The sequence below is a fragment of the Arachis hypogaea genome, chromosome 4 (genome assembly GCF_003086295.3).
Source record: "Arachis hypogaea cultivar Tifrunner chromosome 4, arahy.Tifrunner.gnm2.J5K5, whole genome shotgun sequence".
In the NCBI taxonomy this organism is placed as follows: domain Eukaryota; kingdom Viridiplantae; phylum Streptophyta; class Magnoliopsida; order Fabales; family Fabaceae; genus Arachis; species Arachis hypogaea.
The window spans coordinates 89,019,120-89,091,208 of NC_092039.1; the positions used below are offsets into that span (position 1 = coordinate 89,019,120).

At 38.0% G+C, this 72,089-nt stretch overlaps 1 protein-coding gene and 2 non-coding genes across 3 annotated transcripts in view; all 3 read right to left on the reverse strand.

Moving 5' to 3' along the window:
* Positions 1 to 26,019: 26,019 nt before the first annotated feature.
* Positions 26,020 to 26,123, reverse strand: LOC112798349 (small nucleolar RNA R71). Its single transcript, XR_003199964.1, has one exon. It is a non-coding gene; the product is annotated as a small nucleolar RNA R71 (small nucleolar RNA).
* Positions 26,124 to 62,663: 36,540 nt separating this feature from the next.
* LOC112798985 (small nucleolar RNA R71) lies at positions 62,664 to 62,771 on the reverse strand. Its single transcript, XR_003200577.1, has one exon. It is a non-coding gene; the product is annotated as a small nucleolar RNA R71 (small nucleolar RNA).
* Positions 62,772 to 71,248: 8,477 nt separating this feature from the next.
* Positions 71,249 to 72,089, reverse strand: part of LOC112795011 (uncharacterized) — a 1,033-nt gene continuing 192 nt past the window's right edge. The window contains exons 2-3 of the mRNA XM_025836966.1: positions 71,868 to 71,990; positions 71,249 to 71,370 (exon numbers count right to left, since the gene is read on the reverse strand). Coding sequence (XP_025692751.1) covers positions 71,249 to 71,370; positions 71,868 to 71,990 — 245 coding nt within the window. The remainder of the gene's footprint in view (positions 71,371 to 71,867; positions 71,991 to 72,089) is intronic.

Here is a 72,089-nt window from a genome sequence, read left to right on the forward strand (position 1 = left end):
TCGTGGAGAGCTCTACAAAACCCACCCAAGAAAGTAGTGAGGTAACCACGAAATCTTCTCAGTTCTTCTCTCCAAAAATTTTGAATCCTAGGGTTTTTGATTAAGTGAGATTTTGTGATTTTGGGTGTTTAGGTTCACTCTAATCCTTCCTTAGCATTGGATTTTGGCTTCCAATGCTGTTGGAAAAGGTAATAGGTCTTGAACCTTTGTGAAATTTTGATTATGATGAGCCCTAGGTTGAATTATTGTAAATTATGTGTGTTATAGCTTGAAGTTGTGATTATTGGAAATTATTGGAGCTTGTTGGTGATTGTTGGTGGCTTAGATTGTGGTGGAAAGCCCACATTGTGCTCCATTTGGGTTTTTGGCATATTGGGAATCGGCCAAGGTATGGCTTCGGTTTTCTCTATGTAGTATATAATATTTATGGACACTTAGGCTAGTGACCCACATGATAGGTTTGAATTAAAATGGTTTTTGGGTTGTTGAATGATGATGTATGATGATTTGTGATGAATTGATGATTTTTGAGTTTGATTATAATGATTGATTATGATATGATGATGATGAATGGTTGTGTGAAGTTGAGAAGTGGTATGATATATGTGATATTGATGTTGATGATATGGTAATGTGGTTTGAGAAGTTCAATGTGGATTGATTATAGTATTACACATTTGATGTTGATGCGTGAGAATAGTTAAATGCGATGGAAAAATTGTATAAATGATGAATTTTGACCCAAGAGGGTAGAATGTGCTATAAATAGGAGTTTGGTATTGTTTTGGTTGGATGTGGCTTGAGAGTTTGAAAAATTGAGTACTTGTGAACATTTGGTGAAAAGGGAATTTTGATGAACTTTGTCTAATCATAACTTATGCCTCAGTTTTCAAAAATTATTAAAATTTGGTTAGAATTGAAATTCATTCAAAACTCTTAAAATCGATATAAAGTTTGCAAAAATTGGATTTTTGTAGAGGGAGTTATGATCATTCAAAGATTGGCGTTGAAAATATGAAATTCTGCAAAGTTGTAGAATTTTATGATTTCTGGTATGTGCACACGCACAGCCTTGTGCGCACACACACCCCTACAAAATTTTAAACCTGTGCGCACGCACAGACCTGTGCGTACGCATACGCAGGGGAAGGCTTCTTGTTTGCAGTGCTAGCACAGCTTATGTGCGCACATACCCAATGAGGATTTACAATCTATGCGTACGCACAGCCCTATGCACACACACACGCGTAGGGAAGGGCTGTCTGTTGAGGGCGCTAACACAGCTTGTGCGAGCGAACAGACTTGTGAACTTTTATACCTGTGCGTACGCACACCTCTATGCGTATGCACACTTTTTAAAGCTTCACCTGGGTGTGCGCACGCACACCCCTGCGTATCCACACGCCTTGTTTCTCAAACTTAAACTTTGTTTTCAACTATTTCACCTTCCCAACAAGATTGTAAGCCTTTGTGACAATATTTTAAGACTCTTAGGCTTAATTTTGGTTATGAGAACATGGAAAAGAACCTAAGGGATTTAGTTGATATTATTATGAAAAATTAGAAAACGAAGGCTTAGGTTTCGGGTGTACTGAGGATGTGTTTGATGGCGTGTGAAGATAGATAGGTATATGAAATGAGAACTGATGAACTGTTGAGTTTGGAACTGAAATGTGAATTGACTGTAGTTGAGATGAGTCGAGGACTCGAAATGAAAATGTTGATTGACAGTGGTTGAGATGAGTCGAGGACTCGAATGTGCAATGATGATTCATTAATGTATTGAAAATGTTTTCTAAAAAACCACAGAACTATTGTTTTATATTGAGATTATGAGACGCTATGCGCCCGGCAGGGACGGTGGTTAATCCCACCTGCGAGGTAGCGGCGTCGGCATAAGGACGGTGGTTAATCCCGCTTACGTTGAGATGTGAGGTCTGAGGCAAGAGTGTCCCGCTCGCATCCCTTCGGATCAATAGAGTGTGCAGGCACAAAATTGTGGACCCGGATCCGAGCACCATATCTCGGGGGTTTCCAATGATGATTCCGAAGGGCGATCTCCATGGAGGTGTGGCAGGTTGGCAGTTGAATCGACAATGTGATATCACAGCCAATAGGACAGGCATTCATTGTGTGCATCTTCTATCTGTTTGTATGCTTTGCCGACTTGTAATTGTTTTCCTATTTGTATAACATGTCTAATTGCTACTTGAATTACTTGCCTTACATGCCAATACTTGTGTTTTACTTGCATTGAAATTAATTGTGTTTTCTACTGGAATTGAGGAGGTTCGGAAGGTGGTGGCGATGGGATCGCGTGGAGGATAGGTTGGTGAAGGCTGTGGGATAGCAGAGATTTGTTAGTTAGAAATCCTCTAAGATAGATTACCCTTTTATTGTATTATGACTTAAGTTACGCTTTACTATTTTAGTTATGCCTTAAGATTGAATCTTGTGATGGATATTATGTTTATGATTACCTTTGGCGTCCCGGGGTCTTATATCTTACATCACTGGGCACTGTGGTGCACGAAATTGTGATCTCAATGACGCCAACAACTTGGTACGCACAATTGTAATCTCAACTCTTTTTCACAACTTCACACAGCTAACCAGCAAGTGCACTGGGTCGTCCAAGTAATAAACCTTACGTGAGTAAGGGTCGACCCCACGGAGATTGTCGGCTTGAAGTAAGCTATGGTCATCTTGTAAATCTCAGTCAGGCAGATTCAAATGGTTACAGAGTTTTGATAATTAAAAGATAAATAAACATAAAATAAAGATAGAGATACTTATGTAATTCATTGGTGGGAATTTCATATAAGCGTATGGAGATGCATTATTCCTTCTGAATCTCTGCTTTCCTACTGTCTTCATTCAATCATTCATACTCCTTTCCATGGCAAGCTGTATGTTGGGGGATCACCGTTGTCAATGGCTACCGTCCATTCTCTCAGTAAAAATGGTCCAGCTACGGGTTACGTAGGGCTAATCATCTGTCAGTTCTCACTCATGTTGGAATAGGATCCATTGATCCTTTTGCATCTGTCACTACGCCCAACAGTCATGAGTTTGAAGCTCGTCACAGTCGTCCCATCCCAGATCCTACTCGGAATACCACAGACAAGGTTTAGACTTTTCAAATCTCAAGAATGCTGCCAATTGATTCTAGCTTATACCACAAAGACTCTGATCTCAAGGAATTGAAAGCTCTGTTGTCAAGAGAGGCAATCGAACGCATGGATCAGGAACCCAAGAGATGCATACTCTAGCTTTCGCAGGTAGAACAGAAGTGTTTGTCACGCACGCGTTCATAAGTGAAAATGGTGATAAGTGTCACGGTTCATCTCATTCATCAGGTTGAAGTGCGAGTGAACATCTTAGAATAAGAATAAGCTTGAATTGAATAGAAGAACAATAGTACTTTGTATTAATACTCGACGAACAGCAGAGCTCCACACCTTAATCTATGGTGTGTAGAAACTCCACCGTTGAAAATACATAAGTGATGATGGTCCAGGCATGGCCATGAGGCCAGCCCTTAGTGTCTAAGATAGCATAAAACTGATCAAAGATCCCCCAGTACAATAGTAAAAAGTTCTATTTATACTAAACTAGTTACTAGGGTTACAGAAATAAGTAATGATGCAGAAATCCACTTCCGGGCCCACTTGATGTGTGCTTGGGCTGAGCATTGAAGCTTTCATGTGTAGAGACTTTCTTGGAGATAAACGCCAGTTTGCAGCCTGTTTTTGGCGTTTAACTCTAGCTTGTAACTTGTTTCTGGCGTTTAATGCCAGAATAGGGCAGGAAGTTGGCGTTTAAACGCCAGTTTGCCTCATCAAAACTCGAGCAAAGTATGCACTATTATATATTGCTGGAAAGCCCTGGATGTGTACTTTCTAATGCAATTGAGAGCGTGCCATTTCGGTTTTTGGAGCTCAAAAAAATCCATTTCGAGTGCAGGGAGGTCAAAATCCAATAGCATCAGCAGTCCTTTTTCAGCATCTGAATCTGTTTTTTGCTGAGGTCCCTCAATTTCAGCCAAAAAATACCTGAAATCACAGAAAACCATACAAACTCATAGTAAAGTCCAGAAATGTGAATTTTTCTTAAAAACTAATAATAACATACTAAAAAGTAGCTAGATCCTACTAAAAACTACCTAAAAACAATGCCAAAAAGCGTATAAATTATCCTCTCATCACAACACCAAACTTAAATTGTTGCTTGTCCCCAAGCAACTAAAAATCAAATAGGATAAAAAGAAGAGAACATACAATGAATCTCACAATATCAATGAAACTTAGTCCCAATTAGATGAGCGGGGCTAGTAGCTTTTTGCTTCTAAACAGTTTTGGCATCTCACTTTATCCTTTGAAATTCAGAATGATTGGCATCTATAGGAACTCAGAATTTTAGATAGTGTTATTGATTCTCCTAGTTTAGTATGTTGATTCTTGAACACAGCTACTTTATGAGTCTTGGCCGTGACCCTAAGCACTTTATTTTCTAGTATTACCATCGGATACATAAATGCCACAGACACATAACTTGGTGAACCTTTTCAGATTGTGACTCAGCTTTCCTAAAGTCCCCAATTACAGGTGTCCAAAGTTCTTAAGCACACTCGTTTTGATTTTGGATCACGACTTTAACCACTCAGTCTCAAGCTTTTCACTTAGACCTTCAAGCCACAAGCACATGGTTAGGGACAGCTTGATTTAGCCGCTTAGGTTTGGATTTTGTTTCCTTGGGCCCTCCTATCCACTAATGCTCAAAGCCTTGGAACCTTTTTACCCTTGCCTTTTGGTTTAAAGGGCTATTGGCTTTTTCTGCTTGCTTTTTCTTTTTCTTTCTTCCTCTTTTTTTTGCCATTTTTTCTTTTTTTTTTCACTGCTTTTTCTTGCTTTAAGAATCAATTTCATGATTTTTTTCAGATTATCAATAACATTTCTCTTTGTTCATCATTCTTTCATGAGCCAACAATTTTAACATTCATAAACTTCACTATCAAAAATATGCACTGTTCAAGCATTCATTCAGAAAACAAAAAGTATTGCCACCACATCAAAATAATTAAACTAATTTCAAGATAAAATTTGAAATCCAAGTACTTCTTGTTCTTTTGTAATTAGGCACATTTTTCATTTAAGAGAGGTGAAGGATTCATGGAATTAGTCATAGCTTTAAGGCATAGACACTAGATACTAATGATCATGTAATGAAGACACAAAACATAGTAAAACATAAAGCTCAAAGCCGAAAACAAAAAAATAAGAACAAGGAGATTAAAGAACGGGTCCACCTTAGTGATGGCGGCTAGTTCTTCCTCTTGAAGATCTTATGGAGTGCTTGAGCTCTTCAATGTCTCTTCCTTGCCTTTGTTGCTCTTCACTTATGGCTATTTGATCCTCTCTAATTTTATGGAGGATAATGGAGTGCTTTTGGTGCTCCATCCTTAGTCGCTCCCAACAGTTGTGTGGAGGAAAATGTATCCCTTGAGGCATCTCAGAGATTTCTTGATGAAGGAATTCCTCATGCTCTTGTTAAGGTCCATGAGTGAGCTCTCTTGTTTGCTCCATCCTCTTTTTAGTGATGGGCTTTTGAGATGAATCTCTCCATCTCTCATGACTCAGAGTTGGAAGCAATTGTCTTTCTTTTCCTCTTTCTAGAGGTTTCTCCGGCCTTAGGTGCCATAAATGGTTCTGAAAAAACAAAAAGCAATGCTTTTACCACACTAAACTTAAAAAGTTTGCTCGTCCTTGAACAAAAGAAGAAAGAAAGAAAGGGAAGAAGACGAAAATAAAGGAGAAGGAGGGAGGTATGTGGTTCGGCCAAGGGGTAGAAGTAGTGTTGGTAATGTGTAAAAATGAAGGAGTGTGGAGGGTTTATATAGGAGTGGGGGGAAGAGGTAGGTTCGTGTATTTGGGGTTGGGTTTGGGAGGGAAAAGTGTTTAAATTTTGGAGGTATGTGGGGTTTTTGGGGAAGAGATATAGAGGTAATTGGTGAAGAGAGAATGAGTTGAGGTTGGTGGGGATCATGTGGCGTCCACAGATCCTGAGGGGTCAAGGACTTCTCATCCTTGCTCCATTTAGGCATGCAAAACGCCCTTAGAGTGCAATCCTGGCGTTAAACGCCAGATTGCTGCTTGTTTCTGGTGTTTAACGCCAGCTTTTATAACTTTCCTGGCATTTAACGCCAACCTGTTGCTTGTTTCTGGCGTTTAATGCCAGCTTGGTGCTCTGTTCTGGCGTTAAACGCCAGTCTGGTGCCCATTTCTGGCGTTAAACGCCAGAATGGTGCCAGACTTGGCGTTTAACGCCCATTCTGCTACTCTTACTGGCGTTTAAACGCCAGTAAGCTTATCCTCCAGGGTGTGCTATTTTTAATGCTGTTTTTGAATTTGCTTTGATTTTTGCAGTTGTTTTTGTGACTCCAGATGATCATCAACCTAAAGAAAACATAAAATAACATAGATAAATAAAAATTGGGTTGCCTTGCAATAAGAGCTTTTTTAATGTCAATAGCTTGAAAGTGGGCTCTCATGGAGCCTCACAGATATTTAGAGCATGGTTTGGGCCTCCCAACACCAAACTTAGAGTTTGGTTGTGGCCTCTCAACACCAAACTTAGAGTTTAAATGTGGGAGCTTTGTTTGACTCTGTATTGAGGGAAGCTTTTCATGCTTCATCTCCATGTGTAAAGAAGGAGAACCTTGAGTCTTGAATACAAGGTAGTCCTCATTCAATTGAAGGACCAACTCTCCTCTGTCAACATCAATCACATCTTTTGCTGTGGCTAGAAAAGGTCTGCCAAGGATGATGAATTCATCCTCATCTTTCCCAGTGTCTAGGATTATGAAATCAGCAGGGATATAAAGGCCTTCAACCTTCACTAGCACATCCTCTACTAGTCCATAAGCCTGTTTCAGTGATTTGTCTGCCATCTTTAGTGAGATTTGTGCAGCTTGTACCTCAAAGATCCATAGTTTCTCCATTACAAAGAGTGGCATGAGGTTAATACCTGACCTCAGATCACACAGAGCCTTCTTAAAGGTCATGGTGCCTATGGTAAAAGGTATTAAGAACCTTCCGGGATCCTCTTTCTTTTGAGGTAATGTCTACCTAATCAAGTTATTCAGTTTATTGGTGAGCAAGGGGGTTCATCCACCCAAGTCTTATTACCAAATAACTTGGCATTCAGCTTCATGATTGCTCCAAGGTACTTAGCAACTTGCTCTTTAGTAATATCTTCATCTTCTTCAGAGGAGGAATAGTCATCAGAGCTCATGAATGGTAAAAGTAGGTTCAATGGAATCTCTATGGTCTCTTGATGAGCCTCAGATTTCTTAGGTTCCTCAATTGGGAGCTCCTTTTTTTCCAGGGGACGTCCCATGAGGTCTTCCTCACTGGTATTCACGTCCTCCTCCTCCTCTCTAGGTTCGGCCACACCAAGTAAGGTTGTGGCCTTGCACTCTCTTTTTGGATTCTCTTCTGTATTGCTTAGGAGAGTACTAAGAGGAGTTTTAGTGACTATTTTACTCAGCTGGGCCACCTGTGCCTCCAAATTTCTAATGGAGGACCTTGTTTCATTCATGAAACTTAGAGTGGCCTAAACTAGATCAGGGACTATATTTGCTAAGCTAGAGGGGCTCTGCTCAGAATTCTCTGCATGTTGTTGAGAGGATGATGGAAAAGGCTTGCTATTGTTAAACCTGTTTCTTCCACCATTATTAAAGCCTTATTAAGGCATTTGTTGATCCTTCCATGAGAAACTAAGATGATTTCTCCATGAGGGATTATAGGTGTTTCCATAGGCTTCACCCATGTAATTCATCTCTGCCATTGCAGGGTTCTCAGGATCATAAGCTTCTTCTTCAGAAGATGCTTCTTTAGTACTGTTGGATGCATTTTGCAATCCATTCATACTCTGAGAAATCATATTGACTTGTTGAGTCAACATTTTGTTCTGAGCCAATATGGCATTCAGAGCATCAATTTCAAGAACTCCATTCTTCTGAGGCGTCTATTATTCACATGATTCCTTTCAGAGGTGTACATGAACTGGTTATTTGCAACCATTTCAATGAGTTCCTGAGCTTCTGTAGACATTTTCTTCAGGTGAATAGATCCACCTACAGAATGGTCTAATGACATCTTAGACAATTCAGACAGACCATCATAGAATATATCTAGGATGGTCCATTCTGAGAGCATGTCAGAAGGACACTTTTTGGTCAGTTGCTTGTATCTTTTCCAAGCTTCATAGAGGGATTCACCTTCTTTCTACCTGAAGGTTTGAACATCCACTCTAAGCTTGCTCAGCTTTTGAGGGGGAAAGAATTTGGCTAAGAAAGGCGTGACCATCTTATCCCAAGAGTTTAGGCTATCTCTAGGTTGAGATTCTAACCATATTCCAGCTCTGTCTCTTACAGCAAAAGGGAAAAGCATAAGCTTATAGACCTCAGGATCAAATCCATTGGTCTTAACAGTATCACAGATCTGTAAGAATTCAATTAAATACTAAAAAGGATCTTCTGATTGAAGTCCATGAAACTTGAAATTCTGTTGCATCAGAGAAACTAATTGAGGCTTTAGCTCAAAGTTGTTTGCTCCAATGGCAGGGATTGAGATGCTTCTTCCATGGAAGTTGAAATTTGGTGTAGTAAAGTCACCAAGCATCTTCCTTGCATTGTTGTTGGGTTCGGCCATTACTTCTTTTTTGAGATTCTCTGTAAGGTTTTCTCTGGATTGTTGTGCTTTAGCTTCTCTTAGCTTTTTCTTCAGAGTCCTTTCAGGTTCAGGATCTGTTTCAACAAGAATGTCCTTGTCCTTACTCCTGCTCATATGAAAAAGAAGAGGACAGAAAAGAAAAGGAATCCTCTATGTTACAGTATAGAGATTCTTTTATGTGAGTGGAAGAGAAGAAGAATAAGAATGAGGAAAGAAAGAGAAAAATTCGAACTCAGAGAGAGGGAGAGGGTTCGAAAATTTTATGAGTGGAGGAGAAGTGTTAGTAAATAAATAAATAAATAGAAAGAGATGAGAGAGAGAAGAAAATTTGAATTTTTAATTAAGAGAAAAGAAAGATATTTTTGTTTTTATTTTAATTATTAGTTAAAATTCAAAAATTAAGAGAAGAGGTAAAAAAAATTAAAATTTAAAACAACTAGTTAATTAAAAAGAATTTTGAAAAAGAGGAAGGTGATTTTCGAAAATTAGAGAGAGAAAAGTAGTTAGGTGGTTTTTGAAAAATATAAGAAATAGTAAAACAAACAAAAAGTCAATTAGTTAATTGAAAAAGATTTGAAAATTAATTTTGCAAAGATAAGAAGTTAGAAAAGATTTTTGAAATCAAAATTAAAAAAAAAGATATGATTGAAAAAGATTTGAAAAAAAAAAGAGATTTGATTTAAAAAATATATGGTTGAAAAGATACAATTGAAAAAATATGATTGAAATTTATTTTGAAAAAGATTTAATTTTTAAAATCAGAATTAATGACTTGACTCACAAGAAATCAAAAGATATGATTTTAAAATTTAAAGTTTGAATCTTTCTTAACAAGAAAGTAACAAACTTGAAATTTTTGAATCAAAACATTAATTGTTAGTATTAATTTCGAAAATGAGGTAAAAATAGGAAAAATATTTTGAAAAGTTTTGAAAAAGATTTTTGAAAATTTTCGAAAAAAAAGGAAAAAATGAAAAAGATTTGATTTTGAAAAAGATTTTGAAAAGATAAATTTTTGAAATTGAAATCTTGACTTGACTAACAAGAAACAACTTATTTAAAAAATTTTGACTAAGTCAACCCAAAGATTTCGAAAATTATGAGTAAAATAAGAAAAAGATATTTTTTATTTTAAAATTTTAATGAGGAAAGAGAAAAACAACTAAATGATTCAAGACATAAAAATTTTGGATTAAAACAAATGATGCATGTAAGAACACTATGAAAGTCAAGATGAACACCAAGAATACTTTGAAGATCATGATGAATATCAAGAACTTATTTTTGAAAAATTTTCAAGAAAAAAAATATCCAAGACACCAAACTTAGAAAATTTTAATGTTTAGACTCTAAGAATTCAAAAATGCATATGAAAAACAAGGTAAGACACAAAACAAGAAAATATGAAGATCAAACAAGAAGACTCATTAAGAACAACTTGAAGATCATGAAGAATGCAATGCATAAATTTTTCGAATTTTTTTTTGAAAATTAAAAAGATGCAATTGACACCAAACTTAAAACTTGACTCTGGACTCAAACAGGAAACACAAAATTTTTGGTTTTTATGATTTTATTATTTTTTTGTTGGATTTTTTTTCAAAAATTATTTTTAGAAAAACGAAAAAGAAGAAAAATTTTGAAAGATTTTTTGAAAACTTTTTGAAAATAAAATAAAGGTTGAAACAAGAAGAAAATTACCTAATCTAAACAACAAGATGAACCATCAGTTGTCCAAACTCGAACAATCTCCGGCAACGGCGCCAAAAACTTGGTGCACGAAATTGTGATCTCAATGGCGCCAACAACTTGGTACGCACAATTGTAATTTCAATTCTTTTTCACAACTTCGCACAACTAACCAGCAAGTGCACTGGGTCGTCCAAGTAATAAACCTTACGTGAGTAAGGGTCGATCCCACGGAGATTGTCGGCTTGAAGCAAGCTCTGGTCATCTTGTAAATCTCAGTCAGGCGAATTTAAATGGTTATAAAGTTTTGATAATTAAAAGATAAATAAACATAAAATAAAGATAGAGATACTTATATAATTCATTTGTGGGAATTTCAGATAAGCGTATGGAGATGCGTTATTCCTTCTGAATCTCTGCTTTTCTACTGTCTTCATTCAATCATTCATACTCCTTTCCATGGCAAGCTATATGTTGGGGGATCACCGTTGTCAATGGCTACCATCTATCCTCTCAGTGAAAATGGTCCGGCTACGGGTTACATAGGGCTAATCATTTATCGGTTCTCACTCGTGTTGGAATAGGATCCATTCATCCTTTTGCGTCTCTCATTACGTCCAACAGTCATGAGTTTGAAGCTCGTCACAGTCATCCCATCCCAGATCCTACTCGGAATACCACAGACAAGGTTTAGACTTTCCAGATCTCAAGAATGCTGCCAATTGATTCTAGCTTATACCACGAAGACTCTGATCTCAAGGAATTGAAAGCTCTATTGTCAGGAGAGGCAATCGAATGCATGGATCAGGAATCCAAGAGATGCATACTCTAACTTTCACAGGTAGAACGGAAGTGTTTGTCAAGCATGTGTTCATAAGTAAGAATGGTGGTGAGTGTCACGGATCATCACATTCATCAGGTTGAAGTGCGAGTGAACATCTTAGAATAAGAATAAGCTTGAATTGAATAGAAGAACAATAGTACTTTGCATTAATACTCGAGGAACAGCAGAGCTTCACACCTTAATCTATGGTGTGTAGAAACTCCACCGTTGAAAATACATAAGTGATGATGGTCCAGGCATGGCCGTGAGGCCAGCCTCCAGTGTCTAAGATAGCATAAAACTGATCAAAGATCCCCCAGTACAATAGTAAAAAGTTCTATTTATACTAAACTAGTTACTAGGGTTATAGAAATAAGTAAATGATGCAGAAATCCACTTCCGGGCCCACTTGGTGTATGCTTGGGCTGAGCATTGAAGCTTTCATGTATAGAGACTTTTCTTGGAGTTAAACAGCAATTTGCAGCCTGTTTTTCGCGTTTAACTCTAACTTGTAACCTATTTCTGGCGTTTAACGCCAGAATAGGGCAGGAAGTTGGCGTTTGAACACCAGTTTGCGTCGTCAAAACTCGAGCAAAGTATGGACTATTATATATTTCTGGAAAGCCCTGGATGTCTACTTTCCAACGCAATTGAGAGCGCGCCATTTGAATTTTTGTAGCTCCAAAAAATCCATTTTGAGTGCAGGAAGGTCAGAATCCAACAACATCAGCAATCCTTTTTCAGCCTCTGAATCATATTTTTGCTCAGGTCCCTCAATTTTAGCCAGAAAATATCTGAAATCATAGAAAAACATACAAACTCATAGTAAAGTCCAGAAATATAAATTTTGCTTAAAAACTAATAAAAACATACTAAAAAGTAGCTAGATCCTACTAAAAACTACCTAAAAACAATGCCAAAAAGCGTATAAATTATCTGCTCATCACACTGTTACCATACTGAGAACCTCCAGTTCTCATACCATATTCTGTTGTTGTTTTTCATATGCAGGTCGCAACCCACCTTGATGAGTTGCTTGGATGGTGACAGAAGCGGAGGATCATGATATTTTTGGAGTCTTTTGTTTGTTTTGTATACGTCTCTCATCTTTTGTGTTTTGCTTTTGCCTAGAGGCTTGTATTTGAGAGAGAAAATCTTGTATAAGCTGATTTTACTATCTGGTTCTATATGTCTGTATATAGCTAGCTGGCTTAAACTCCGCGAGCCGTGGCTAGATTTTTATGATATTATACTATTATCTTTTCTATATTATATCTGTTTCTAGAGCTGTAAGATAGAAGCTTCGTTAGTACGTTTTGCGCTTTTTAAATCCTATTTTTTTTTGCTATATCCTTCATCAGGCTTCTAAATTATATTAATTCTTCTCTATATTATACGTACGAGCTTAGAACTGTCGTAACCTTTGATTAACCTTTGCTTTACGGCGCGAGGTAGGGCTTAGGCTAATTAGGGTGTTACACACCTCACTGAAATTTCTTTGAGAGACGATCCAAGATCTAATACTCTTGGTTTTTATTGATTTGCATTTGTGACAAACAAAATTAAACTTTGATTGAGAGTTATTTGTTAGTTTAGACTATACTTACAACAGAATTATTTTGTGAAATTCTGAACCGACATTAATTCTTCAGTCAAAGACCTATGACATAACAGACACTCAGAGTATGTAATTGAAGCATAGTCAGTCCATTCCTTAGGCTCTACACAAAAGACAGCTCTGATACCCTAATGTAACACCCTTACTACCAGAATGTCATGCTTCCGGCAGCGCCACTCTGATAGCGAAGAGTATTACGACGACTTTAAATATACTTATTAATAAAATAGGAGCCTTTAACTTTTAAAAAATGGTATCGCTTCTTTCTTCGAAAAATCGAAAGTTCTTTTTTCACTTTTTACAAACATGCATACATAAACAAAATCAATCACAATCCTCACACGCACACACGCACACATGCACACACGCGCGCGCACACACACACACACACACACACACACATATATAAACATATGAGACTTCTCATTCAAGTAACTTACAAATATTATAAACATACATATCCTTACAATTCCTATCCCTCTTTATAGAAACATAACAATAACAAAGGCGAGGGAAAAAATATAACTAATATATCCAAACAAAAATAGTATAGCTAAGAACTCAGTAAAACTTATAAGATTCCTCGTCCATCCTGAAAAGAAAAGTCTGTAGGAGGTAAGAACATCGTCCTCGTAGGTTCTCAGTAGAGGGTTTAAGAATTATCATAAGAGGATACATACAAAATAAGAATGAATTTCAAAAGCAATGATCATCGTTCATCTTATGAATCTATTTGAAAACAAGTAGTTAATTACCCAAAAATCCAAATTCATATTTTAAAACTAAACTAAACTTACCAAATGGACCATATTAACTAAACTTACCACTGATTCATCCAATCATGACCTCCGACCCAACAAAAAATCAAATCATAGCCTCTGGTCTAAAGCATTATCATATGACGGCCTCCGGCCCAGCACAAAATCAAATCACCACTCAAACCACTATAGTCCGAACCAACTAGTCACAATCACAAGTAATGAAATTCAAATACAATCAAGAGAAATTACAGCAGGTATGGCAAATATCAGTTAAACAGAAATATTCACATAGGCAAATCATATACAATATGCACATCTAAACAATGTCACATAGATACAAATGATGCATGCCTTCCCTATGGCCAGTGAGCTCATCTGTCGGTTATATAGCCAAACGCGACATGTCTGGTAATGAACCTTGGACAGTCCCTCAGTATGCGCATCCCCAAGAGGTATTCACTTCCCTTAGAGGAATCATCTGGACCAGCCATATCTTGCGATGGAAGGTCAACAAAGTCTAAAATCTCAACCTAGAGCAAGTGGGGCGAACCATTGCATTTACCCAGGGAGTCTCAAATCATATCAACTCGGAGCAAGTGGGACTACACCCTTGCAACTACCCAAGGACCTCAAATCTCAAATTTTTTTCCTTTAAAACCAATACCACCTCTTTGTGACATTTTCCAAAATCTTCAAAACAATTTCACTTAAAATAAACCAATTCTTCTTGCAAAACTCAATTCTCACCTAATTGAAAATTTTCAAACTACTTCAAATCATTTCAAGATCAAACTTCTTTCAAAAGACAAAAGAAAAACATTTATTAGCTAAACCCCTCAGCAAGTCCTTTAGACTTTAAGGGAGTGACTACCAATCTCATTTTTGTAAACAAACTTACAAAACTTTTTAAAGAATCAAAATCTCAATTTAAAGTATCCTCAAAGTCTCCAACCACCATCTCAAAATTAAATAAGTTAAATCATAAACCAAATTTACGAATTAACAAAATCACAGAACTCACTTTTTATTTAAACCAAATCATTTAAACCAAAATATCCGAACCAATTTCAAAACCATTTCAAACTCTAAAACGTTTTCAACAAGGTTCAAAGCCAGGTAAAAATTGAACATCTTAATTGAACATCTTAATTGAACACCCCAAAAGTATTTATCCTCAAATCCATTACTTTAATTACTATAAAATCTTTAAGAGTACTTAAGACATACCTCTTTTGATAAAATTAATCAAACCAAACTCATTTTTCTTTAGCCAAAACTTCCAACCTGTTTTCAAAACCAAAACCAAAACTCCCGAAACTCTTCAAAACAGAATGCTTCAATTGAATAAATCAACTTCAACTTCTTTTCATAATTAATCAAAACCCAAAATAGTTAAATTCTCATTATTAAATTTCACTTAAATTCTTATAAAAATTTTGGCAGCACCTCTCCCAAAACTCAAACTTTTCCATCATTCTCGAGTCCCAACCGAACAAGTTCTCAAACTCTTCTCAACCATTTCTAAAATCAGACCAATTTGAATATCAAATCATTTCCAAATTCTCAAAATCATTTCTAGTAAATCAAACCAAACCAATTCCAATATCTCAAATTATATCTAATTCTCAAAATTATTTTTGATAAATCAAACAAAACCATTTCAACAAAGTCAACCAACAAACAAGAATACTCAAGCTTCTCAAATAATCAATAAATTAAGCAGGCAAATAATTTCAATCATTCAGAGGAACCCAGTTCAATCCATAAGACTCACGTAATCATAAAAATATACTTTTCATGGCAATATCGATTTGTAACAATTATTGATAATAAAATAGTTTTAAGAAAAATCCCCTATCTCGAATAGTCGATTCCTTGCAACAAGTCAATACGTATATTGTCCTTGTGAAGCCACAATTCCCAGCCTGTATAAAGGCTCTTAAGTCATGTGATAGGAAACTAACTAATATGCTTTCCAATTATGAAAAAGATTACACCAAAACCGTCCTTGAATAATCCAACTATGGACCATGTCACGGTTGATAGCAACTTGGTGATTGGTACACTACCATCAAATATTATCAATGCCCTTCAAGAATCTATAAGGTTTATGCTGGAAAATAGCCTTTCATTTGAGAGCTCTGGCTTCATAACATTTGGAGTTTTCTCTTGGTATTTTAAAATCTAGCTAAAAGCATTAAATTTTGCAAAAACTTTATATTGTAATATCACTTGATTGTGATAAGAGCATAACTATATATTGAATTTGATTCTTACATTAGTGATGACTTTGTTGTTGAATTCTTTACATATTAAAGTTATTAGTCTTACAAATTATCATATTATACTAAGTTTAATTATTATGTTAAATGAGTTTGATTATACTCAAATTTTCAAACATAATTATAGCATGTTTGATTATAATCTAATTATACCATAAATGAAGAGCTTGCTATTTCCATAAATGAACTAATAATAACTCAGAATCTCAGATAATAAAAACAATAATTTGATAAAGAAGGAATATTGAGTGTAAAAACACTAGTCACGTGTAAAATCAAACTTAAACAAGGATAAAATGCAAGAGCAGCATTGCAACTTGTAACAAATCTATTACACAAAAAATAAAAATCATGTTCTTCCAAAATAAATTTATTCCAGTTGTAACCAACTTTCATGAACACTTGTTGACTCTTTCAGCTAAATTTTTGTTATGTACAAACAATCCAATAATCTTTTCTATAAATAAAGTCTATAAAAAAATTTCTGTAAGAATATTATCATAGATATCATATATGGAGCTTGAAAAATATTCAACAGCAAATGTATATATAGCGAATAATTTTATCTTTATTTGAAATCTCTATCAACTTACATAAACTTCAGAAGCTCAAGCATTAAAAACTACACAATATGTAGAGTAAACGTGTATTATCTCTATACAATAAACATAAACATAAACCAAAACACTCAAAAGCTAACAAAAAAAATCTCACTATATACATACACAAGTAGAATTCACCCAATAAAAGGGGAATTTATTTGCAACTTTTGCATTACCCTACTTAATCATCCATAAGCTTATATACATTACTGATATAATCTTCTGTCTCCAAAAGGAAAGATCCAAAGGCAACAATTTCCAATACCAACCTCTTGAGGCTTGAGACTGAGATCAAAATAACACCATCAGTACTCTCAACCAAACCAGATTTCTCACTATTAAACAAGTTGAAAGATGTTTGATTACTGATAGCAGTTTCAAGATGAAAAATTAAAAACCTTATAATTAACAAATAAAAAAAAGTAACAAATAAAAAAACACTCAAAATTAAATCAGGAATCTAACCTCATCATTTGAGCTTATGGATTTCATTGAATTCCCAATTTGAATTCTAATTTTACTTCAACAAATGGCAACTTTCTTAATCTGGCCAATAAAACTAGAATCAAAACCCTAGCATAAGAAAAACCAAAATAAATCAAACTAATGCATTCAAAATAACTCACTAAAAAGAGAAAAGTAAATGACGCTAAGAAAAGTAGAATGAAGTGCTGCATGGAGAAGAGAAAAAAATGAGGACTAAGGAGTAATGGTGCGATTGAAGAGCAGAGTGAAGTGAAGTGCTGTGTGGAGAAGAGAAGAAAGTGAGGATTGAAAAGGAGAAAAAATCGTGTGATCGAAGAAGAGGAGAGCAGTGGCACGATAAAAAACTAGGTGGGTTATGTTTCCTATGAGCGTTGTATTATTTACCGTATCTGTATCCGTATGCACAAGGTAAGATTCGAACTTTCGACACTTGCTTAAACAGACTAATGAGCTAATCATTAGACCAACCCAACTTGGTTAATTATGTTTTACTTTTGAGTAGTAAGTGGGTAATCAATCTTATAATTTTTTGTAACGGGCTCATATTTTTGGACATATCACAATTTTTTTGTACTGGGCCGAGATTTTTGGTTTTCTTGAATATACTTTTAGTTTGCTTGCTTAAAATTTTGTGTTTGTTTCATTACTTGTGATCGGTAGTGGTGTTCATGGGTCAAGTAAAACCGGGTTTGATGTGACACAGACCCGACCCGACCCGAAATATATATCGGACCTATTTGTTAGACCCGAGCCCGATCCTAGACCTGATGAAACCTACACACTTTCGAGCCACGATTATACCGGGTAAAAATTGGGTGAAAACCAAACCGTTAACATTACCTTCTTGTAAGCTAGCATGTGAAAATATCCAAATTTCTAAGACTCCAACCATTATTTGACTTGGTAAAATTCACTTAGAAAAATATAACAAGAACCAACCTTTCTCTAAAATTAAAGCATAACCAAAGTCAATACTAATATTGTCTAATAACACTAAATATTTAAATCAATAAAAATAACACAATATTATGTATTAGTCTAAAGTCTTATGCATTTCAAACATAAAACATTAACTTATAGTCTTATAATGACTAATAACATAAATATTAAGGTCTACAATACTTAAATTCCACATAAGAATAGCTATCATCCATCACTAATAACACAAAATATTAATTGTGTATGATGACCGGGACCCGGGCCAAGTTCGGATGACTCGAGCTATGGCTTAGACCCGACCTGAAATGATGACCGAGTCTATTTTTGAGACCTTTACCCGACCCTAAATCCGGTGAAATGACACCAAATTAGCCTCTAAAATATTTGGGGCTGAACTGGGTCTTCGGACCAAGCACACCCCTAGTGACCGGTATAATTTAAATAAAATATTTTTAGTTCGTTGATACTAATATAAAATAAAACTTTTGAAATAAACTTATTATGTTACTTTTTAATATTTTTTAAATGCTTTTCAATAAATAAATTGATTAATAATTCAACATGAATTTTAGAAAATAAACTTAGCTTTTAAAAAAAAAAACAATGCTATGGATTTTATGAAGTCATTGATAATTTTTTATGAATATTTGTTTTCCTGTTTTGATATTATGGATTATTGATGTTAAGAAACTACATTTATTTATATATATATATATATATATATTTTTAATCATGTGTATTTTAATTTTTAATATTTATAATAATATATAATTAGCTTATTCTCTCTTTAGGCATAACATTATGACATATGGGTTTATGAAACTTCTCAAAATATTAAATTATAGCTATTTATTTGTTATATTAAGTTATATCTGTTATATATATATATATATATATATATATATATATATATATATATATATATATATATATATATATATATATTACTCGGAGTTAATGCATTTTATAATAGTTTATTATTATTTTAAAAAAATAGTTGAAATACGTATTTCAATGCAATATGAAAAAATTATTAAAAATAAAGAAATATATAATTATAAAAAATTATTGTCAAAAATAACTATAAAATAGTAATGGTATTAAAACCGTTATAAAAAAATAATATAAAAAATAACGGCTCATAAACCATTCTTAAAGTTATCAACCAAAGACAATGGTTTAAAAACCGTTGTTTTTATTAGTAACAAAGCTACAATAGCGAAAAATGGTTGCCTATTCAGTTATTATTCTAAACCATTCTTTAAAAATCATTGTCAAAACCATTTGTCTATGACAGTAACAAGGGTGATAGTTTTTTTTTTTGTCGTTGCTTTAAGTAAAAAATCATTATTTATTAGCATTGGTAACAGCCACATATATCGCAAGTTAAAAACCGTTGTCAAAGCGTTGTCTAAAATTTAAGAACGATTTTTCAATCTAGGGCAACGATTTTCAACCGTTGCGAAAACCCTTATTTGTTGTAGTAAATTGTGAATATTGTGACCATTTATCCTAAATGTCATTATCAATTAAGAGTTTCTTAAGCAAATAGTGTTGCAAACTCAATTGCCAATGATAAGATTGTGACAGGTAGTGGACTTAATCAAATTGGTACTTTGTTAAAAGTTGAAGATACCAAATGGGGGTCTCATTTAAATTCTATACGTACGTAGCTTGCTATGCATGTTTGATGATACTTGTGAAGTTCTTGAAAAATGCAACGAAGAAGATAATTTCTCCACTCGCGGTGATGCTAATGCTGCTTATGATGCTACTACATCTTTTGAATTTGTCTTTATTTTTCATTTGATGAGAAATATTTTAGAAGTTAGTTATGATCTTTTCCAAGCTTTGCAACAAAAAAATCAAGACATATTGAATGTTTTATCTCTGGTTTCTACTACCAAGATGTTAATCCAAAAAATGAGTGAATCAGGTTGGGAGGCTTTCATAAAAGAAGTTATATTATTTTGTGAGAATCATGAAATCGAAGTTCTTAAGATGAATGCATTACATATTCCTAAAAGAGGTTGAACTCATAAAATTTTTTATCAGATTTCAGTGGATCATCATTATCGTGTTAATTTATTTCTTGCTACAATAATTGACGCACAATTGTAAAAGTTTAATAGAAGATTCAATGATAATATGGTGGAGCTGCTTACTTTAATTTCAACTTTAGATCCTAGAGATAATAATAAGTTCTTCAATGTCGACAAAGTATGTGAATTAGTAGAACGAATTTATCCATATGACTTCAATGACTAGAAAAAATTTCACATAAGAATACAAGCTCAATATTATGAACTTGATGTTCCTACTCATGCTGAATTGAGAAATTTGTGCACATAAGAAAGTCTTTAACATATTGATTTGATTGATTGTTTCATTCCCTGGTATTAACTCTTCCAATTTCAACTACTGCAACCGAGACACTACAAAAAAGTTGCCAAATACCGTCGGATTTACCGGCAGATTTCTAGATAAATCCGATGTACCAAGTTTACCGATGGAATAAATGGGACGGTATAAATCTCGTCGGAAAATATTTACTGTCGAATTTTTTATAGTCTGATGCTAATTTTTGTCAGAATTAGCGACGAAATATAGAGGTAGGATGACAAAGTCTTTAGAAAGTTATAGTCGAATTAATCTGCGGTAACGTTGGTGCCATGTTGCACATATTTGCGCTATTTTACGGTCAGATTAAATTCGACGATAATTCCAACGAAACTTTTTTTGTATGACCGTAATGCTGATGGAAGTAAATTTTTATTTTTTAAAAAATAATTATTTTCTGTCCATTTAAAGCGTGACCTGATGATAAACATAATTGAAACAGTACTTTAAATCTGAAGTGAAATATCAAACAAACAACGTAAAAGTATGCAATGATATATGGTAATTGCTATATCTAAAACAATGTTAATTACAATACGTTTTTCTCAATGTTTGATAAAGAATTATACATATCATTGAACTATATTTACATTAACCCTATTCAAATTCATCATCTTCTTCCTCTGGTTCACCATGCTCCTCTTCCGAGATAGTTTCTTGATCATCGAACTCGTCTTCCTCTTCATCGTCTAGGTCGACCCTGTCTTTTTCTTCAAGATCGTTGTCCTGTTGTGGTAGCACCGTTCTAATGAAAAAGAAAACTTATTAAACTCACAACATAAAACTAATTAATTCAACAAACTACAAAAAGTCGAACATTGTTAATCTTACCCTACTTAACCTACATTAACTTAATTATAATTTCTATTTATGTTAAATTAACATAAGAAATCCTAATCACAAACTCCACTACAAGAAATAGTGTAAGAATTGGAGTTTTTCATGTAAAACCATTTTAAATAAAATAATTTTAGTGCCCGGAGTAGATTCAAAATTTAGAAGTTTTAATTTAAAATTATAAAGGTAAAATTTAAATTTAATAGATTTTTTTGAGTTGGAAAGTGTATCTTTTTCGAAAAGTTTTGTAAAAATATGTACTAGCGCTTAAGCTGGTAGTAACGGCTCTAGTCTGTCCAGTGTTGAGTTGAAAGGATAAAAAATAATTTAGAATCGAAAACCGGGTACTAATCTTAAAGGTTTTGGCCCAAAGTGGGCCAAACAGACCAAAAATAGTTAACGGGTTGGAACGGGCCCAAATGGGCCCAAGCCCAACATATATATGTGTTCTTTAATAAGCTTTCAGCTTATTATACCCTAAGGGAGAGAGGTGAGGCGCTGATGAGAAGAGAGAAGAGAAGGGCTGGGGTTTCACTATTTACCCCAACCTTGTTTTGATCATATCTTGAGCTACGGAATTCCATTGACGAGCTGTTTGCGGTCACGCGAAGCTCTCGTTGAGCTCTTCATTTCTATCTAAAAAAATCTACTAAGAACTCGAAGCTCAAACTCCAGTTTCCTGCCCTAGTTTCTGTGCATTTTTTGTTAATAGTTTTTTAGTAGATTTTGTGGTTTTGGTTGTTTAGGTGATCTCTAGTAGCAGGTAATTATTGGACTTTATCCTAATCACAGTTGGATAAGGAAAGGTTTCACTAAACCCTTGTGTTTAGTTGTTTTGTGTATCTTAGGTTTTGATTTTGATATATATATGATGTTAGTTTGAGCTTTGGTGGCTTGTTGGTGAGTTGAAAGCTTGTTGGACTCTAATCTAGGTGCGTGTGTATTTTGGGGAGCGGCCAAGGTATAATTTCGGTCTCCTCTATATAATATGTAATATCACTGGACATTTAGGCTAGTTGACTGATGAGCGGATAATTTATACACTTTTTGGCATTGTTTTTATAGAGTTTTTAGTAAGTTTGAGCTACTTTTAGGGATGTTTTCATTAGTTTTTATGTTAAATTCACATTTCCGGACTTTACTATGAGTTTGTGTGTTTTTCTGTGATTTCAGGTAAATTCTGGCTGAAATTGAGGGACTTGAGCAAAACTCTGAAGAAGGCTGACAAAAGGACTGCTGATGCTGTTGGAATCTGACCTCCCTGCACTCGAAATGGATTTTCTGGAGCTACAGAACTCTAATTGGCGCGCTCTCAACGGCGTTGGAAAGTAGACATCCAGGGCTTTCCAGAAATATATAATAGTCCATACTTTATTCGGAGATTGACGACGTAACTTGGCGTTGAACGCCAAGTACATGCTGCTGTCTGGAGTTAAACGCCATAAAAACGTCATGATCCGGAGTTGAACGCCCAAAACACGTCATAACTCGGAGTTCAACTCCAAGAGAAGCCTCAGCTCGTGGATTGATCAAGCTCAGCCCAAGCATACACCAAGTGGGCCCCGGAAGTGGATTTATGCATCAAACACTTACTCATGTAAACCCTAGTAGCTGGTCTAGTATAAATAGGATAAGTTGCTATTGTATTAGACATCTTTTGACAGTTTAATCTCTTGAATATTCGGTCACTTGATCATGGAGAGGGCTGGTCATTCGGCCATGCCTGAACCTCTTTCACTTATGTATCTTCAACGGTGGAGTTTCTGCACACCATAGATTAAGGGTGTGGAGCTCTGCTGTACCTCAAGTATTAATGCAATTCTATTTTCTTTTATTCAAATCTCTCTTATTCTTATTCCAAGATATTCATTCGTACCCAAGAATATGATGAGTGTAATGATGAAAGTGACGATCATTATCATTCTCACTTATGAACGCACGTGATTGACAACCACTTCCGTTCTACATTCAACAGAGCTTGAATGTGTATCTCTTAGATTCCCCAACAGAATCTTCGTGGTATAAGCTAGATAGATGGCGGCATTTATGAGGATCCGGAAAGTCTCACCTTGTCTGTGGTATTCCGAGTAGGATTCCGGTAATGAATGACTGTGACGTGCTTCAAACTTGCAAGTGCTGGGCGTTAGTGACAGACGCAAAAGAATCAAGGGATTCTATTCCAGTAGGCGCAGGAACCAACCAGTGATTAGCCGTGCTGTGACAGAGCGCGTGAGCGTAGTTTTCACTGCAAGGATGGGATGTAGCCATCAACCATGGGTGATGCCTCCAGACGATTAGCCATGCGAGTGACAGCCGCATAGGATCATTTTCCCGAGAGGATTGAAAGTAGCCACCGCTGATGGTGAACCCCTATACACAGCTTGCCATGGAAAGGAGTAAGAAAGATTGAGTTGAAGCAGTAGGAAAGCAGGCGTCCTTGAGCCATACAGTATCTCCATATGCTTTTTTGAAATTCCCACCAATGAATCTACATAAGTATTCTATCCCTTTTATTTATCCAATTTAATTCCATTTGACTCTATGATTCGACTCACTAACTGAGATCTACAAGATGACCATAGCTTGCTTCATACCAACAATCTCTGTGGGATCGACCCTTACTCGCGTAAGGTTTATTACTTGGACGTCCCAGTACACTTGCTGGTTAGTTGAACGGAGTTGTGAATTCAACTGATGCCACAATCATAATTTCATACAACTTAAAGAACAGTGATCACAATTTCGTCCACCAAGTTTTTGGCGCCGTTGCCGGGGATTGTTCGAGTATGGACAACTGACGGTTCATCTTGTTGCTCAGATTAGGTAATTTTCTTTTCAAAAACTTTTTCAAAATTTTTCTTTTCTTTTTCGTTTTTCCAAAAATATTTTTCGAAAAAAAAAAATTAAAATAAAAATACAAAAAAATCATAAAATCATAAAAATAAAAAAAAATTATTTTGTGTTTCTTGTTTGAGTCTTGTGTTAATCTTTAAGTTTGGTGTCAATTGCATGCTTTTAAAATTTTTCTTGCATTCTTTTCGAAAATCTCATGCATTCATAGTGTTCTTCATGATCTTCAAGTTGTTCTTGATAAGTCTTCTTGTTTGATCTTGATGATTTCTTGTTTTGTGTTGTTTGTTGTTTTTCATGTGCACTTTTGCATTCATATTTTCCATGCATTAAAGATTTCTAAGTTTGGTGTCTTGCATGTTTTCTTTGCATTAAAAATTTTTCAAAATTATGTTCTTGATGTTCATCATGATCTTCAAAGTGTTCTTGGTGTTCATCTTGACATTCATAGCATTCTTGCATGCATTCATTGTTTTGATCTAAAAATTTCATGCATTGAATATTTTTGTTGTTTTTCTCTTTCATAATTAAAAATTCAAAAAATCAAAAAAATATCTTTTCCTTATTTTCCTCCAAATTTTCAAAATTTTGGGTTGACTTGGTCAAAAATTTTTAAAATTAGTTGTTTCTTACAAGTCAAGTCAAAATTTCAATTTTAAAAATCTTATCTTTTCAAAATCTTTTTCAAAAATCATATCTTTTTCATATTTTTTTATGAATTTCGAAAATTTCAAAAATCTTTTTCAAAATATTTTCAAAATCTTTTTCTTATCTTTATATCAAATTTTCGAAAATTAGCTAACAATTAATGTGATTGGTTCAAAAATTTGAAGTTTGTTACTTTCTTGTTAAGAAATGTTCAATCTTTAAGTTCTAGAATCTTATCTTGTAGTTTCTTGTTAGTTAAATATTTTTAAAATTAAATCTTTTTCAAATATCTTTTTTTCAAATATATCTTTTTATCTTTTATCTTATCTTTTTCAAAAAATTTTATCTTTTTCAAAATTTGATTTCAAAATATCTTATCTAACTTCTTATCTTCTTATCTTTTTCAAAATTTGATTTCAAATCTTTTTCAATCAACTAACTAACTTTTTGTTTGTTTCTTATCTTTTTCAAAACCACCTAACTACTTTTCCCTCTCTAATTTTCGAAAATTCTCCCTCTCTTTTTCAAAAATTCTTTTTGTTTTAAATTTTAATTTTAATTATATTTTGTCTTTGATTTTCGAAAATTACTAACCTCTTTTTCAAAAATTATTTTTGAAATCTTCCTTCTCTTTTCTTCTTCTATTTAATTATTTAATTACTAACACTTCTCTTCACCTCTCTTCATCCAAAAATCCGAATTCATCCTTCTTCATTCTTCTACCCCCTTCTTCTTCTACTAACATAAAGGAATCTCTATACTGTGACATAGAGGATTCCTCTTTCTTTTCTTGTTTTCTTCTCTTTCATATGAGCAGGAACAGGGAAAAGGGCACTCTTGTTGAAGTTGATCCAGAACCTGAAAGGACTCTGAAGAGAAAATTAAGAGAAGCTAAATTACAACAATCCAGAAATAACCTTTCAGAAATTTTCGAACAAGAGAAGGAGATGGCAGCCAAAAATAATAATAATAATAATGCAAGGAGAATGCTTGGTGACTTCACAAAGCCAACGACCAAGTTTGATGGAAGAAGCATCTCCATTCCTGCCATTGGAGCCAATAACTTTGAGCTGAAACCTCAGCTAGTTGCTTTAATGCAACAAAACTGCAAGTTTTATGGACTTCCATCTGAAGATCCTTATCAGTTCTTAACTGAGTTCTTGCAGATCTGTGAGACTGTAAAGACGAATGGAGTTGATCCTGAAGTCTACAGACTCATGCTTTTCCCTTTTGCTGTAAGAGACAGAGCTAGAATATGGTTGGATTCACAACCTAAGGATAGCCTGGACTCCTGGGATAAGCTGGTCACTGCCTTCTTGGATAAATTCTTTCCTCCTCAAAAGCTGAGCAAGCTGAGAGTGGATGTTCAAACCTTCAAACAAAAAGATGGTGAATCCCTCTATGAAGCTTGGGAAAGATACAAGCAGTTGACCAAAAGATGTCCATCTGACATATTTTCAGAATGGACCCTATTAGATATATTCTATTATGGTCTCTCTGAATTTTCGAAAATGTCATTGGACCATTCTGCAGGTGGATCTATTCACCTGAAGAAAACGCCTGAAGAGGCTCAAGAACTCATTGACATGGTTGCAAACAACCAGTTCATGTATACCTCTGAGAGGAATTCCGTGAATAATGGGATACCTCAGAAGAAAGGAGTTCTTGAAATTGATGCTCTGAATGCCATATTGGCTCAGAACAAAATGTTGACTCAACAGGTCAACATAATCTCTCAAAATCTGAATGGATTGCAACATGCATCCAACAGTACTAGAGAGGTAGCTTCTAAAGAAGCTTATGATCCTGAGAACCCTGCCATGGCAGAAGTTAATTACATGGGTGAACCTTATGGAAACACCTATAACCCATCATGGAGAAATCACCCAAATTTCTCCTGGAAGGATCAACAGAAGCCTCAACAAGGCTTTAACAATGGTGGACGCAATAGGCTAAGCAATAGTAAGCCATATCCATCATCTTCTCAGCAACAGACAGAGAATTCAGAACAAAACACTTCTAATTTAACCAATATTGTCTCTGATCTGTCAAAGGCCACTTTCAGTTTCATGAATGAAACAAGATCCTCCATTAGAAATTTGGAGGCACAAGTAGGCCAGCTGAGTAAGAAAGTCATTGAAACTCCTCCCAATATTCTCCCAAGCAATACAGAAGAGAATCCAAAAGGAGAGTGCAAGGCCATTGATTTAATCAAAGTGGCCGAATGCACTAGGGAGGAGGAGGACGAAAATCCTAGTGAGGAAGACCTCCTGGGACGTCCTTCAAGCAAGAAGGAGTTTCCTATTAAGGATCCAGAGGAATCTGAGGCTCATCTAGAGACCATAGAGATTCCATTAAACCTCCTTCTGCCATTCATGAGCTCTGAAGACTATTCTTCCTTTGAAGAGGATGAAGATGTGACTGGAGAGCAAGTTGCTCAATACTTAGGAGCTATCATGAAGCTGAATGCCAAGTTGTTTGGTAATGAGACTTGGGAAAGTGAACCTCCCTTGCTCATTAGTGAACTAGATGCTTGGATTCAGAAAACTCTACCTCAAAAGAAACAAGATCCTGGCAAGTTCTTAATACCTTGCACCATTGGCACCATGAGCTTTGAAAAAGCTCTATGTGATCTGGGGTCAGGGATAAATCTTATGCCACTCTCTATAATGGAGAAGCTGGGGATCATTGAGGTACAACCTGCCTTGTTCTCATTACAATTGGCAGATAAGTCATTGAGACAAGCTTATGGAATAGTAGAGGACGTGCTAGTAAAGGTTGAAGGCCTTTACATCCCTGCTGATTTCATAATCCTAGACACTAGGAAGGAAGATGATGAATGCATCATCCTAGGAAGACCTTTCCTAGCCACAGCAGAAGCTGTGATAGATGTCAACAGAGGAGAATTAGTCCTTCAATTGAATGGGGACTACCTTGTGTTTAAGGCACATGGCCATCCCTCTGTGACAAAAGAGAGTAAGCAAGAAGAGCTTCTCTCAGTTCAGAGTCAAGAAGAGCCCACACAGTCAAACTCTAAGTTTGGTGTTGTGAGGCCACAACCAAACTCTAAGTTTGGTGTTCAGACCCCATATCCAAACTCTAAGTTTGGTGTTGGGACCACACAAAAATTGACCTGATCACCTTGTGGCTCCATGAGAGCCACTGTCAAGCTATTGACATTAAAGAAGCGCTTGTTGGGAGGCAACCCAATTTTATTTATCTAATTTTATTTTATTTTGTTTCTTTGCTATTTTTGTGTTTAATTAGGTACATGATCATGAGGAGTCACGAAAAAAAAATCAAAAAAATTAAAAACAGAGTCAAAAACAGAAGAAAAAAATTGTTCACCCTGGAGGTAGCGCAGACTGGCGTTCAACGCCAGTAAGATGCATATGGCTGGCGTTCAACGCCAGAACAGAGCACCATTCTGGCGCTGAACGCCAGAAACAAGCAACATCCTGGCGCTGAACGCCAGGAATGTGCCTGGAGGAGACAAGCTGGCGTTAAACGCCAGCAACAAGCATGAAACTGGCGTTCAACGCCAGAAACATGCATTACATGGGCGTTGAACGCCCAGAACGTGCACCAATGGGCGTTTGAACGCCAGAATGATGCACAAAGGCATTTTACATGCCTATATGGTGAAGGAATGGTATTTCTTTTCACCTCAGGATCTGTGGACCCCACAGGATCCCCACCTACCATATTCCCACCTTTTCTTTTAATCCTAATCACACTCTCCTAATCCAAATCTCATTTCACTCTTCCCCATATCACACTTCCCAAAAACCTTCACCAATCACCTCAATTCCTCTTCCCAATTACCCCATTCACCATTCACATCAGCCCACTCTTCCCCAAAAACCCCACCTACCTTCATAACATTCAAATTCAATTTCCCACCCATTCCCACCCAAAATGGCCGAACACCCACCCTCCCCTCTCCCTATAAATACCCTTCCATTCTACTTCATTTTCACACAACACAACCCCTTCTTCTCCCACATAGCCGAACCCACTTCTCCCCCTTTTCCATATTCTCTTCTTCTTCTTCTTCTACTTTTCTTTTCTTTCTTGCTCGAGGGCGAGCAAAATTTTAAGTTTGGTGTGGTAAAAGCATAAGCTTTTTGTTTTTCCATTACCATCAATGGCACCTAAGGCCGGAGTATCCTCTAGAAAAGGGAAAGGGAAGACAAAAGCTTCCACCTCCGAGTCATGGGAGAAGGAGAGATTCATCTCCAAGAGCCATCAAGACCACTTCTATGATGTTGTGGCAAAGAAGAAGGTGATCCCCGAGGTCCCTTTCAAGCTCAAAAAGAATGAGTATCCGGAAATCCGACATGAAATCCAAAGAAGAGGTTGGGAAGTCCTAGCCAACCCCATGCAACAAGTCGGAATATTGATGGTTCAAGAGTTCTATGCCAATGCATGGATCACTAGGAACCATGATCAAAGTATGAACCCGAATCCAAAGAACTATATCACAATGGTTCGGGGGAAATACTTAGATTTTAGTCCGAAAAATGTGAGGTTGGCGTTTCACTTGCCTATGATGCAAGGAGATGAACGCCTCTACACTAGAAGGGTCAACTTTAATCAAAGGTTGGACCAAGTCCTTACGGACATATGTGTGGAAGGAGCCCAATGGAGAATAGACTCCAAAGGCAAGCCAGTCCAACTAAGAAGACTAGACCTCAAGCCTGTAGCTAGAGGATGGTTGGAGTTCATCCAAAGATCCATCATTCCTACAAGCAACCGATCTGAAGTTACTGTGGATTGGGCCATCATGATCCATAGCATCATGATTGGAGAGGAAGTAGAAGTTCATGAGGTCATCTCCAATGAACTCTACAAAATAGCCGACAAGTCCTCACCCATGGCACGGCTAGCCTTCCCTCACCTTATTTGCCATCTATGTTACTCAGCTGGAGTTATCATAGAAGGAGATGTCTCCATTGAAGAAGACAAGCCCATCACCAAGAAAAGGATGGAGCAAGCAAGAGAAGTTCCTCACGGCCCTCAAGAGGTGCATGAGGAAGCTCATCATCAACAAATTCCTGAAATGCCTCAAGGAATGCACTTTCCTCCCAACAACTATTGGGAGCAACTCAACACCTCCTTAGAAGATTTGAGCCATAATGTGGAACAATTAAGGGTGGAACATCATTAAGACTCCATCATTCTCCAAGAAATAAGAGAAGATCAAAGAGCAATGAGGGAGGAGCAACAAAGGCAAGGAAGGGACATAGAAGAGCTTAGGGACATTGTTGCTCCTTCAAGAAGAAGACGCCACTAGAGGTGGATTCATTCCTTGTTCTTTATTTCTTTCTGTTTTCGGTTTTTAGTATTGTGTTTATTTATGTTTTGTGTCTTTATTTCATGATCATTAGTATGTAACTATGCCTTAAAGCTATGAATAAAATCCATTAATCCTTCACCTCTCTTAAATGAAAAATGTTTTAATTCAAAAAGAACAAGAAGTACATGAATTTCGAATTTATCCTTGAATTTAATTTAATTATATTGATGTGGTGGCAATACTTTTTGTTTTCTGAATGAATGCTTGAACAGTGCATATTTTTGATCTTGTTGTTTATGAGTGTTAAAATTGTTGGCTCTTGAAAGAATGATGAACAAAGAGAAATGTTATTGATGATCTGAAAAAAATCATGAAATTGATTCTTGAAGCAAGAAAAAACAGTGGAAAAAAAAGTGGCGAAAAAATAGAAAGAAAAAGAAGGAGCAGTAGAAAAAGCCAATAGCCCTTAAAACCAAAAGGCAAGGGTAAAAAGGATCCAAGGCTTTGAGCATCAATGGATAGGAGGGCCCAAGGAAATTAAATCCAGGCCTAAGCGGCTAAATCAAGCTGTCCCTAACCATGTGCTTGTGTCATGAAGGTCCAAGAGAAAAGCTTGAGACTGAGTGGTTAAAGTCATGATCCAAAGCAAAAGAGTGTGCTTAAGAGCTCTGGACACCACTAACTGGGGACTCTAGCAAAGCTGAATCACAATCTGAAAAGGTTCACCCAGTTATGTGTCTGTGGCATTTATGTATCCGGTGGTAATACTGGAAAACAAAATGCTTAAGGCCACGGCCAAGACTCATAAGTAGCTGTGTTCAAGAATCAACATGCTTAACTAGGAAAGTCAATAACACTATCCCAAATTCTAAGTTCCTAAGAGACGCCAATCACTCTAAACTACAAAGGAAAAAGTGAGATGCCAAAACTGTTCGGAAGCAAAAAGCTACAAGTCCCGCTCATGTAATTAAATTAATATTCATTGATATTTTAGAATTTATAGTATATTCTCTTCTTTTTATCCTAATTGATTTTCAGTTGCTTGGGGACAAGCAACAATTTAAGTTTGGTGTTGTGATGAGCGGATAATTTATACGCTTTTTGGCATTGTTTTTATAGAGTTTTTAGTAAGTTTGAGCTACTTTTAGGGATGTTTTCATTAGTTTTTATGTTAAATTCACATTTCTGGACTTTACTATGAGTTTGTGTGTTTTTCTGTGATTTCAGGTAAATTCTGGCTGAAATTGAGGGACTTGAGCAAAACTCTGAAGAAGGCTGACAAAAGGACTGCTGATGCTGTTGGAATCTGACCTCCCTGCACTCAAAATGGATTTTCTGGGGCTACAGAACTCTAATTGGCGCGCTCTCAACGGCGTTGGAAAGTAGACATCCAGGGCTTTCCAGAAATATATAATAGTCCATACTTTATTCGGAGATTGATGACGTAACTTGGCGTTGAACGCCAAGTACATGCTGCTGTCTGGAGTTAAATGCCAGAAAAACGTCATGATCCGGAGTTGAACGCCCAAAACACGTCATAACTCGGAGTTCAACTCCAAGAGAAGCCTCAGCTCGTGGATTGATCAAGCTCAGCCCAAGCATACACCAAGTGGGCCCCGGAAGTGGATTTATGCATCAAACACTTACTCATGTAAACCCTAGTAGCTGGTCTAGTATAAATAGGATAAGTTGCTATTGTATTAGACATCTTTTGACAGTTTAATCTCTTGAATATTCGGTCACTTGATCATGGAGAGGGCTGGTCATTCGGCCATGCCTGAACCTCTTTCACTTATGTATCTTCAACGGTGGAGTTTCTGCACACCATAGATTAAGGGTGTGGAGCTCTGCTGTACCTCAAGTATTAATGCAATTCTATTTTCTTTTATTCAAATCTCTCTTATTCTTATTCCAAGATATTCATTCATACCCAAGAACATGATGAGTGTAATGATGAAAGTGACGATCATTATCATTCTCACTTATGAACGCACGTGATTGACAACCACTTCCGTTCTACATGCAACAGAGCTTGAATGTGTATCTCTTAGATTCCCCAACAGAATCTTCGTGGTATAAGCTAGATAGATGGCGGCATTTATGAGGATCCGGAAAGTCTCACCTTGTCTGTGGTTTCCGAGTAGGATTCCGGTAATGAATGACTTTGACGTGCTTCAAACTTGCAAGTGCTGGGCGTTAGTGACAGACGCAAAAGAATCAAGGGATTCTATTCCAGTAGGCGCAGGAACCAACCAGTGATTAGCCGTGCTGTGACAGAGCGCGTGAGCGTAGTTTTCACTGCAAGGATGGGATGTAGCCATCAACCATGGGTGATGCCTCCAGACGATTAGCCATGCGAGTGACAGCCGCATAGGATCATTTTCCCGAGAGGATTGAAAGTAGCCACCGCTGATGGTGAACCCCTATACACAGCTTGACATGGAAAGGAGTAAGAAGGATTGAGTTGAAGCAGTAGGAAAGCAGGCGTCCTTGAGCCATACAGTATCTCCATATGCTTATCTGAAATTCCCACCAATGAATCTACATAAGTATTCTATCCCTTTTATTTATTTTATTTATCCAATTTAATTCCATTTGACTCTATGATTCCACTCACTAACTGAGATCTACAAGATGACCATAGCTTGCTTCATACCAACAATCTCTGTGGGATCGACCCTTACTCGCGTAAGGTTTATTACTTGGACGACCCAGTACACTTGCTGGTTAGTTGAACGGAGTTGTGAATTCAACTGATGCCACAATAATAATTTCATACAACTTAAAGAACAGTGATCACAATTTCGTCCACCATTGACCTTAGGATAGGATTGAATTGATGATAATTTGATGATGTTTGGGATGTTGATAAGGGGTATGAGGGTTATTGGTGTTAATGATATATTATGATGTTGGTTGATGTTGATGAGTCTGTATATTGGTTGTGGTAATATGAATGTTGATAATGATTGGTAATGTTGAGATTAATTGATGAGGAGTATGAATATTAATATTGATGACAATTGGTGAAGGATGTGAGTTTTATGAGGATAATTGGAGGAATAAAGATTATGATGGATTTGGTTAATGTTAGATTTATTTGGTGATGATTATTAGAAGTGATGAGGATTTGTATTGGTTGTTGATGTTGTTGTTAGTTGATGATGATTATGAGTGTGGATTTATAATTGAATTGAAAATTTTGGGTTAGTAATGATATATGGTGTAATGGATGAGTGATTTAGGGGTGAAATTGAGGAGAGTCATATAAAATGGTAAGATGTTGTGTGCGGTGGTATTTAATGATGATTGAGCAGGTTTTGATTGGGTTTTGAATTGAGAATTGTTTAAAATTGAGGTTTAGAGATTTCGGTAAAAATAGATTTTTGGTGAACTTTGACAGATCATAACTTGAGCCTCAGTTTTCAAAATTTTTTGAAATTTACTTTAAATTAAAGTTCATTGAAAAATCTTTAAATGGATATAAAGTTTGTAGGAAATGGATTTTTGTAGAGGAAGTTATGATCTTTCAAAGTTTGGTGTAAAATCTGAATTATGTGCATGTTGCAGAATTTGTGATTTCTGGTTTGTGTGCGCACGCAAAGCCTTGTGTGCACGCACACCCCTGTGAGTTTTTGAATCTGTGCACACGCACACACAGGGGAAGGCTTGCTGTTGAGAGCGCTAGCACGACCTGTACGTACACACAACCAACGAAGTTTTGCAACTAGTGCGCACGCACAGCCCTGTGCGCATGCAGACGTTGGAAGGTGCACTCTGTTGAGGGCGTTCGCATGCCTTGTGCAGATGAACAGGGTTGAAATTTTACTACCTGTGCATACACACACCTCTATGCGTACACACACATTTTGAAAATCCTCCTGGGCCTGCGCACGCACACCCTTGTGCGTACGCACATGCCCTGTTTTTCAATTAAAATCTTGTTTTTAACTGTTTTACCTTTCCGACAAGTTTGTAAACTTCTGTGACACCTACCTAAGACTTTTTGGCTTGTTTTCTGATGTTTAAACATCGTGACGGTCTTGGGTGGAATTACTTCAGTATTTCTGGTAAAAGTTAAAAGACGGAGGTTTAGGTTGTTGGTGTACGTGGGAATGGATTAGTTGGGTATCTAACAGTGTGCTATATTAATGATGAACTTGTGACACTGAGGATGGATGATGAGTTTAAGACTTGGAAATGAATGATTATGGTTAATGGAATGAGTATGAGCAGAAGTGTGCTATGAGTAGTGGCCTCTGAAATTGAATATGTGATTACTATATGCGTTGTTCTCCGTTGTAGGGGCTGTGGCAGTCTCCCGCCTACGTTCGGATGTGTGGCTTGAAGCTGGACTTCTCACTCATATTTATCACTCAAGAGGACGGTGGTAAGTCACTCTCCCTCATAATATTTACCTCTGAAAGAAGAAGGTGGTAGGGCACTCATCCCTCGGAATTATTCCTCTTGACCATTCGATTTTTCTCTCATTGTAAGGTGGTAGGGCACTAACCCAAGGAATCATGCGGCATCTAGAGGATGGTGGTAGGGTACTCTCCCTCAGATTATTTCCTTCTAAAAGGAAAAGGTGGTAGGGCACTCATCCCTCAGAATTATTTCTCTTAAGTATGCGCAACAGAGAGACTAATTTGGGAGTTGCCGACCGAATTATGAGTCAGGTGTGGCACTACAACTGACATGTGATATCACAGCCAATAGGAGAAACATTCATCATATGCATCTTCTATATGCTTGCTTGCTTTGATTACTTGAGTTTGCCTAATTGTATATCATGCGTACTTGCTTCTTGAATTACTTGTTATATATATACTACCTTTGTTTTCTTTGTTTGCATTATCTGTGTTTGTCTAGTGCTGAGGAGGTTAGGTAGGCGGTGGCGATGGGATATCACGGAGGGTAGGTTGGTGAAGGCTGTGGGACAGCGGTGATTAGTTTTAGTTAGAAATCCCCTAAGTTTAGATACCTTGTTCATTGTTTACGGTTTGAGTTATTTGATTTTGTTAAGCTTGAATATATGTTTGGTATGAAGCTCTAGGATTGCCTCTGGTGTCCCGGGGTCTTACATCTTATATTACTGAGTATTGTTACCATACTGAGAACCTCCGGTTCTCATTCCATACGTTGTTGTTGTTTTTCAGATGCAGGTCGCAATACACCTCAGTGAGTTGCTTGATGGTAGCAGAGCGGAGGATCTTATTCTATTTTGTTGTCATTTGGTTATTTTGATTAGTACTCTCACTTTTGTATTTACTTTTGCCTTAGAAGCTTACTTTGAGAGTGATATTTTGTATAAGCTGTTTTACTTTCAAAAACTCAGTTTGTTTGTATATAACTAGCCGACTTAAACTCTGCAGGCAGTGGCTAGATCTTTGTGACTATTATACTCTCTTATATACTTATATCTTGTTATCTGGTATCTATATCTTGTGCGTTAAGTTTGTAGCTTCGTGTGAACGATTTGCACTTTTGTATCTTGGTTTTAGAGCTTACTTTTTCATCGGGCTTCTTGAATTATTATTCCTTCTATATATATTTATGTATAAGCCTTAGAATTGTCGTAACCTTTGACTAACCTTTGTTTTACGGCTAGAGGTAAGGCTTAGGGTATTTAGGGTGTTACAAATAGGCTTGTGGCCATGCTTTTTTCTTGCCATGCTTTTAAAGTGTGGCAAAAAAGGGTCAATGGCCATACTTTTATGTGGGGTGGCAATTGATTAGAGGTTTGGCCATGTTTTTTCTTGCGACTCTTCAAAAGCGTGGTGAAAAGGATCAATGGCCACGTTTTCATGAGGGTGGCAATTGATTAGAGATACGGCCATGTTTTTTTTTCTGCCATGGACATTTTGAAAGCATGGCAACACGGTTTCATTACAGTAGCGTTTTTAAAGCGTGGCCATTTCCTGTTACTCTTTTGGCACGCTTTAAAAGCGTGGCCAAAAGGTTATTTTAAAAAAAAAATAATAACCCTAAACGCGATACTCTCTCAAACCCAATAACTCCTGAAGCCTAATAACCCTAAACACGCTTCGAGACTCTCTCACTCCAAACAATGCCTCCGTCACTCACAACCCCTACATTGACAACGAAACATTAATAACCCCTGAAGAACGAAGAACATCGCCAGCGCTCACAATGCCTCCGTCGGCACTCCCACTAGTATGTGAAATCGTGGTTCACACACTTTCTTTACAACTCCGCACAGCTTACCAGCAAGTGCACTGGGATGTCAAGATGAACACCAAGAACACTTTGAAGATCATGATGAACATCAAGAACATATTTTTGAAAATTTTTAAGAAAAGAAAGACACGCAAGACATCAAACTTAGAAGTTTTCATACTAGAGACACTAACAATTTGAGAATGCAAATGAGAAACAACAAAAGACACAAAACAAGAGAATTTAAAGATCAGACAAAGAAAATCATCAAGAACAACTTGAAGATCAATGAAGAACACAATGCATATATGCAAGAAAAATAGAAACATGCAATTGAAACCAAACTTGAAATTTGACATTAGACTCAAACAAGAAACACAAATTATTTTTGTTTTTATGATTTTATAAATTTTTTTGTAATTTTTTTATTTTTCAAAAATTATTTTGAAAAAGAAAATAAGAAACTCAATTTTAAATAAGAATTCCACGAATCATGCAATGTTAGTCTAAAGTTTCAGTCTAAAAAGATTAGACATGGCTAGCCAAGCTTTAGTAGGACATTACATACAACAGCCAAATTGATGGGAATCAACTAGCTCCTGTGATGATAAAAGCATCATCTGAAACTCTAGAATTTGTTCTTAAAAATTCTGAAGAACAAAATAAAAAGAAAAAATACCTAATCTAAGCAACAAGATGAACCGTCAGTTGTCCAACCTCGAACAATCCTTGGCAACGGCGCCAAAAACTTGGTATGCGAAATCGTGGTTCACACACTTTCTTCACAACTCCGCACAGCTGACCAGCAAGTGCACTGGGTCGTCCAAGTAATACCTTATGTGAGTAAGGGTCGATCCCACAGAGATTGTCGGCTTGAAGCAAGCTATGGTAGGAATTTCAGATAAGCATATGGAGATGCTTTGTTCCTTTTGATCCCTGCTTTCCTACTGCTTTCATCCAGTCATGCGTACTCCTTTCCATGGCTAGCTGTATGTTAGGGGATCACCATTGTCAATGGCTACCATCCGTCCTCTCAGTGAAAATGGTCTGGCTACGGGTTACGTAGTGCTAATCATCTGTCGGTTCTCACTTGTGATCCAATGATCCTTTTGTGCACTGTCACTGCACCCAACAGTCATGAGTTTGAAACTCGTCACAGTCATCCCATCCCAGATCCTACTCGGAATACCGCAGACAAGGTTTAGACTTTCCGGATCTCAAGAATGCTGCCAATTGAAATGCGTTCATAAGTGAGAATGGTGATGAGTGTCACTTGATCATCACATTCATCATGTTAAAGTGCAAATGAATATCTTAGAACAAGAATAAGCCTGAATTGAATAGAAAACAGTAGTAATTGCATTAATTCATGAGGAACAGCAGAGCTCCACACCTTAATCTTTGAGGTGTAGAAACTCCACCGTTGAAAATACATAAGTGATGAAGGTCCAGGCATGGCCGAATGGCCAGCCCCCAAAACGTGATCAAGAGATCAAAAGTGATCCAAAGATAGTCTCAAAAATGATCTAAAGAAATATCCCCCTTTTCAAATACAATAGTAAAAGGTCCTATTTATAATGACTAGTAACCTAGGATTTACAGAGATAAGTAAATGATGCATAAATCCACTTCTAGGGCCCACTTGGTGTGTGCTTGGACTGAGCATTGAAGCTTTCACATGCATAGAATTTTCTTGGAGTTAAACGCCAGCTCTGGTGCCAGTTTGGGCGTTTAACTCCAGCTTTTATGCCAGTTCTGGCGTTTAACGCCAGAAAAGGGTAGAAAGTTGGTGTTAAAACGCCAGTTTGTGTTATCAAAACTCGAGCAAAGTATAGACTATTATTTATTGCTGGAAAGCCCAAGATGTCTACTTTCGAACGCAATTGAGAGCGTGCCAGATTTTTGCTCAGGTCCCTCAATTTCAGCCAGAAAATACCTGAAATCACAGAAAAACACACAAGCTCATAGTAAAGTCCAGAAATGTGATTTTTGCATAAAAATTAATAATTATATACTAAAAACTAACTAAATCATACTAAAAACTATCTAAAAACAATGCCAAAAAGCGTATAAATTATCCGCTCATCACCCACCATCGCTGGTCCCACTATAAACCCCTAAGTTGAATAATTTTATGATACAACCCACATCACGACACACAGTCTTCTCTCTGGCTCACTCTCTGTCTCTCTCAATATTAGGGCACGCAGAGGCACCACTGGCTACCATTCAGACACCCACTGGCCACCGTCACTGGCCTCACTATGTTTTTCCTCAGAACTGATGCTGCTCTGCTTCTTCTGGACAGCTTCTCAGAACCGACTGCTCTGCTTCCGCACTGCTTCTCAGAACCGGCTGCTCTACTTCCGTACTGCATAGCTTCTCTGCGCTGCACTGCTCGCTGAAGAACCTTAGTCACGATGCCACCAACAGCACCGCAAAGTGTGAAGGTCACTACGTTGCTCCTACTCTTCTTCTCCTCGGCGCTGCTCCTCCTATTCTTCCCCTGTTCCTTTCTTCTTGGCGCTTCTCATCTTTTTCTCCTCAGCTTTGATGCTCTTTTGGTGAGGAAGGTCACAAGCCCCAGCTCAGCCACTCTTCTTCTTCTCGGTGCTGGTTTTGGTAATGCTTCTGAACTTTTTTTTCTAAACTAGGATTAAGGTCTAAGCTTTGTTATTATAATTTATAATGCTAGATTTGATCAGAACTTGTTATTATAATTTATAAGGTTGATTTGTTGTTTTGAACTTCTGATTATTGTTGATTTATTCTCTTTGTTTGGTTCTGATCTGTTTTGATTTTGATTACATATAATGTTGATTTGTTATCCATGTTTGCGTCTGATTTGTTCTGAATTTAATTAAAATATGTTCTGATTATTGTTGCTTTGTTCTCCTTATTTGTTTTTTATTTATTCTAATTTTAATTGAAACATGTTCTAATTATTGTTGATTTGTTATCCTTATTTGGTTCTAATTTGTTTTTATTATAATTAAAACATGTTTTGATTATTGTTGATTTGTTCTGATTTTAATTAAAATATGTCAGTGCTTAATTAAAATATGTTGTGTTAGTTTCTTTGTTTGCTTTCTTTGTTTGGTATTCTTCAGAGTTTTCCATACTGCCACAGTGTTTGAATGCTTACTTCTTCACAATCCTCTTTTCCATGCTGATTCGCACCCTTCAAAGGAAGTACATGTTCCTCCTCTGCAATGCCATTCTTGATTTTCTTGCCAGAAATCACTCTATGATGTACCACTAGTGCGAGGAGAATGTTATTATGAACAAGTATCATCATTAGAATTGTTATTAGCTAATCAAGATTATGAACCTTTGTTAGCAGAAATTGAAGAAGGAAAAGAACATAAAGAAGGAAGAGGAGGGAAAGGAATTAATAGCGAAGAAGAAGTGGTTGAAGTTGAACTTGAGGATGCAACAAGGGAAGAAGAATTGGCAAATGCAGATGAACTGAACAGAAAGTTTGAAAAGTTCATAAGGAAAACGAAGGAGGAGATCAAGATTGAAGCTCAAACACCATGTATGTGTTTCTGTTCCTCACTAATGAATAACTCTTTTTTCCTTTTATTACAATAATGTTATATATATGTGAGTAAGCTCTTAATAACTAGTGTATAAGTTTCTTGGTTTTATAACCACGTCATGCTTCTTCTATAGTCTTTTCTTCTTGCTCTTCTACCTCTCTATCACTTTCTTTAGTTATTTGGCAAGAGTATTTGGAAGTGTAGAAAGGGAAGGCCTTCTATGACTTCCAGTTCAACACAAGGCTTGTAAAATCCATAATTGTGTATTTTTAGGTAGAGACTTTTGTTCATTTATACTTAAACTTTGCTAATTCTTGGGAATTTTTTGGGAAAGTGGGCTATTTCATTTGCGCTTCTATATGTTTGATTTGAATAGAGCTTGTAATCATTTAAAAATTATTAAAAACCGTAAATCCCTGCTTGTGTTCCTTGCTTGGATAAATTTTCATCATATAGTTAATTTTTTCCTTCTTTGGAAAGATTTAATCATGTGGATGTTTGCTACACTGCACCCAGGGAGTTCTTATATTTGCTATGCATAATTTCTAGTGTCCATTTTAGCTCATTACTAGTCATTAATTTCTGGATTGCAGATCATGATATAAAACAAACACATGCTCTAATATGTACCAAATTCTGATTAATAATATTCTGATTAATAACGTTATATTTTATGCTTTTTAGTAATACTTTAGTGCTTGTAATTTGCAAGGTTACCAATGATGCTGCTATTCATTTCCATGCTAATGTTGAATAACCTTTGATTATTCCTTTCATTATACTAAGAGAACTCCTTTAACTATAAATTGTGCAAATTTTGATCTGTTTTAGAGATTTATTTATTCTTTATCAAAATATGCATTTGGACGGTTTTGATTTGGTGTGACATGATCAACTTTACCGCTTCCTTGTGAGGAGGACCGGCAGCAATTTCAATGTCGTGACACTGAATCGCTTGTTCACGAACATGGTTAACTGGCCTCTGCTTTCTCTGTCATGCTTGATTAAGTTCATGAAGGGTAAGGTTTGTTTTTCCCTCTCTTATCTTTCTCAGTGGTAAGATAGGAATTCTTTGTTTTTTCGATGCAGGAAGGTAAAGCCGTGGTAGTGGGAATTATAACCGATGATATCAGAATGTATGAAGTTCTTGCATTGAAAGTTACTGCACCCAGGTTTATAGAGACTGCACATGCTAGAATAGAGATGGCTGGTGATGAATGCTTGACATTTGATCAGCTTGCACTTAGGGCACCTCTCGGACAGAACACGGTATTTGTAGATTAGATATATAATCCACTTACTAGTTTCAAATGATGTCTATGACTATGATATATAAACGTATCAATAGATATTTGAGATGGACTGGTTCAAACAATATTTATACTATTTGATTGAATGAATCACATGAAACCAAGTACAGATTCGTTTATGAATTATAATGGTACTATGCATTATTATAGGATGAGTTTGGAAATGTTGAAGTGATTAGCTTATAGATGGTTAATTTGGTTTATATATTGTTGTATGAATGTAGGTTCTTTTTAGAGGCCCAAAGAACTCCAGGAAAGCTGTAAAATACTTTGGTCCTGCTTTTGGTGTTCCTCACAGCCATACCAAGCCTTATGTACGATCTAAGAAAAGGATGTTTGAGAGGGCTAGAGGAAGGAAGAACAGCAAAAAACTTAGGATTTATGTTGTATTGTTTCTTTATTTTTCTTTAGTTTTTAGTTTTGGAATTTAACCCTTTCTCCCATATCCTAGAATTGAAGACAGTTGTCTTAATGATAACTGTTGCTGAAATATTGATAAATGGGCCTGCTTTTATGCGCAGGTTGAGAAGCTTGTTGAGAAATCAGAATTTTGAACTCGAAATTTATTTTGTATTTGAGTATTCATTTTTTAACGTATAAAACATTTATAGCAAAAATTATATATGTCACTAATTACTGTTTGATTTGTCTTGTGATAAAAATTGCATACTATATTTATAGGTTTGGTAATAAAAAAGGACTGAAATTTTATATTGTGTAGCGATGAAAGTAAAGTCAAAAAAGGATATTTTTTTCTTCAATTTGATAAGGCTATTGCCACGCTTTAAAGTGTGGCTGTATCTCTCGCTATTGCCACACTTTAAAAGCCTGGCCATATCTCTCTATTACCATGCTTTGAAAGCGTGGCTATATCTCTCTTTACGGCTATGCTTTTAAGCGTGGCAATTTGTAAAAAACGTGGCAACAAAAAGCGTAGCGATAGGTTACCAAAAGTGTAGCGATAGAGCAACCGCCACACTTTGAGATGTGACCTTTTCAAAAGCGTGGCGGTACCTCAAAAAGCATAGCAATAGAGATGTTTTCTTGTAGTGTGCAATATCTTATTTTAATCAATAATTTGGTAATAAAGTATATAACAAAATCCTATACTCACAACAACTTCTGAGAAAAGTAAAAACCACAGACCAAACCTTAACCACAAACTCCATTACCGTAATTTAGTTAACAATTTAGTAAAATATCTAACAAAATCTTAAAGTCACAAAAAAATCTAAAAAACAGTAAAAAAAATTATACCAAATCCTAATCATAAACTTCATTACACCAATTCAATCAATAATTTCATAAACTGTTTAATAAAAAATCCTAAACTCACATAACAATCTTAATAAAATTTAAAAGCCATGCCAAACTTACCTTTGATGGTGGCAGCAGGATGCTGGAGCAGTGGTGGTACCAGTAGTGACGGCGACACCAATGGCAGTGATCACCAAGAACAGCAGCGGTATTCCCTGTAACACCCTACTTAGCCTAAGCTTTACCTCACGTCGTAAGGCAAAGGTGAATCAAGGGTACGACAGTTTTAAAGCTGATATATATATATATATATATATATATATATATATATATATAGAAGAAATAATATAATCTAGAAGCCTGATGAAGGATATAGCTCAAAAATAGGATTTAAAAGCGCACAACGAACTAACGAAGCGTCTAACTTAACGCGTAAGAAACAGATGTGATATAATAAAGATAATAGTATAATAGTGTAATATCATAAGAAAACTAGCTATGGCTCGCGGAGTTTAAGTCGGCTAGCCAAATATACAAACAAAGAAAAACTGAAGTTTAAAAATGGCTTATACAAGTTTTGTTCTCTCTCAAATATAAGCCTCTAGGCCAAAACAAAAATATAAAAGCAAGAGACAAATGAAAAACAGTCCAAAAAGACTCCAAAAGGTATCCGGATCCTCCGCTGCTGTCACCAATCAAACAACTCACCAAGGTGGGTTACGACTTGCATCTGAAAGACACAACATAAATATGGTATGAGAACCAGAGATTCTTAGTATAGTAACAATACCCAGTGATGTAGGATATAAGACCCCGGGTCGCCAAAGGCAATCCTAGACTCCATATCCATCACAAGATTCAAACTTAAAGCATTATAAACCAAATAAGCATAATTATATAAGACCTTAACATAACTAAACAGGGTATTCTATCTTAGGAAATTTTCTGATCTAAACAAACACTGCTGTCTCAGAACTTTCACCAGCCTATCCTTCATGTGATCCCATTGCCGCAGCCTTCCTAACCTCCTCAATCCCAGTAGAAGTCACAAGTATATATAATACAAGTAAAACACAAGTAGAATCATATAAAACAATTAATTCAAATAGCAATTAGACATGTTATACAAATAGGCAAACCATAGCAAGCCGACAAAGCATACAAACATATAGAAAATGCACATGATGAATGCCTGCCCTATTGGTTGTGATATTACATTGTCGGTTCAACTGCCAACCCAACATAACTTCCTGGTGACGTCGCCCTTCGGAATCATCATATAGGAACCCTCGAGATATAGTGCTCGGATCACTATCCAGGATTGTGCGCCTGTACGCTTTGGAGATCCAAAAGGATGTGAGCGGGATCTATTGCCACCAACCTCACATCTCAACGCAAGCAGGACGAACCACCTCCCTTACGGTTTCTGTACGGCTAATCAACTGTCGGATTTCTCGTCTCGGATGAAAAATACCATGCACAGATATCGTATGGCTAATCAGCTGTTGGTTCTCGATCGTGTAGGAATAGAATTTACTATCCTTTGCATCTGTCACTACACCCTACAGTCGCAAGTTTAAAGCTCGTCACAATCATCCCTTCCCAGATCCTACTCGGAATACCACAAACAAGGTTTAGACTTTTTGGATCTCAAGAATGCTGCAATAGATTCTAGCCTATACCACGAATATTCTAATCTCGGATTCAGATGCCCCATTGTCAGAGGGGAGTCGATGCGAATTGTTGATTAGAAACCCAAGAGATATACCTTCAAGATTATTTTCATGTAGAACAGAAGTGGTTGTCAATCACGTGTTCATAAGTGAGAATAGTGATGAGTGTCACATAATCATTACATTCATCATGTTCTTGTGTGTGAATGGATATCTTAGAATAAAAATAAGCATGAATTGAATAGAAGAACAATAGTACTTTGCATTAATACTCGAGGAACAGTAGAACTCCACACCTTAATCTATGGTGTGTAGAAACTCCACCGTTGAAAATACATAAGAACAAGGTCTAGGCATGGCCGAATGGCCAGCCCTCAAAACGTGATCAAGAGATCAAAAGATGATCAAAAGATGTGAGTACAATAGTAAAAAGTCCTATTTATACTAAAACTAGTTACTAGGTTTACAGAAATTAGTAAATGATGCAGAAATCCACTTCCGGGCCCACTTGGTGTGTGCTTGGGCTGACTATTGAAGCTTCCACGTGTAGAGGCTTTCTCTGGAGTAAAACGTCAGTTTGTAACTTGTTTCTGGCGTTTGACTCTAGCTTGCAACTTGTTTATGGCGTTTAACGCCAGAATAGGGCAGAATGCTGGCGTTGAACGCCAGTTTGCGTCATCTAAACTCGAGCAAAGTATGGACTATTATACTTTGCTGGAAAACCCAGGATGTCTAATTTCTAACGCAACTAAGAGCTCGCCATTTAGGTGTCTATAGCTCCAGTAATTCTATTTTGAGTGCAGGGAGGTCAGAATCCAACAGCATCAGCTGTCCTTTTTCAGCCTCTGAATCAAATTTTTGCTCAGGTCCCTCAATTTCAACCAGAAAATACCTAAAATCACAAAAACATACAAACTCGTAGTAAAGTCTAGAAATGTGAATTTTGCTTAAAAACTAATAAAAATATACTAAAAAGTGAATAAATCATACTAAAAATTATATGAAAACAATGCCAAAAAGTGTATAAATTATCTGCTCATCACAACACCAAACTTAAATTGTTGCTTGTCCCCAAGCAACTGAAAACAAAATAGGATGAAAAGAAGAGAATATACAATGAATCTCACAATATCAATGAAACGTAGTCCCAATTAGATGAGCGGGGCTAGTAGCTTTTTGCTTCTAAACAGTTTTGGCATCTCACTTTATCCTTTGAAATTCAGAATGATTGGCATCTATAGAAACTCAGAATTTTGGATAGTGTTAACGACTCTCCTAGTTTAGTATGTTGATTCTTGAACACAGCTACTTTATGAGTCTTCGTCGTGGCCCTAAGCACTTTGTTTTCCAGTATTACCACTGGATACATAAATGCCACAGACACATAACTGGGTGAACCTTTTCAGATTGTGACTCAGCTTTGCTAAAGTCCCCAGTTAGAGATGTCCAGAGTTCTTAAGCACACTCTTTTGCTTTAGATTATGACTTTAACCACTCAGTCTCAAGCTTTTCACTTGGACCTTCATGACACAAGCACATGGTTAGGGATAACTTGATTTAGCCGCTTAGGCCTAGATTTTATTTCCTTGGGCCCTCCTATCCATTAATGCTCAAAGCCTTGGATCCTTTTTTCCCTTGCCTTTTGGTTTAAAGGGCTATTGGCTTTTTCTGCTTGTTTTTTTTCTTTCTCTTTTAATTTTTGCCACTTTTTTTTCGCAAGCTTTGTTATTCACTGCTTTTTCTTGCTTCAAGAATCAATTTCATGATTTTTCAGATTATCAATAACATTTCTCTTTATTCATCATTCTTTCAAGAGCCAACAAATTTAACATTCATAAACATCACTATCAAAAATATGCACTGTTCAAGCATTCATTCAGAAAAAAAAGTATTACCACCACATCAAAATAATTAAACTAATTTCAAGATAAAATTTAAAATCCAAGTACTTCTTGTTCTTTTGTAATTAAGCACATTTTTTATTTAAGAGAGGTGAAGGATTCATAGAATTATTCATAGCTTTAAGACATAGACACTAGACACTAATGATCATGTAATGAAGACACAAACATAGATGACACAATAAGCATAAAAACCAAAAACAGAAAAATAAATAAACAAGGAAATTAAGGAATGAGTCCACCTTAGTGATGGTGGTGTCTTCCTCTTTAAGAACCAATGGAATGCCTAAGCTCTTCTATGTTTCTTCCTTGCCTTTCTTGCTCCTCTCTCATAGCTCTTTGATCTTCTCTAATCTCATGGAAAATGATGGAGTGCTCTTGGTGCTCCACCCTTAGTTGGTCCATGTTGTAACTCAAGCCTTCCAAAGAGGTGTTAAGTTGAGGAAATTGCATCCCTTGAGGCATCTCAGGGATTTCTTGATGATGATCTTCCTCATGCTCTTGTTGAGGTCCATGAATGGGCTCTCTTGTTTGCTCCATCCTTTTCTTAGTGATGGGCTTGTCCTCTTCAATGAGGATGTCTCCTTCTATGTCAATCCCAGCTAAATTGCATAGATGACAAATGAGATGAGGAAAGGCTAACATTGCCAAAGTGGATGACTTGTCAGCTACCTTGTAGAGTTCTAGAGGTACGATCTCATGAACTTTCACTTCCTCCCCAATCATGATACTATGGATCATGATGGTCCAATCCACAGTCACTTCAAATCGTTTACTAGTAGGAATGATGGAGCGTTGGATGAACTCCAACCATCTTCTAGCCACAGGCTTAAGGTCCGGTTTTCTCAATTGAACCAGATTGCCTCTTGAGTCTCTTTTCCATTGAGCTCCTTCCACACATATGTCCATGAGGACTTGGTCCAACCTTTGATCAAAGTTGACCCTTCTAGTGTAGGGGCATTGATGAGTGGATAATTTGTACGCTTTTTGGCATTGTTTTTAGTATGTTTTTAGTATGATCTAGTTGGTTTTTAGTATATTTTTATTATTTTTTAGTTAAAATTCACTTTTCTGGGCTTTACTATGAGTTTGTGTGTTTTTCTGTGATTTCAGGTATTTTCTGGCTGAAATTGAGGGACCTGAGCAAAAATCTGATTCAGAGACCAAAAAGGACTGCAGATGCTGTTGGATTCTGACCTCCCTGCACTCGAAGTGGATTTTCTGGAGCTACAGAAGCCCAATTGGCGCGCTCTTAACGGCGTTGGAAAGTAGACATCCTGGGCTTTCCAGAAATATATGATAGTTCATACTTTGCCCAAGATTTGATGGCCCAAACCGGCGTTCAAAGTCACCCTCAGAAATCCCAGCGTTAAACGCCGGAACTGGCACCAAAATGGGAGTTAAACGCCCAAACTGGCATAAAAGCTGGCGTTCAACTCCAAGAAGAGTCTCTACACGAAAATGCTTCAATGCTCAGCCCAAGCACACACCAAGTGGGCCCGGAAGTGGATTTTTATGTCATTTACTCATATCTGTAAACCCTAGGCTACTAGTTCTCTATAAGTAGGACCTTTTACCATTGTATTCTCATCTTGGTTCTTCTGGTTCCCTCTTTGGGGCCGAGGCCAATGATCACTCTTGTTCTTATGTATTTTCAATGGTGGAGTTTCTACACACCATAGATTAAGGTGTGGAGCTCTGCTGTACCTCGAGTATTAATGCAATTACTATTGTTCTTCTATTCAATTCCGCTTGTTCTTGTTCTAAGATATCACTTGTTCTTCAACTTGATGAATGTGATGATCCGTGACACTCATCATCATTCTCACCTATGAACGTGTGATTGACAACCACCTCCGTTCTACCTTCGATTGGGTGAATATCTCTTGGATTCCTGATACACGATGCATGGTTGATCGCCTGACAACCGAGTGCTCGCCTGACAAACGAGCCAGCCATTCCGTGAGATCAGAGTCTTCGTGGTATAGGCTAGAACTGATGGCGGCATTCAAGAGAATCCGGAAGGTCTAACCTTGTCTGTGGTATTCTGAGTAGGATTCAATGATTGAATGACTGTGACGTGCTTCAAACTCCTGAAGACGGGGCGTTAGTGACAGACGCAAAAGAATCACTGGATTCTATTCCGGCCTGATCGAGAACCGACAGATGGATAGCCGTGCCGTGACAGGGTGCGTTGAACATTTCCACTGAGAGGATGGGAGGTAGCCACTGACAACGGTGAAACCCTTGCATAAGCTTGCCATGGAAAGGAGTAAGAAGGATTGGATGAAGACAATAGGAAAGCAGAGAGACGGAAGGGAAGGCATCTTCATACGCTTATCTGAAATTCCTACCAATGAATTACATAAGTATCTCTATCTTTATCTTTATGCTTTATTCGTATATCACCCATACCCATTTGAGTTTGCCTGACTGAGATTTACAAGGTGACCATAGCTTGCTTCATACCAACAATCTCTGTGGGATCGACCCTTACTCGCGTAAGGTTTATTACTTGGACGACCCAGTACACTTGCTGGTTAGTTGTGCGAAGTTGTGTTTATGCCATGGTATTGAACACCAAGTTTTTGGTTTCATCACCGGGGATTATTTGAGTTGTGAAAAGTATTGATCACAATTTCGCGCTATCAAGTTTTTGGCGCCGTTGCCGGGGATTGTTGAGTTTGGACAACTGACGGTTCATCTTGTTGCTTAGATTAGGTATTTTTTTTTCGGAATTCTTGAAGATGAATTCTAGAGTTTCATGATGATTTGTTGAAGTCTGGCTGGCTGAGAGGCCATGTCTAATTTCATTGGACCGAGGTTTCAACCTATCATCACAAAAGCTTGTTGATTTCTATCAATCTTGCTTTTGGAGCAGTGATCTGCTAAGGCTTGGCTGGCCTTTGGCCATGTCTAGTGTTTTGGACCGAAGTTTTCTTTGAAAGCTTGGCTGGCTGTGAAGCCATGTCTAATTCCTGGACCGGAGTCTTAGACTAAACATTGCATGATTCCTGGAATTCTCATTAAGAATTTTGATATCTTTTTCCACTTAATTTTCGAAAAAAGCACAAAAAAATTTACAAAATCATAAAATCCAAAAATATTTTTGAGTCTAGTGTTTCATTTTAAGTTTGGTGTCAATTGCATGCATTCACTCATGAGTCTTAAGGATCTTCAAGTAATTCTTGATGATTTCTTACTCTGATCTTTGAATTCTTTTGACTTGAGTGTTTTTGTGTCTCATATGCATTCTCATTTTGTTAGTGTCAGTAGTATACAAACTGCTAAGTTTGGTGTCTTGCATGCATTGTTATTTGATTTTAGTTGCATTTTGATTATTCCTTATTATTAAAAATCCAAAAATATTTTTAATTTATGTCTTCTCAAGTCAATAATACAGAGAATTGAAGATTCAGAACATTCAGCAGAGGAATTGCACAGAAAAAGCTGGGCGTTCAAAACGCCCAGTGAAGAAGGACAGACTGGCGTTTAAACGCCAGCCAGGGTACCTGGTTGGGCGTTTAACGCCCAAAAAGGTATAGTTTTGGGCGTTAAACGCCAGAATGTGCACCATTCTGGGCGTTTAACGCCAGGATGGCACAAGAGGGAAGATTTTGTTTTCAAATCAAATTTTTTTTCAGGTTTTCAAAATCTTTCAAAATCAAATCTTTTTCAAATCATATCTTTTCAATCAAATCTTTTTCAAAATCAATTTTTTTTTCAAAAATACTTGCTATCAATTAATGATTTGATTCAACATTTCAAGTATGTTGCCTTTTCTGTTGAGAAAGGTTTAATGTTTGGATCATATCTTTTCTTGATAGCCAAGTCATTAATTTTTAAAATCAAATCTTTTTAAAATGTTTTTCAAATCATATCTTCTCAATCACATTTTTTTTAAAAAAACTAATCATATCTTCTTAACCACATCTTTTTCAAAATAGTTTTCAATCAAATCTTTTTTATTTCTAATTTCAAAATCTTTTTCAAAAATCACTTGATTTCTTTTCCACTTTCATTTTCGAAAATCAATTAGTGTTTTTCAAAAATGTTTTCAAAATCTTTTCCTTAATTTTCGAAAATCACTTCCCTTCTTCTCACATCCTTCTATTTATGGACTAACACTATTCCTTAATGCAAAATTTGAACTTCATCTTCTTTGATAAGTTCGAATTTTCTACTTCTGCCTTCCATTTTTCTTTTCCTCTGACACCTCAAGGAATCTCTATACTGTGACATAGAGGATTCCATATTTCCTTGTTCTCTTCTCTTTCTTATGAGCAGGAGCAGAGACAAAAGCATTCTTGTTGAGGCTGATCCTGAACCTGAAAGGACCTTGAAGCGAAAGCTAAGAGAAGCTAAGGCACAATTCTCTGTAGAGGACCTAACCGAATTCTTCAAGGAAGAAGAACTCATGGCAACCGAAAACAACAACAATGCCAACAATGCAAGGAAGGTGCTGGGTGACTTTACTGCACCTACTCCCGACTTTTATGGGAGAAGCATCTCTATCCCTGCCATTGGAGCAAACAACTTTGAGCTTAAGCCTCAATTAGTTTCTCTAATGCAACAGAATTGCAAGTTCCATGGACTTCCATTGGAAGATCCTCATCAGTTCTTAGCTGAATTCTTGCAAATCTGTGACACTGTCAAGACTAATGGGGTCGACCCTGAGGTCTACAGACTTATGCTATTCTCTTTTGCTGTAAGAGACAGAGCTAGAACATGGTTGGACTCACAACCTAAAGAAAGCCTGGACTCTTGGGAAAAGCTAGTCAATGCCTTCTTGGCAAAGTTCTTTCCACCTCAAAAATTGAGTAAGCTTAGAGTGGAAGTCCAAACCTTCAGATAGAAGGAAGGAGAATCCCTCTATGAAGCTTGGGAAAGATACAAACAGTTAATCAGAAAGTGTCCCACTGACATGCTTTCTGAATGGAGCATCATAGGTATTTTCTATGATGGTCTCTCTGAACTATCCAAGATGTCTTTGGATAGCTCTGCTGGAGGATCTCTTCATCTGAAGAAGACGCCTACAGAAGCTCAAGAGCTAATTGAAATGGTTGCAAATAACCAATTCATGTACACTTCTGAAAGGAATCCTGTGAACAATGGGACTAGTCAGAAGAAAGGAATTCTTGAGATTGATACCCTGAATGCCATATTGGCTCAGAATAAAATATTGACTCAACAAGTCAATATGATTTCTCAAAGTCTGTCTGGAATGCAAAATGCACCAAACAGTACTAAGGAGGCTTCATCTGAGGAAGAAGCTTATGATCCTGAGAACCCTTCAATGGAAGAGGTGAATTACATGGGAGAACCCTATGGAAACACCTATAATCCTTCATGGAGAAATCATTCAAATTTTTCATGGATGGATCAACAGAGACCTCAACAAGGTTTCAACAATAATAATGGTGGAAGAAACAGGTTTAGCAATAGCAAACCTTTTCCATCATCCTCTTAGCAACAGACAGAGAGTTCTAAGCAGAATAACTCTGACTTAGCAACCATGGTCTCTGATCTAATCAAAACCACTCAAAGTTTCATGACTGAAACAAGGTCCTCCATTAGAAACTTGGAGGCACAAGTGGGTCAGCTGAGCAAGAAAATTACTGAACTCCCTCTTAGCACTCTTCCAAGCAATACAGAAGAAAATCCAAAAGGAGAGTGCAAAGCCATCAACATGGCCGAATTTGGAGAGGAAAGAGAGGCAGTGAACGCCACTGAGGAAGGCCTCAATGGACGTCCACTGGCCTCCAATGAGTTCCCCAATGAGGAACCATGGGAATCTGAGGCTCAAAATGAGACCATAGAGATTCCATTGGACTTACTTCTGCCATTCATGAGCTCTGATGAGTATTCTTCCTCTGAAGAGGATGAGTATGTCACTGAAGAGCAAGTTGCTAAATACCTTGGAGCAATCATGAAGCTAAATGACAAGTTATTTGGAAATGAGACTTGGGAGGATGAACCTCCTTTGCTCACCAAAGAACTGGATGACTTGTCTAGGCAGAAACTGCCTCAAAAGAGACAGGATCCTGGGAAGTTTTCATTACCTTGTACCATAGGCACCATGACCTTCAAGAAGGCTTTGTGTGACTTAGGGTCAAGTGTAAACCTCATGCCTCTCTCTGTAATGGAGAAGCTAGGGATCTTTGAGGTGCAAGCTACAAAAATCTCACTAGAGATGGCAGACAACTCAAGAAAACAAGCTTATGGACTTGTAGAGGATGTTCTGGTAAAAGTTGAAGACCATTACATCCCTACTAATTTCATAGTCCTAGAGACTGAGAAGTGCATGGATGAATCCATCATCCTTGGCAGACCCTTCCTAGCCACAGCAAAGGCTATGATTGATGTTGATAAAGGAGAATTGATCATTCAAGTGAATGAAGAATCCCTTGTGTTTAAAGCTCAAGGATATCCCTCTGTCACCATGGAGAGGAAGCATGAAGAGCTTCTCTCAAAACAGAGCCAAACAGAGCCCCCACAGTCAAACTCTAAGTTTGGTGTTGGGAGGCCACAACCAACTTCTAAGTTTGGTGTTGAACCCCCACATTCAAACTCTAAGTTTGGTGTTGGGAGGTTCCAACATAGCTCTGAGCATTTCTGAGGCTCCATGAGAGTCCTCTGTCAAGCTAATGACATTAAAGAAGCGCTTGTTGGGAGGCAACCCAATGTTTTATAATTAACTATTTTCTTTTGTTATTTTATGTTTTTTGTAGGTTGATGATCATGAGAAGTCACAAAATCAATGGAAAAAGCAAAAACAGAAAGAAAAACAGAAAGAAAAATAGCACACCCTGGAGGAGAGCATGCTGGCGTTTAAACGCCAGTAAGGCTAGCTGTTGGGCGTTTAACGCCCAGTCTGGCACCATTCTGGGCGTTTAACGCCAGAAAGAGGCACCAGACTGGCGTTAAACGCCAGAAAAGGGCAAGAAGCTGGCGTTAAACACCAGAAATAGGCACCAGCCCGGCGTTTAACGCCAGAAATGGCTAAAAACGCAATTTTGCTTGCCATTTGGTGCAGGGATGACTTTTTCTTGACACCTCAGGATCTGTGGACCCCACAGGATCCCCACCTACCCCACCACTCTCTCTCTCTTCTTCACCCATTCACCAATCACCTCAACACCTCTTCCCCAAAAACCCTTCACCTATCAAATCCCATCTTTCTCTTCACCACTCACATCCATCCTTCATAAAACCCCACCTACCTCACCATTCAAATTCAAACCACTTTCCCACCCAAACCCACCCTCAATTGACCGAACCCTACCCTTCCCCCACTCCTATATAAACCCTCCTTCACTCCTTCATTTTCACACAACCTAAACACCACTTCTCCCCCTTTTGGCCGAACACAAAGCCATTCCCTTCTTCCTCATTTCTTCTTCTTCTACTCTCTTCTTTCTTCTTTTGCTCGAGGACGAGCAAACCTTTTAAGTTTGGTGTGGTAAAAGCATTGCTTTTTGTTTTTCCATAACCATTTATGGCATCCAAGGCCGGAAAAACCTCTAGAAAGAGGAAAGGGAAGGCAAAAGCTTCTACCTCCGAGTCAAGGGAGATGGAGAGATTCATCTCAAGGGTGCATCAAGACCACTTCTATGCAGTTGTGGCCTTGAAGAAGGTGATCCCCGAGGTCCCTTTTTCACTCAAAAAGAGTGAATATCCGGAGATCCGATATGAGATCCGAAGAAGAGGTTGGGAAGTTCTTACTAACCCCATTCAACAAGTTGAAATCTTGATGGTTCAAGAGTTCTATGCCAATGCATGGATCACCAAGAACCATGATCAAAGTGTGAACCCGGATCCAAAGAATTATCTTACTATGGTTCGGGGGAAATACTTGGATTTTAGTCCGGAAAATGTAAGGTTGGCATTCAACTTGCCTATGATGCAAGGAGATGAACATCCTTACACTAGAAGGGTCAACTTTGATCAAAGGTTGGACCAAGTCCTCACAGTCATATGTGAAGAGGGCGCCCAATGGAAGAGAGATTCAAGAGGGAAGCCGGTTCAATTGAGAAGGCATGACCTCAAACCCGTGGCTAGAGGATGGTTGGAGTTTATTCAACGCTCAATCATTCCCACTAGCAACCGGTCCGAAGTTACCATAGACCGGGCTATCATGATTCACAGCATCATGATTGGAGAAGAAATAGAAGTTCATGAGGTTATAGCTCAAGAACTCTATAAGGTGGCGGATAAGTCCTCTACCTTGGCAAGTTTAGCCTTTCCTCATCTCATTTGTCACCTCTGTTATTCAGTTGGAGTTGACATAGAGGGAGATATCCCTATTGATGAGGACAAGCCCATCACTAAGAAGAGGATGGAGCACACAAGAGACCCCACTCATCATGAGATCCCTGAGATTCCTCAAGGGATGCACCTTCCTCCACAAAACTATTGGGAGCAACTAAACACCTCCCTAGGAGAATTGAGTTCCAACATGGGACAACTAAGGGTGGAGCATCAAGAACACTCCATCATCCTCCATGAAATTAGAGAAGATCAAAGAATCATGAGAGAGGAGCAACAAAGACAAGGAAGAGACATTGAGGAGCTCAAGCACTCCATAGGACCTTCAAGAGGAAGAAAGAGCCGCCATCACTAAGGTGGACCCGTTCCTTAATTTCCTTGTTCTTTATTTTCCTGTTTTTCGAATTTTAGTGCTTATGTTTATCTATGTTTGTGTCTTGTGATCATTAGTGTCTTAGTGTCTATACCTTAAAGTTATGAATGTCCTATGAATCCATCACCTTTCTTGAATAAAAAAACGTGCTTAATTGAAAAAGAAAAGAATTGCATGAATTTTGAATTTTATAACAGTTTAATTATGTTGATGTGGTGGCAATACTTTGTTTTCTGAATGTATGCTTAAACAGTGCATATGTCTTTTGAATTTGTGGTTCATGAATGTTGGCTCTTGAAAGAATGATGAAAAAGGAGACATGTTACTGAGGATCTGAAAAATCATTAAAATGATTCTTGAAGCAAGAAAAAGCAATGAAAAAAAAAGAAAATTTCGAAAAAAAAAAGAGAAAAAAAAAATTCGAAAAAAATAGAGAAAAGAAAGAAATAAAGTTGTGATCCAAGGCAAAAAGAGTGTGCTTAAGAACCCTGGACACCTCTAGTTGGGGACTCTAGCAAAGCTGAGTCACAATCTGAAAAGGTTCACCCAATTATGTGTCTGTGGCATGTATGTATCCGGTGGTAATACTGGAAGACAGAGTGCTTTGGGCCACGGCCAAGACTCAATAAGTAGCTATGTTCAAGAATCATCATACTTAACTAGGAGAATCAATAACACTATCTGGATTCTGAGTTCCTAAAGAAGCCAATCATTCTGAATTTCAAAGGATAGAGTGAGATGCCAAAACTATTCAGAGGCAAAAAGCTAAAAGCCCCGCTCATCTAATTAATACTGATCTTCATAGATGTTTTCGGAATTCATAGCATATTCTCTTCTTTTTATCTTATTTGATTTTCAGTTGCTTGAGGACAAGCAACAATTTAAGTTTGGTGTTGTGATGAGCGGATAATTTGAACGCTTTTTGGCATTGTTTTTAGTATGTTTTTAGTATGATCTAGTTGGTTTTTAGTATATTTTTATTAGTTTTTAGTTAAAATTCACTTTTCTGGGCTTTACTATGAGTTTGTGTGTTTTTCTGTGATTTCAAGTATTTTCTGGCTGAAATTGAGGGACCTGAGCAAAAATCTGATTCAGAGACCAAAAAGGACTGCAGATGCTGTTGGATTCTGACCTCCCTGCACTCGAAGTGGATTTTCTGGAGCTACAGAAGCCCAATTGGCGCGCTCTCAACGGCGTTGGAAATTAGACATCCTGGGCTTTCCAGAAATATATGATAGTTCATACTTTGCCCAAGATTTGATGGCCCAAACCGGCGTTCAAAGTCACCCTCAGAAATCCCAGCGTTAAACGCCGGAACTGGCACCAAAATGGGAGTTAAATGCCCAAACTGGCATAAAAGCTGGCGTTCAACTCCAAGAAGAGTCTCTACACGAAAATGCTTCAATGCTCAGCCCAAGCACACACCAACTGGGCCCGGAAGTGGATTTTATGTCATTTACTCATATCTGTAAACCCTAGGCTACTAGTTCTCTATAAGTAGGACCTTTTACCATTGTATTCTCATCTTGGTTCTTCTGGTTCCCTCTCTGGGGCCGAGGCCAATGATCACTCTTGTTCTTATGTATTTTCAACGGTGGAGTTTCTACACACCATAGATTAAGGTGTGGAGCTCTGCTGTACCTCGAGTATTAATGCAATTACTATTGTTCTTCTATTCAATTCCGCTTGTTCTTGTTCTAAGATATCACTTGTTCTTCAACTTGATGAATGTGATGATCTGTGACACTCATCATCATTCTCACCTATGAACGTGTGACTGACAACCACCTCCGTTCTACCTTCGATTGGGTGAATATCTCTTGGATTCCTGATACACGATGCATGGTTGATCGCCTGACAACCGAGTGCTCGCCTGACAAACGAGCCAGCCATTCCGTGAGATCAGAGTCTTCGTGGTATAGGCTAGAACTGATGGCAGCATTCAAGAGAATCCGGAAGGTCTAACCTTGTCTGTGGTATTCTGAGTAGGATTCAATGATTGAATGACTGTGACGTGCTTCAAACTCCTGAAGGCGGGGCGTTAGTGACAGACGCAAAAGAATCACTGGATTCTATTCCGGCCTGATCGAGAACCGACAGATGGATAGCCGTGCCGTGACAGGGTGCGTTGAACATTTCCACTGAGAGGATGGGAGGTAGCCACTGACAACAGTGAAACCCTTGCATAAGCTTGCCATGGAAAGGAGTAAGAAGGATTGGATGAAGACAGTAGGAAAGCAGAGAGACGGAAGGGAAGGCATCTTCATACGCTTATCTGAAATTCCTACCAATGAATTACATAAGTATCTCTATCTTTATCTTTATGCTTTATTCGTATATCACCCATACCCATTTGAGTTTGCCTGACTGAGATTTACAAGGTGACCATAGCTTGCTTCATACCAACAATCTCTGTGGGATCGACCCTTACTCGCGTAAGGTTTATTACTTCGACGACCCAGTACACTTGCTGGTTAGTTGTGCGAAGTTGTGTTTATGCCATGGTATTGAACACCAAGTTTTTGGTTTCATCACCGGGGATTATTTGAGTTGTGAAAAGTATTGATCACAATTTCGCATACCAGGCATGCGTTTTCTAGCATCATTGGCAAGTGGAACGCCAACCTTACATTTTTCGGACTGAAATCTAAGTATTTCTCCCGAACCATTGTAAGCCAGTTCTTTGGATTCAGGTTCATACTTTGATCATGGTTCCTAGTGATCCATGCATTGGCATAGAACTCTTGAACCATTAAAATTTCGACTTGTTGAATGGGGTTGGTGAGAACTTCCCAACCTCTTCTTCGGATTTCATGTCGGATCTCCGGATACTCATTTTTCTTGAGCATGAAAGGGACCTCAGGGATCACCTTCTTCTTGGCCACAACTTCATAGAAGTGGTCTTGATGGACCTTTGAGATGAATCTCTCCATCTCCCATGACTCGGAGGTGGAAGCTTTTGTCTTCCCTTTCCTCTTTCTAGAGGTTTCTCCGGCCTTATGTGCCATAAATGGTTATAGAAAAACAAAAAGCAATGCTTTTACCATACCAAACTTAAAATGTTTGCTCGACCTCAAGCAAAAGAAGAAAGAAAATAGGGGAGGAAGAAGAAAATGGAGGAGTTTGAGGGTTATAGGTGGTTCGGCCAAGATGGGGGAAAGGTGTTTGTGTTGTGTGAATATGAAGGAGTAGTGAGGGGTTTATACAGGGGTGAGGGGAGCGTTGGGTTATGGTCATTAGGGTTGGGTTTGGGAGGAAAATGAATTTTGAATTTGAAAGGTGAGGTAGGTGGGGTTTTTGGGGAAGAGGTGTAGAGGTGATTGGTGAAGAGAATATAGGGAAGAGAATAGGATTTGATTGGTGAGTGTTATAGAGATGTGTGAGAAGGAGAGAGAGAGGTAGGGTGGGTGGAGATTCTATGGGGTCCACAGATCCTAAGGTGTCAAGAATTTATCATCCCTACTCCAATTAGGCGTGAAAATGCCCTTAGTGTGCAATCCTGGCGTTTAACGTCAGATTGCTTCTTGTTTCTGGCATTTAACGCCAGATTGTAGCCTATTTCTGGCGTTTAACGCCAGATTGTGGCCTGTTTTTGGTACTTCTTTCTGGCATTTAACGCCAGTCTGGTGCTTCTTTCTGGCGTTTAACGCCCAGAATGGTGCCAGACTGGGCGTTAAACGCCCATTCTGCTACCCTTACTGGCGTTTAAATGCCAGTAAATTTCTCCTCCAGGGTGTGCTGTTTTTAATGTTGTTTTTATTTTTCTTTAATTTTTGCAGTTGTTTTTGTGACTCCACATGATCATCAACCTAAAAAAAGAAAATAACATAGATAAATAAAATTGGGTTTCCTCTCAATAAGCGCTTCTTTAATGTCAATAGCTTGACAGTGGGCTCTCATGGAGCTTCACAGATGTTCAGAGCATTGTTAGGGCCTCCTAACACCAAACTTAGAGTTTGAATGTGGGGGTTCAACATCAAACTTAGAGTTTGGTTGTGGCATCCCAGCACCAAACCTAGAGTTTGACTGTGGGGACTTTGTTTGACTCTACATTGAGAGAAACTTTCCTTGCTTTCTCCCCATGGTTATAGAGGGAGATCCTTGAGTTTTAAACACAAGGTAGTTCTCATTCAATTGAAGGATCAACTCTCCTCTGTCCACATCAATCACTACGCCCTACAGTCGTAAGTTTGAAGCTCGTTGATGAGCGGATAATTTGTATACTTTTTGGCATTGTTTTTAGTATGTTTTTGGTATGATATAGTTAGTTTTTAGTATATTTTTATTAGTTTTTAGTTAAAATTCTCTTTTCTGGACTTTACTATAAGTTTGTGTGTTTTTCTGTGATTTCAGGTATTTTCTGGCTGAAATTGAGGGACCTGAGCAAAAATCTGATTCAGAGACCAAAAAGGACTGCAGATGTTGTTGGATTCTGACCTCCCTGCACTCAAAGTGGATTTTCTGGAGCTACAGAAGCCCAATTGGCGCGCTCTTAACGGCGTTGGAAAGTAGACATCCTGGGCTTTCCAGCAATATATGATAGTCCATACTTTGCCCAAGATTTGATGGCCCAAACCGGCGTTCAAAGTCACCTCAAGAAATCCCAGCGTTAAACGTTGGAACTGGCACCCAAATGGGAGTTAAACGCCCAAACTGGCACTAAAGCTGGCGTTTAACTCCAAGAAGAGTCTCTGCACGAAATTTGCTTCATTGCTCAGCCCAAGCACACACCAAGTGGGCCCGGAAGAGGATTTTTATGTCATTTACTCATTTCTGTACACCTTAGGCTACTAGTTCTTATAAGTAGGACCTTTTACTATTGTATTAGGGGACTTTGGTAGCTATCTTCATTTTTATGCTATCTTAGATCATTGGGAGGCTGGCCATTCGGCCATGCCTAGACCTTATGCTTATGTATTTTCAACGGTGGAGCTTTTACACACCATAGATTAAGGTGTGGAGCTCTGCTGTACCTCGAGTATTAATGCAATTACTATTGTTCTTCAATTCAATTCCGCTTGTTCTTGTTCCAAGATATCACTTGTTCTTCAACTTGATGAAGGTGATGATTGACGCCCATCACCATTCTCACTCATGAACAAAGTGACTGACAACCACTCTTGTTCTACAAGCATTTGAGGCTTGGTGAATATCTCTTGGATTCCTGATTGCACGATGCATGGTTGATCGCCTGACAACCGAGCGCTCGCCTGACAAACGAGCCAACCATTCCGTGAGATCAGAGTCTTCGTGGTATAGGCAGGACCTGATGGCGGCATTCAAGAGAATCCGGAAGGTCTAAACCTTGTCTGTGGTATTCTGAGTAGGATTCAATGATTGAATGACTGTGACGTGCTTCAAACCTGTAACCTACTGGGCGTTAGTGACAGACGCAAAAGAGTGATTCTATTCCGGTAGGGGAGGGAACCAAACCGGTGATTAGCCGCACTGTGACAGAGTGCATGAGCATTAGTTTTCACTGCGAGGATGGGAGGAAGCTGCTGACAACAGTGAAACCCTACACGAGCTTGCCATGGAAAGGAGTAAGAAGGATGGGATGAAGACAGTAGGAAAGCAGAGAGACGGAAGGGAAGGCGTCTTCATACGCTTATCTGAAGTTCCTACCAATGAATTACATAAGTATCACTATCTTTATCCTTTGTGTTATTTTCGTTCATCACCATTACCAATTGAGTTTGCCTGACTAAGATTTACAAGATGACCATAGCTTGCTTCAATACTAACAATCTCCGTGGGATCGACCCTTACTCGCGTAAGGTTTATTACTTGGACGACCCAGTGCACTTGCTGGTTAGTTGTGCGAAGTTGTGTAATGCCATGGTATTGAGCCACCACGTGTTTGGAGCCATTACCGGGGATTATGAGAGTTGTGAAAAAGTATTGTTCACAATTTCGCGACACCAAGTTTTTGGCGCCGTTGCCGGGGATTGTTCAAGTTTTGAGCAAGCTTTTGGTAACATCAGTGCCAAGATCCGGCAACAACACCAAATTTTTTTGGTGTTATTGCCCGGGATTGTTTAGGCTGGACAACTGACGGTTCATCTTGTTGCTTAGATTAGGTATTTATTTTTTTCGAAATTCTTGAAGATGAATTCTAGAGTTTCATGGTGATTTGTTGAAATCTGGCTGGCTGAGAAGCCATGTCTAATCTCATTGGACCGAGGTTTCAACTCATCATCACAAGAGCTTGTTGATTTTTCATCAATCTTGCTTTTGGAGCAATGATCTGCTAAGGCTTGGCTGGCCTTTGGCCATGTCTAGTGTTTTGGACCGAAGCTTTCTTTGAAAGCTTGGCTGGCTGTGAAGCCATGTCTAATTCCTGGACCGGAGTCTTAGACTAACATTGCACTGATTCCTGGAATTCTCATTAAGAATTTTGATATCTTTTTTTCACTTAATTTTCGAAAAACACAAAAAAAAATTTTACAAAATCATAAAATCCAAAAATATTTCTTGTTTGAGTCTAGTGTCTCATCATAAGTTTGGTGTCAATTGCATGCATTCATATGTCTAAGTGATCTTCAAGATGTTCTTGATGATTTGCTTGATCTGATCTTTGAATTCTATTGACTTGAGTGTTTTGTGTGTCTCATATGCATTTTCGTTTTGTTAGTGTCAGTAGTATACAAACTGCTAAGTTTGGTGTCTTGCATGCATTGTCATTTGATTCTTGTTGCATTTTGGTTTGTCCTTATTATTAAAAATCCAAAAATATTTTTAATTTGTGTCTTTTCAAGTCAATAATACAGAGAATTGAAGATTCAGAACATACAGCAGAGGAATTGCACAGAAAAAGCTGGGCGTTCAAAACGCCCAGTGAAGAAGGACAGACTGGCGTTTAAACGCCAGCCAGGGTACCTGGTTGGGCGTTTAACGCCCAAAAGGGTAGCATTTTGGGCGTTAAACGCCAGAATGGATACCATTCTGGGCGTTTAACGCCAGGATGGCTAAAGGGGGAAGATTTTGTTTTCAAATCAATTTTTTTCTAAGTTTTCAAAATTTCTTCCAAATCAAATCTTTTTCAAATCAATTTTTCAATCAAATCTTTTTCAAAATTAACTTCTTTCCTTTTTCAAAGAAACTTACTATCAATTAATGATTTGATTCAACATTTCAAGTATGTTGCCTTTTCTGTTGAGAAAGGTTTAATGTTTGAATCATATCTTTTCTTGTTAAGTCAAATTTTTAATTTTCAAATCAAATCTTTTTAAAATGTTTTTCAAATCATATCTTCTCAATCACATTTTTTTAAAAATCAATCATATCTTCTTAACCACATCTTTTTCAAAATAGTTTTCAATCAAATCCTTTTGATTTCTAATTTCAAAATCTTTTTCAAAAATCACTTGATTTCTTTTCCATTTTCATTTTCGAAAATTAAGTAATGTTTTTCAAAAATATTTTTTTAAATTTTCCACTTAATTTTCGAAAATGACTTCCCTCCTTCTCACATCCTTCTATTTATGGACTAACACTATCCCTTAATGCGAAATTCGAACTCCATCTCCTTTGTTAAGTTCGAATTTTCCACTTCTGTCTTCTATTCTTCTTTTCCTCTGACACCTAAAGGAATCTCTATACTGTGACATAGAGGATTCCACATTTTCTTGTTCCCTTCTCTTTCTTATGAGCAGGAGCAAAGACAAAGGCATTCTTGTTGAGGCTGATCCTGAACCTGAAAGGACCTTGAAGAGAAAGCTAAGAGAAGCCAAAGCACAACTCTCTTTAGAGCACTTGAACGAACTCTTCAAGGAAGAAGAACAAATGGCAGCCGAAAACAACAACAATGCCAACAATGCAAGGAAGGTGCTGGGTGACTTTACTGCACCTACTCCCGACTTCTATGGGAGAAGCATCTCTATCCCTGCCATTGGAGCAAACAACTTTGAGCTTAAGCCTCAATTAGTTTCTCTAATGCAACAGAATTGCAAGTTCCATGGACTTCCATTGGAAGATCCTCATCAGTTTTTAGCTGAGTTCTTGCAAATCTGTGACACAGTCAAGACTAATGGGGTTGACCCTGAGGTCTACAGACTGATGCTATTCCCTTTTTTTGTAAGAGACAGAGCTAGAACATGGTTGGATTCTCAACCTAAAGAAAGCCTGGACTCTTGGGAAAAGCTAGTCAATGCCTTCTTGGCAAAGTTCTTTCCACCTCAAAAATTGAGTAAGCTTAGAGTGGAAGTCCAAACCTTCAGACAGAAGGAAGGAGAATCCCTCTATGAAGCTTGGGAAAGATACAAACAATTGATCAGAAAGTGTCCCACTGATATGCTTTCTGAATGGAGCATCATAGGTATTTTCTATGATGGTCTCTCTGAACTGTCCAAGATGTCTTTGGATAGCTCTTCTGAAGGATCTCTTCATCTGAAGAAGACGCCTACTGAAGCTCAAGAACTGATTGAAATGGTTGCAAATAACCAATTCATGTACACTTCTGAAAGAAATCCTGTGAACAATGGGACTAGTCAGAAGAAAGGAGTTCTTGAGATTGACACTCTGAATGCCATATTGGCTCAAAATAAAATATTGACTCAACAAGTCAATATGATTTCTCAAAGTCTGTCTGGGATGCAAAATGCACCAAGCAGTACTAAGGAAGCTTCATCTGAGGAAGAAGCTTATGATCCTGAGAACCCTTCAATAGAAGAGGTGAATTACATGGGAGAACCCTATGGAAACACCTACAATCCTTCATGGAGGAATCATCCAAATCTTTCATGGAAGGATCAACAGAGACCCCAACAAGGTTTCAATAACAATAATGGTGGAAGAAACAGGTTTAGCAATAGCAAGCCTTTTCCATCATCTTCTCAGCAACAGACAGAGAGTTCCAAGCAGAATAATTCTGACTTGGCAACCATGGTCTCTGATCTAATCAAAACCACTCAAAGTTTTATGACTGAAACTAGATCTTCCATTAGGAATCTGGAAGGACAAGTGGGTCAGCTGAGCAAGAAAATTACTGAACTCCCTCCAAGTACTCTTCCAAGCAACACAGAAGAAAATCCAAAAGGAGAGTGCAAGGCCATCAACATGGCCGAATTCTGGGAGGAAGAAGAGGCAGTGAACGCCATTGAGGAAGACCTCAATGGACGCCCACTGACCTCCAATGAGTTCCCCAATGAGGAACCTTGGGAATCTGAGGCTCAAGATGAGACCATAGAGATTCCATTGGACTTACTTTTGCCATTCATGAGCTCTGATGAGTATTCTTCTTCTGAAGAGGATGAGTATGTCACTGAAGAGCAAGTTGCTAAATACCTTGGAGCAATCATGAAGCTAAATGACAAGTTATTTGGAAATGAGACTTGGGAGGATGAACCCCCTTTGCTCACCAAAGAACTGGATAACTTGTCTAGGCAGCAATTGCCTCAAAAGAGGCAGGACCCTGGGAAGTTTTCTATACCTTGTACCATAGGCACCATGACCTTCAAGAAGGCCTTGTGTGACTTAGGATCAAGCGTAAACCTCATGCCCCTCTCTGTAATGGAGAAATTAGGGATCTATGAGGTACAAGCTGCAAAAATCTCACTAGAGATGGCAGACAACTCAAGAAAACAAGCTTATGGACTTGTAGAGGATGTTTTGGTGAAGATTGAAGACCATTACATCCCTACTGATTTCATAGTCCTAGAGACTGGGAAGTGCATGGATGAATCCATCATCCTTGGCAGACCCTTCCTAGCCACAGCAAAGGCTGTGATTGATGTTGATAGAGGAGAGTTGATCATTCAAGTGAATGAAGAATCCTTGGTGTTTAAAGCCCAAGGATATCCCTCTGTCATCATGGAGAGGAAGCATGAAGGGCTTCTCTCAAAACAGAGCCAAACAGAGCCCCCACAACCAAACTCTAAGTTTGGTGTTGGGAGGCCACAACCAAACTCTAAGTTTGGTGTTGAACCCCCACATTCAAACTCTAAGTTTGGTGTTGGGAGGTTCCAACACGGTTCTGAGCATTTCTGAGGCTCCATGAGAGTCCTCTGTCAAGCTAATGACAATAAAGAAGCGCTTGTTGGGAGGCAACCCAATGTTTTATAATTAATTATTTTCTTTTGTTATTTTATCTTTTTTGTAGGTTGATGATCATAAGAAGTCACAAAAACAATGAAAAAAGCAAAAACAAAATGAAAAACAGGAAGAAAAACAGCACACCCTGGAGGAAGATGCTGCTGGCGTTTAAACGCCAGTCAGCCTAGCAGTTGGGCGTTTAACGCCCAGTCTGGCACCCTTCTGGGCGTTTAACGCCAGAAAGGGGCACCAGACTGGCGTTAAACGCCAGTAAAGGGCAAGAACCTGGCGTTAAACGCCAGGAATGGGCACCAGCCCGGCGTTTAACGCCAGAAATGGCTCAAAACGTGGATTTTGATGCCATTTGGTGCAAGGATGCCTTTTCCTTGACACCACAGGATCTGTGGACCCCACAGGACCCTACCATCACTCTCTCTCTTCTTCCCCCATTCACCAATCACCTCAACACCTCTTCCCCAAAAACCCCTCACCTATCAAATCCCATCTTTCTCTTCACCACTCACATCCATCCTTCATAAACCCCCACCAACCTCACCCTTCAAATTCAAACCACTTTCCCTCCCAAACCCACCCATCATGGCCGAACCCTTTACCCCCTCTCTCCTATATATACCCTTCTTCAACCCTTCATTTTCACACAACCTAAACACCACTTCTCCCCCTCTTTGGCCGAACACACCACCATCTCCCTCTTCCTCATTTCTTCTTCTTCTACTCTCTTCTTTCTTTTTTTGCTCGAGGACGAGCAAACATTTTAAGTTTGGTGTGGTAAAAGCGTTGCTTTTTCGTTTTTCCATAACCATTATGGCATCCAAGGCCGGAGAAACCTCTAGAAAAAGGAAAGGGAAGGCAAAGGCTTCCACCTCCGAGTCATGGGAGATGGATAGATTCCTCTCAAAGGTGCATCAAGTCCACTTCTATGAAGTTGTGGCCTTGAAGAAGGTGATCCCCGAGGTCCCTTTTTCACTCAAAAAGGGTGAATATCCGGAGATCCGACATGAGATCCGAAGAAGAGGTTGGGAAGTTCTTACCAACCCCATTCAACAAGTCGGAATCTTGATGGTTCAAGAGTTCTATGCCAATGCATGGATCACCAAGAACCATGACCAAAGTGTGAACCCGAATCCAAAGAATTATCTTACTATGGTTCGGGGGAAATACTTGGATTTTAGTCCGGAGAGTGTGAGGGTGGCGTTCAACTTGCCTATGATGCAAGGAGATGAGCATCCTTACACTAGAAGGGTCAACTTTGATCAAAGGTTGGACCAAGTCCTCACAGTTATATGTGAAGAGGGCGCACAATGGAAGCAAGATTCAAGAGGAAAGCCGGTCCAATTGAGAAAGCATGACCTCAAGCCCGTGGCTAGAGGGTGGTTAGAGTTCATACAACGCTCAATCATCCCCACTAGCAACCGGTCCGAAGTTACCATAGACCGGGCCATCATGATCCATAGCATCATGATTGGAGAAGAAATAGAAGTTCATGAGGTTATAGCCCAAGAACTCTATAAAGTGGCGGACAAGACCTCCACCTTGGCAAGGTTAGCCTTTCCTCATCTCATTTGTCACCTCTGTTATTCAGTTGGAGTTGACATAAAGGGAGACATCCCCATTGATGAGGACAAGCCCATCACCAAGAAAAGGATGGAGTACACAAGAGATCCCACTCATCATGAAATCCCTGAAATTCCTCAAGGGATGAATTTTCCTCCACAAAACTATTGGGAGCAACTACACACCTCCCTAGGAGAGTTGAGTTCCAACATGGGACAACTAAGGGTGGAGCATCAAGAACACTCCATCATCCTTCATGAGATTAGAGAAGATCAAAGAATCATGAGGGAGGAGCAACAAAGACAAGGAAGAGACATTGAGGAGCTCAAGCACTCCATAGGATCTTCAAGAGCAAGAAAGAGCCGCCATCACAAAGGTGGACCCGTTCTTTGATTTCCTTGTTATTTGTTCTTCTGTTTTTCGAAAATTTATGCTTATGTTTATCCATGTTTGGGTCTTGTGATCATTAGTGTCTTAGTGCCTATGCCTTAAAGTTATGAATGTCCTATGAATCCATCACCTTTCTTGAATAAAAATGTGCTTAATTGAAAAAGGAAGAATTGCATGAATTTTGAATTTTATAATAGTTTAATTATTTTGATGTGGTGGTAATATTTTTGTTCTCTGAATGTATGCTTAAACAGTGCATATGTATCTTGAATTTGTGGTTCATGAATGTTGGCTCTTGAAAGAATGATGAAAAAAGAGACATGTTACTGAGGATCTGAAAAATCATTAAAAATGATTCTTGAAGCAAGAAAAAGCTATTCAAAAAAAAATCGAGAAAAAAAAAGAGAAAAAGAAAAAGAAAAACGAAAAAAAATAGAGAATAAAGAGTTGTGATCCAAGGCAAATAAGAGTGTGCTTAAGAACCCTGGACACCTCTAATTGGGGACTTTAGCAAAGCTGAGTCACAATCTGAAAAGGTTCACCCAATTATGTGTCTGTGGCATGTATGTATCCGGTTGTAATACTGGAAGACAGAGTGCTTTGGGCCACAGCCAAGACTCAATAAATAGCTATGTTCAAGAATCATCATACCTCACTAAGAGAATCATTAGCACTATCTGGACTCTGAGTTCCTAAAGAAGCCAATCATTCTGAATTTCAAAGGATAGAGTGAGATGCCAAAACTATTCAGAAGCAAAAAGTTAAAAGCCCCGCTCATCTAATTAATACTGATCTTCATAGATGTTTTTGGAATTCATTGCATATTCTCTTCTTTTTATCTTATTTGATTTTTAGTTGCTTGGGGACAAGCAACAATTTAAGTTTGGTGTTGTGATGAGCGGATAATTTGTATACTTTTTGGCATTGTTTTTAGTATGTTTTTGGTATGATATAGTTAGTTTTTAGTATATTTTTATTAGTTTTTAGTTAAAATTCTCTTTTCTGGACTTTACTATGAGTTTGTGTGTTTTTCTGTGATTTCAGGTATTTTCTGGCTGAAATTGAGGGACCTGAGCAAAAATCTGATTCAGAGACCAAAAAGGACTGCAGATGCTGTTGGATTCTGACCTCCCTGCACTCGAAGTGGATTTTCTAGAGCTGCAGAAGCCCAATTGGCGCGCTCTCAACGGCGTTGGAAAGTAGACATCCTGGGCTTTCCAGCAATATATGATAGTCCATACTTTGCCCAAGATTTGATGGCCCAAACCGGCGTTCAAAGTCACCTCAAGAAATCCCAGCGTTAAACGCTGGAACTGGCACCCAAATGGGAGTTAAACGCCCAAACTGGCACTAAAGCTGGCGTTTAACTCCAAGAAGAGTCTCTGCACGAAATTTGCTTCATTGCTCAGCCCAAGCACACACCAAGTGGGCCCGGAAGAGGATTTTTATGTCATTTACTCATTTCTGTACACCTTAGGCTACTAGTTCTTATAAGTAGGACCTTTTACTATTGTATTAGGGGACTTTGGTAGCTATCTTCATTTTTATGCTATCTTAGATCATTGGGAGGCTGGCCATTCGGCCATGCCTAGACCTTATGCTTATGTATTTTTAACGGTGGAGCTTCTACACACCATAGATTAAGGTGTGGAGCTCTGCTGTACCTCGAGTATTAATGCAATTACTATTGTTCTTCAATTCAATTCCGCTTGTTCTTGTTCCAAGATATCACTTGTTCTTCAACTTGATGAAGGTGATGATTGACGCCCATCACCATTCTCACTCATGAACAAAGTGACTGACAACCACTCTTGTTCTACAAGCATTTGAGGCTTGGTGAATATCTCTTGGATTCCTGATTGCACGATGCATGGTTGATCGCCTGACAACCGAGCGCTCGCCTGACAAACGAGCCAACCATTCCGTGAGATCAGAGTCTTCGTGGTATAGGCAGGACCTGATGGCGGCATTCAAGAGAATCCGGAAGGTCTAAACCTTGTCTGTGGTATTCTGAGTAGGATTCAATGATTGAATGACTGTGACGTGCTTCAAACCTGTAACCTACTGGGCGTTAGTGACAGACACAAAAGAGTGATTCTATTCCGGTAGGGGAGGGAACCAAACCGGTGATTAGCCGCACTGTGACAGAGTGCATGAGCATTAGTTTTCACTGCGAGGATGGGAGGTAGCTGCTGACAACAGTAAAACCCTACACGAGCTTGCCATGGAAAGGAGTAAGAAGGATTGGATGAAGACAGTAGGAAAGCAGAGAGACGGAAGGGAAGGCGTCTTCATACGCTTATCTGAAGTTCCTACCAATGAATTACATAAGTATCACTATCTTTATCCTTTGTGTTATTTTCGTTCATCACCATTACCAATTGAGTTTGCCTGACTAAGATTTACAAGATGACCATAGCTTGCTTCAATACTAACAATCTCCGTGGGATCGACCCTTACTCGCGTAAGGTTTATTACTTGGACGACCCAGTGCACTTGCTGGTTAGTTGTGCGAAGTTGTGTAATGCCATGGTATTGAGCCACCACGTGTTTGGAGCCATTACCGGGGATTATGAGAGTTGTGAAAAAGTATTGTTCACAATTTCGCGACACCACTCGTCACAATCATCCCTTCCCAGATCCTACTCGGAATACCACAAACAAGGTTTAGACTTTCCGCATCTCAGGAATGCTGCCAATGGATTCTAGCCTATACCATGAAGATTCTAATCTCGGATTCAGATGCCCCATTGTCAGAGGAGATTCGATGTGAATCGTTGATTAGAAACCCAAGAGATATACCTTCAAGCTTGTTTTCATGTAGAACGGAAGTGGTTGTCAATCACGCGTTCATAAGTGAGAATGGTGATGAGTGTCACACAATCATCACATTCATCATGTTCTTGTGTGCGAATGGATATCTTAGAATAAAAATAAGCATGAATTGAATAGAAGAACAATAGTACTTTACATTAATACTCGAGGAACAGTAGAGCTCCACACCTTAATCTATGGTGTGTAGAAACTCCACCGTTGAAAATACATAAGAACAAAGTCTAGGCATGGCCGAATGGCCAGCCCCCAAAACGTGATCAAGAGATCAAAAGATAATCAAAAGATGTGAGTACAATAGTAAAAAGTTCTATTTATACTAAAACTAGTTACTAGGTTTATAGAAATTAGTAAATGATGCAGAAATCCACTTCCGGGCCCACTTGGTGTGTGCTTGGGCTGAGTATTGAAGCTTCCATGTGTAGAGGCCTTCTCTGGAGTTAAACGCCAGTTTGTAACTTGTTTCTGGCATTTGACTCTAGCTTGCAACTTGTATCAGGCGTTTAACGCCAGAATAGGGCAGAAAGCTGGCGTTGAACGCGAGTTTGCGTCGTCTAAACTCGGGCAAAATATGGACTATTATATATTGCTGGAAAGCCCTGGATGTCTACTTTTCAATGCAATTGAGAGCGCCATTTGGTTTCTGTAGCTCCAAAATTCTATTTCGAGTACAGGGAGGTCAGAATCCAAGAGCATCACCTGTCCTTTTTCAGCCTCTGAATCAGATTTTTGCTCAGGTCCCTCAATTTCAGCCAGAAAATACCTGAAATCACAGAAAAACACATAAACTCATAGTAAAGTCCAGAAATGTGAATTTTGCTTAAAAACTAATAAAAATATACTAAAAAGTGAATAAATCATACTAAAAACTATATGAAAACAATGCCAAAAAGCGTATAAATTATCCGCTCATCACCATTAATACCAAAATTTCCATCTTATTTCATCATTCTTAACCTCAATAATCAAATATATATAACATCCTAAATACATATCAACCAATCATCATTTTATCACTATCAAGCTTCTTCATCAACTCAACCATGCTTCATTTTATTACCCACAATATTCATTCATCCAAAACCATCATATCTCAACATCATCATTTAACAACAACAACAATATCAATTCATTGTACATCATTAACCAACCAATCATCAACACCATATAAATTTTCAAACCTATCCTATGGGTCACTAGCCTAAGTGTCCATGAATATTATATACTACATAGAGGAAACCGAAACCATACCTTGGCCGATCCCCAATATGCTCCAAAACCCCAAATTGAGCCAAAGACAAGCTTTCAATCACAATCTAAGCCACCAAGAATCTCCAACAAGCATCAACAAGCTCCAGACTCACCATAATCAAGCTATATATACATAAACCATCATTAATCAACCTAGGGCTCATTATAATTGAAATTCCACAAGAGTTTTAATGCCTCTTACCTTACCCAATAGTTTTGGAAGCCAAAACCAACATCAATTAAAAGCTAGAGTGTACCTAAACGCCCAAAAATCACAAAACCTCACTTAGCCAAAACCCTAAAAACTCGAAACTTTGAGGAGAAGAATAGAAAAGATTTCGTGGTTACCTCTCCAGTTTCTTGTATGGGTTTTGTAGAGCTCTTCACAAGGAACGCGTCGTCGAAAACAGTGCGGCGATTGGAGCTCCGTAGCTCAAGATATGGGCTTGGGAAGAAGAGGGTGAATAGTGTTTCTTCTTCCCCTTCCTCTCCTCTCACTTTTATGGTGTGTGTGTGTGTGTTTAATGATGAATGGGTTCATTAAATGAACCTTATATATGTGGAGCTTGGGCCCAACTTGAGCACGGCCAAACTCGTTAGCATTTTTAGCCTGTTTGGCCCAATTTTGGGCCAAACCTTTAACACTAACGCCTGATTTTCCATCTATAATGTTTCTCTAAGATTTTTGGCTGTTTTCACTTTTTCTCGTGCAGCACCGAATAAACTTGAACCAGTTCAACCGGTTCAACTGCCAGTTCATGTTTTTTCACGATTTTCGCAGAAAACACATTTTCTGACTCGGAAGGACCTACTGAATCTAAAAATCATATTTAAATCCTCAAATTCTCATCCTAACTTTCCGGAATTCAATTTGGACATTTAAATGATTTTATCCATGAAAAATCCAGTTCTTACATCCTCTCCTCCTTAAAAAGATTTCTGCCCTCGAAAATCCGAATCACGCGATGTAACTCCACGTAGCATCCTACTTTCAACTTTGCCAACCCAACAAGTTGCCAAAGCATCTCATTCACCATCATCCTACCGTGTCGATGTTCTTTCTCACCAACTCCTCCATAGAATAGTTCAATCGGATAGGTAGAAAATGAGCGGATTTGGTTAAGCAATCTACGATCACCCAAACCGCATCAAATCCCGACCTTGTCCTCAATAAACCGGTCACAAAATCCATTGCGATTCCTTCCCACTTCCACTGAGGAATCTCAAGTGGTTGCAACATCCCCGACGGCTTCTGATGCTCTATCTTTACTTTCTAGCAAGTCAAACACTTGGATACCACTGTGGCTACATTACCTTTCATCCCAGACCACCAGAACATCCTCTTTAAGTCAGAATACATCTTCGTACTTCCGAGATGAATAGAAAATCCACTGTTATGAGTTTCTGACAACAAGTCTTGCCTCAAACTCCTGACATCTGGTATGCAAAATCACCCCTTATATCTCCACAATCCTTTACCATCCTTTGTGAATTCTCCAAGCCTCTTCTCACTAACTAGTTAGAACAATTGCTGCA